The sequence below is a fragment of the Prionailurus viverrinus genome, chromosome B3 (assembly GCF_022837055.1).
Source record: "Prionailurus viverrinus isolate Anna chromosome B3, UM_Priviv_1.0, whole genome shotgun sequence".
In the NCBI taxonomy this organism is placed as follows: domain Eukaryota; kingdom Metazoa; phylum Chordata; class Mammalia; order Carnivora; family Felidae; genus Prionailurus; species Prionailurus viverrinus.
The window spans coordinates 18,377,996-18,450,084 of NC_062566.1; the positions used below are offsets into that span (position 1 = coordinate 18,377,996).

The 72,089-nt window shown below is 37.7% G+C and overlaps 2 protein-coding genes across 3 annotated transcripts; one reads left to right on the forward strand and one right to left on the reverse strand.

Annotated features, from left to right (window-relative positions):
* The first annotated feature begins 19,659 nt into the window (after window positions 1–19,659).
* MKRN3 (makorin ring finger protein 3) lies at window positions 19,660–46,796 on the forward strand. 2 transcript variants are annotated; one of them, XM_047864052.1, is made up of 3 exons: window positions 19,660–21,042; window positions 40,006–40,061; window positions 44,589–46,796. In XM_047864052.1, exons 1-3 carry the CDS (start codon window positions 19,747–19,749, stop codon window positions 44,620–44,622), a joined length of 1,386 nt encoding a protein of 461 aa, XP_047720008.1. In that variant the 5' UTR covers window positions 19,660–19,746; the 3' UTR covers window positions 44,623–46,796. The 2 variants fall into 2 exon arrangements, with proteins under 2 accessions (XP_047720008.1, XP_047720009.1); XM_047864053.1 differs by lacking the exons at window positions 40,006–40,061; window positions 44,589–46,796 and adding an exon at window positions 21,493–22,436.
* A 16,845-nt stretch (window positions 46,797–63,641) lies between these two features.
* On the reverse strand, window positions 63,642–67,407 carry MAGEL2 (MAGE family member L2). The gene has a single exon (XM_047861081.1). The coding sequence runs from the start codon at window positions 67,255–67,257 to the stop codon at window positions 63,697–63,699; it is 3,561 nt and encodes a 1,186-aa protein (XP_047717037.1). The 5' UTR covers window positions 67,258–67,407; the 3' UTR covers window positions 63,642–63,696.
* Window positions 67,408–72,089: the final 4,682 nt, after the last annotated feature.

The window sequence follows — 72,089 nt, forward strand, 5'->3', positions numbered from 1 at the left end:
TCCATCAAATGAATAACATTGTATCATAAGAGCTCCAGAAGAAAAAGAGAGAGAAAAGGGATCAGAAGGTTTATTTGAGAAAATAATAACTGAAAACTTCCCTAATCTATGGAAGGAAACAGAAATCCAAATCCAGGAGGCACAGATAATTCCCATCAAAATTAACAAAAGCAGGCCAACACCAATACATATTATTGTTACATTTGCCAAATATAGTGGTAATGAAAAATCCTAAAAGCAACAAGACATAGTAAGTCCCTAAATTACAAGGGAAGGCCCATAAGACTAACTGAAGATTTCTCAGCAAATTTGGAAAGCCAGAAGAGAGTGGCATGACATATTTCATGTGCTGGAGGGAAAAATATGCAGCCAAGAATACTCTATTCAGCAAAGCTATCATTCAGAATAGAAGGAGAGGTAGTTTCCCAGACAGACAAATGCTAAAGGAATTCATAACAACTAAACCAGTCCTGTAATAAATGTCAAAGGGAACTCTTTCAAAGGGAAGGAAAGACCAAAGTGGCAAAGACTAAAAAGGAACAGAAAATCTCCAGTAACAACAACAAAACAAGTTATAAATGGTACAAAATACATACCTGTTAATAATTACTCTGAATGTAAACAGACTAAATGCTCCAACCAAAAGACATAGGATGTCAGAATGGATTAAAAAAAATCTATAAGCTGCCTACAAGGGACTTATTTAAGACATAAAGACACCTGCAGATTGAAGGTGAGGGAATGGAGAAACACTTATCATGAAAATGGACATTAAAAAAAAAGGCTGGATTAGCAATACTTACCTCAGACAAACTAGATTTTTTTTTTATCACTTATTTATTTATTTTGAGACAGAGAGAGACAGGAAGTAACAGACAGAGAGAGGATGACAGACATTCCCAAGCAGCCTCCATGCTGTTAGTGCAGAACCTGATGTGGGGCTTGAACTCACAAACTGTGAGATCATGACCTGAGCCAAAATCAAGAGTCAACCCTTTAACTGACTGAGCCACCAGGTGCCCCCAGACAAACTAGATTTTAAACCAAAGAGAGTAACAAGAGATGAAGAAGGGCACTATATAATAATTAAGGCGTCTATCCATCATGATATATCCATCAGATATAATAATTGTAAAAATTTATACCCCCAACATATGAGAACACAAATAGATAAATAACAAACATAAAGAAATTCGATGATAATAATACAATAATAGTAGGGGACTATAACACCCACTTAAATCAAGGAACATATCATCTAAGCAGAAAATCAACAAAGAAACAATGGCTTTGAATGACACACTGGATCAGATGGACTTAACAGACATTCAGAACATTTCATCCTAAAGCAGCAGAATACACACACTTTTCAAGTGCACATGAGACATTCTCCAGAATATATCACATATTAGATCATAAATAAGGCCTCGAGAAACACAAAAAGATCAAGATCATACCATGAATATTTTCTGACCACAACACTATAAAATATGAAGTTAACCACAAGAAAAAAAATGGAAAGACCACAAATACATGGAGGTAAAACAACGTGCTACTAAAGAAGAATGGGTCAACCAGGAAATTAAGGAATACATTTTTAAAAAGTGCATGGGAACAAATGAAAATGAAAACATGATGGGGGCATCTGGGTGGCTCAGTCAATTAAGTGTGGACTCTTGGTTTTGGCTCATGTCATAATCTCACAGTTGGTGTGTTTGAGCTCTGCATCAGGGTCTGTGTTGACACTGTGGAGCCTGCTTGGGATTCTCTTCCTCTTTCTCTCTGCCCCTCCCCTGCTCATGCTCTCTCTCTCTCACTCTTTCTCAAAATAAATAAATAAACATTAAAAAAAGAAAAGAAAACATGAATAACCAAAAACCTTTGTGATACACAAAAACAGTCATAAGAGAGCAATACAAGCCTTCCTCAAGAAGCAAGAAAATCTCCAATAAACAACCTAACCTTACACCTAAAGTAGTTAGAAAAAGAACAACAAATGGAGGCTACAGGCCACAGAAAAAGGGAAATAATAAAGATTGGAGAATAAATAAATGATATAGAAACCAAGAAAAAAAACAGAATAGATCAATGAAATCAGGAGCTGGCTCTTTGAAAAAAATAATAATAAAATTGATAAACCTCTAGGAAGACATATCAAAACAACAAAAAAAGGACTCTGAATAAAATCACAAATAAGAGAATAGAAATAACAACTAACACCACAGAAATACAAACAATTATGATAATAGTATGAAAAACAATACACCAACAAATTGGACAATCTGTAAGAAATGGATAAATTCCTAGAAATATATAAACTACCAAAACTGAAACATGGGGAAATTGAAATCTTGAACAGACCAATAACCAGCAATGAAATTGTACTAGTAATAAAAAAAAATCTCCCAACAACAAAACTTCCAGGGCTAGATGGCTTCATAGGTGAATACTACCAAATATGCAAAGAATAGTTAATGTCCATTCTTCTCAATTCCAAAAAGAAAAATTGAAGGAAAACTTCCAAACTCATTCTATGACGCCATAATTACCCTGGTTCCCAAACCAGACAAAGACTCCCACAAAAAAAGGGAACCAGAGGCTAATATCCTGGAGGAACATGAATGCAAAAATTCTTAACAAAATACTAGCAAACCAATTCTAACAGTACATTAAAAGATCATTCACAAAAGGGAGGGGGGATGCCTGGGTGACTCAGTCAATTGAGCATCAGACTTTGGCTCAGGTCGTGATCCCATGGCTTGTCAGTTTGAGTGCCATTCTGGTCTCTGTGCTAACAGCTCAGAGCCTGGAGCCTGCTTCAGATTCTGTGTCTCTTTCTCTACTCCTCCCCTGCTCACACTTTGTCTTTCTCTCAAAAATAAGTAACCCTATAAAAAAAGATTATATACCACAATCAAGTTGAATTTATTCCTGGGTTTCAAGGGTGGTTCAGTATTTGAAAATGAATCAACATGATACACTACATTAATAAAAGAAAGCAGAAGAAACATATGACCCTCTCAACAGAAGCAGAAACAGCGTTGGACAAAGAACAACATTCATTCATAATAAAAATCCTCAACAATTTAACTTTTTTTTTTTTAATTTTTTTTTCAACGTTTATTTATTTTTGGGACAGAGAGAGACAGAGCATGAATGGGGGAGGGGCAGAGAGAGAGGGAGACACAGAATCGGAAACAGGCTCCAGGCTCTGAGCCATCAGCCCAGAGCCCGACGCGGGGCTCGAACTCCCGGACTGCGAGATCGTGACCTGGCTGAAGTCGGACGCTTAACCGACTGCGCCACCCAGGCGCCCCAACAATTTAACTTTTTAAAAAATTTTAATGTTTATTTATTTTGAAAGAGAGAGAGCAGGGGAGGGACAGAGAGAGAGAGAGAGAGAGAGAGAGAGAGAGAGAGTAAGAATCCCAAGCAGGCTCTGCTCTGCCAGTGCAGAGCCCAACGTGGGGCTTGAACTCTCAAACTGTAAGACCATGACCTGAGCTGAAATCAAGAGTCAGATGCTTAACTGACTGACCCACCCAGACATCTTAACAATGTAAGATTAGAGTGAACATACCTCAACATAATAAAGGCCATACATGAAAAACCCACAGCTAATATTATCCTCAATTTTGAAAAACTGAGAGCTTTTTCTCTAAGGAATAAGACAGGCATGTCCTCTCTCACCACTGTTACTTAACATAGAACTGGAAATCCTAGATTCAGCAATCTAACAACAAAAATAAATAAAATATAACCAAATCACCCAGGAAGAAGTCAAACTTTCACTATTCACAGATGACATGATACTCTGAATAGAAAAATCCAAAAGACTCCACCAGGAAACTTCTGTAACTGATATACAAATTTAGTAAAGTTACAGAACACAAAATCACTGTACAGAAATATATTGAATTTCTATACACCAATAATGAAACAGCAGCAAGAGAAACCAAGGAAGTGATCCAATTTACAGTTACATCAAAAACCATAAGATACTTAGGGTAACCTAACCAAAGAGGTAAAAGATTTGTGCTCTGAAAACTACAGAGCACTTATGAAGGAAATTGAAGCGGACAAAAATAAATGGAAAAAACATTATATGCTCATGTAATGGAATAATAATTGTTAAAAACATCTATAGTACCCAAAACAAAAACTGTACAGTAAATGTGTAGACATTTAATGCAATCTCTATCAAAATACCACCATCATTTTTTCAGAGAGATAGAAAAATAAACCTAAAATTTATATGGAACCACAAAAGACCCCAAGAGGCTAAATAATGTTGAAAAAGAAAACAAAAGCACAAGATAACCTAATTCTTGACTTCAAGTTATCTAACAAAACTATACTGATCAAGATGGAATGGTACTTCCACAAAAACATACAAACAGATCAATGGAACAGAATAGAAAACCCTGAAATGGACCCACAACTATATGATCAATTAATCTTTGACAAAGCAGAAAAGAATATCCAGTGGCAAAAAGACTGTCTCTCCAACAAATGGTGTTGGGAAAACTGGACAGCAACATGCAAAAGAATGAAACTGAATCACTTTCTATAGCATACATAAAAATAAATTCAAAATGGATGAAATACCTGAATAAGTGACAGGAACCATCAAAATCCTATAGAAGAACACATGCAGCATCCTCTTTGACCTCGGCAGTAGCAACATCTTACTAGATCTGTCTCCAAAAAAGCAAAACTGAACTTTTGGATTTAATTAAAATAAAAGTCTTTTGCATAGCAAAGGAAATTATCAACAAAACTAAAAGGCAACCTACAGAATGGGAGAAGATATTTGCAAATGACATATATGATAAAGGGCTAATATCCAAAATATATAAAGAACTTATAAAACTCAACACCCCCCCCAAATATAATCCAGTTAAAAAATGGGCAGAAGACATGAATAGACCTTTTACCAAAGAAGACATACATACCGCTGACACACAAAAAGATGCTCAATATCACTGATAATCAGGGAAATGAAAATAAAGCTACAGTGAGATACCACCTCACGCTTGTCAGAATGGCTAAAATCAACAACACAAGAAACAATGTGTTGGAAGGGATGTGCAGAAAGGGGAACCCTCTTGTACTATTGATGAAAATATAACCTGGTGCAGCCACTCTGGAAAACAGTATGCCAGTCCCTCATAAAGTTAAAAATAGAACTCCCCTATGATCTAGCAATTGCACTGCCAGGTATTTACCCAAAGGATGCAAAAATATATATTTGAATGGGACACATTAACCCTGATTGTTATAGCAGCATTATCAACAATAGTCGAATTATGGAAAGAGCCTAAATGTCCATCAGTTGATGAGTGGATAAAGAACTGTGCCTAATCTTTGGAACACAGCTAAATCAACATCAAATCAGTTTGAAAAACTAGGATATCAATCTGAGGATTAAGAAAACAACCTGATGATTGGAGGGACAGAATGTGGCAGATGGAAGCTTCAGAGCTGTGAATTAGGGAGAGAAAAGCTGCGGTGTTGCAGCGAGAAGGGAAACCTTTTTGAGGAGAGTGGTCAGGGAGAGAGTGAGAGTGGTAGGGAGTGAGTGACCTGTAGGATATGTGCAAGACTCCGTGGTGTGGGGATCTCCTGGGTCACACTGGGAGAGATCATTCCCCTTCCGGGTATACATTTGGAAGAGTGATTTTTGCCTCCCCAAGGACAAAAGTCCTTGAGAGACATTGAGCAGCTTATTCAACAGCAGGGAACAGAGACATGTGTAGATGGAAGATATCCTAGTCACAGCTTTTCACTGTGTGCCACAATAGACTCCAACCACTGGGTGTGCACTATGCAACTACTTTTCTGGGACAGAATGGTGAAAGGTGTTCCATGAGTCTCCCTCTGGAGGAGAGAGGTGGGTCTGCATTTTCCTGGGCCCTTTAAGATTTGGAATTTTGAATCTGAGATGCCTGCTGGAGATAAAACACAGGAGCACTGTGGAACTCGGCGTGCTCTCAGGCACAGACAGGTTAAGGACAGGAATCTGATGAAAGCCTGGAATACTTTTCTGTGAGGGTCTCCTGAATAGAGACAGACTTGAGTTTCCCTCACAGAGGATTAAGAGGGCAGGATGACGCCATTGTCCACCCACCCCATGCCCACCAGCATGGTCAGACTTCAGAGAGAAACATAGCACTGCCTAGTGGAGGCCTGAGTCACTTACACCAAGCACCACCCACTTCTGCATTCCAGGCACATCTCAGCAGGGCAAATTAGCCTCAGAACCAGAGGAGCAGGCCCCTTACTCAGAAAACCAAGACAAATCCCTTCCACCCACTTAGTCCATGGACCATAGTGTGCTGCAAAGTCTCACCTCTACTGGAAACTGGATCTAGCTTAATTTAGGTTTCTTTTTTTTTTGTTCATTTTCTTTGCTTCTATTTTTGTTTATGTTTTTTTCTGTATTGACTTTTTTCCTACCTTTCTTTTTCTTTCTTGGATACAGCAAAAACAAAGATGTTTTATTATATTTTATTTTCTTTATCATTTTTAAAATTAATTTTTAATTTTGTTTTACTTTTTGTCTTTTTTTTCTATCAAGTTTCTTTAATTTTTTTTATTTTTTTAAAATTTATTTTTGAGAGAGAGAGACAGAGACAGAGCATGAGCAGGGGAGGGGCAGAGAGAGAGGGAGACACAGAATCCAAAGCAGGCTCGAGGCTCTGATCTGCCAGCATAGAACCTGATGTGGGGCTCGAACTCATGGACTGTGAGATCATGACCTGAGTCGAAGTCATATGCTTAACTGAATGAGCCATCCAGGTGCCCCTCTGTCAAGCTTCTCTTAACAAGAAGACCAAAAAACACCTAGGATCTAGTTTCATTTATTTCATTTTGTTTTGTTTTGTTTTTCTATTTTAAATTTAATTATTTTATTTTATTTTATTAATTTTTCTTCCTCCAAAATGACAAGATGGAGGAATTCATCCCAAAAAAGAGAACAGGAAGAAATGATGGCTAGGGATTTAATCAACAGTTATAAGTAAGATGTCTAAACTAGAATTTAAAATGACAATTATAAGAATATTAGGTGGGGTTGAAAAAAGCATAGAAGACACCATAGAATCCCTTCCTCCAGAGATAAAAGAGCTAAAAATCTAATGAAGCTGAAATTAAAAATGCTATAACTGAGATGTAATCTCGAATGGATGTCGTGACAGTGAGGATGGGCAGAGCAGCAAATCAGTGATACAAAATATAAAATTATGGAAAATAATAAAGCTGAAAAGAAGAGGGAGACAAAGGAAAAAGATAATGAAACAAGACTTAGAGAATTTAGCTACTTATTAAAGAGGAATAATATTCATATCATATGAATCCCAGAAGATGAAGAGAGATAAAATTGGAGATAAGGTTTATGTGAGAAAATTATAGCTGAAAACTTCCCTAATCTGGGGAAATACACAGGCATCAAAATCTAAGAAGCACAGAGAAATTCAATTAAAATTAAATTAAAATCCCATTAAATTCAACAAAAGCTGACTATCATCAAGGCATACCATAGACAAATTCACAAAATACACAGACAAAGAATAAATCATGAAAGCCACAAGGGTAAAAGAAAAGTACATAACTTACATGTGAATACAAATCAGATTGCGTCAGATCTGTCCACAAACTAGGCAGGCCAGAAAGCAGTGGCAGGATATATTCAATGTGCTGATTGGGGAAATTATGCAGCCAGAAATTCTTTATCCAGCAAGACTGTCATTCAGAATAGAAGGAGAGATAAAGAGTTTCCCAAAGAAAACCTAAAGGAATTCATGACCACTAGACCAGCCATGCAAGAAATTTTAAGGGAGACCCTATGAGTGGAAAGCAGCAAAGACTACAAAAGACCAGAGAACAAAGAAACATGAAATCTACAGATAACACAGTGGCACTAAATTCGTATCTTTCAATAATCACTCTGAATGTAAATGGACTAAATGCCCCAATCAAGACGTAGGGTATCAGAACGGATCAAAAAACAAGGTCCATCTCTTTGATGCCTATAAGAGACTCATTTTAGACCCAGATATGTGCAGATTGAAAGTGAGGGAATGAAACACCATCTATCATGCTAGTGGACAATAAAAGAAAGTTGGAGTAACCATACTTATATCAGGCATACTAGATTTTAGGCCAAAGTCTGTAACAAGAGATGAAGAAAGGCATTATATCATAATTAAGAGGTCTATTCACTAAGAAGATATAACTATGGTAAATACGTATGCCCTTAACTTGGAGCACTCAAATAAATAAATCAGTTAACAAGAAAAATAAAGAAAGTCATTGATTATAATACAATAATATCAGGGGACTTTAACATCCTGCTTACAGCAATGGACAGATTACCTAAGCAGAAAATCAATAAGGAAACAATGGCTTTGAATGATACACTGGACCAAATGGATGTAACAGATATATTTAGAACATTTCATCCTAAAGCAGCAGAATACACATTCTTCTCAAGTTCACATGGAACATTCTCCAGAATAGATCACATATTGAGTCACAAATCAGTGCTCAACAAATACAAAAAGACCAAGATTGTTTCACGCATATTTTCAGACCACAATGCTATGAAACATGAAATCAACCATAAGAAAAAAATATGGAAAGACCACAAATACTTGGAGATAGGTACATCCAATAAAGAATGAATAGGTTAATCAAGAAATTAAAAAGGAAATAATAAAGGGGTGCCTGGGTGGCTCAGCTGAAGTGTCCAACTTTAGCTCAGGTTATGATCTTGTGGTTCACAAGTTCAAGCTCCACGTCAGGCTCTGGGCTGACAGCTCAGAGTATGGAGCCTGTTTCGGATCTGTGTCTCCTACTCTCTCTGCTCCTCCTCCGCTCATCTCTGTCTCTGTCTCTCTCTCTCTTTCTCTCTCAAAAATAAATAAAACATTATTTTAAAAAAAGGAAATAAAAAAGTACATGGAAGCCACTGAAAATGACAATATGACATTCTAAAACCTTTGGGATGCAGCAAAGGCGGTCATAAGAAGGAAGTACATATCAATCTAGGTTTTCCAAATGAAGGAAGAGATGTCTCAAAGAACCTAATCTTCCACCTAAGGGAGCTAGAAAAGGAACAGCAAATAAAGCCCAAAACCAGTAGAATAAGGGAAATAATAAATATTACAATAGAAATCAATGATACTGACATTAAAAAAGAACATGCCAATGAAACTAGGAGCTGGTTCTTTGAAATAATTTTAAAAAATGATAACCCCCTAGCCTGACTTATCAAAAAGAAAAAGGAAAGGACCCAAATAAATAAAACCATGAATGAAAGAGGAGAGGTCACAACCAACACTGCAGAAATACAATCATTTTTAAGAGAATATTATGAGCAATTATATGCCAGCAAATGGAGCAATATGGAAGAAACTGATATATTCACAGAAACATATAAACTACCAAAACTCAAACAAGAATAAATAGAAAATTTGAACAGACCCATAACCAGTAAAGAAATTGAATCATTAATAAAAAATCTCCCAACAAGATTTTAGGGCCAGATAGCTTCCCAGGGGAATTCTACCAAATATTTAAAGAAGAATTAATACTTATTCTTTTGAAACTGTTCCCAAAAAAAATAGAAATGGAAGAAAAACTTCCAAACTCATTCTATGAGGGCAGCATTACCTTCATTCCAAAATCAAAGACCCCACTAAAAAGGAAATTACAGACCAATTTCCCTGATGAACATGGATGTAAAAATTCTCAACAAGGTAACAGAGAATCAAATCTAGAAATATATTAAAATAATTATTCACCACAATCGAGTGGGATTTATTCCTGGGCTGCAGGGGTGGATCAATATCTGCAAATCAATCACCAATAAATTTCTAGAACTGACACATGAATTTAGCAAAGTCACAGGTTATAAAATCAATGTACAGTAATCTGTTGCATTTATATATGCCAATAATGAAGCAGCAGAAAGAGAAATTAAAGAATCAATCCAATTTTTAATTGCACCAAAACTCGTAAGATACCTAGGAATAAACCTAACCAAAGAAGTAAAAGATCTGTATGCTGAATACTATAGAACACTTATGAAAGAAATTGAAAGACACAAAGAAATGGAAGAACATTCCATGCCCATGGATTGGAAGAATAAACATTGGTAAATATCTATATTAACTAAATATGTTAAACTATATGTTAATAAATATATGTTGAAATGTTTATGCTACCCAAAGCAATCTACACATTCAATTAATAACTATCAAAATAACACCAGCACTTTTCACAGAGCTAGAACAAAAACTTATTTGTTATTATTACTGTCTTAAGAATTTTATTGTAAATGTATGTTAACAGAGAAAATATAGATTTGTGGAGGAGTTTATTATTTTATTTTTCCCCTTTAAGTACTAGTGCAGTTAATTGCACTAACATATTTTTAAATCACTTTTAGAAACACCTTTATTATAAGCATTCTTAAATACTTATTTATGTGCATTATAGAATGGATATAGCCTTCATTCACTGATATAACACTGTTCTCGATGCAGTTTGCAAGTAGCTTTCTTAGAAACATACTTACTACAAGTGTTCTCAAACAATTCTTTATGTGCATTTCAGAACAGACATCACTTACATTTACTCATATAACAGTGTCCTAAATGCATCATGTGAATTCTGTTGTTAGAAATGTCTTAATTTACATGATTACAGAATGGGCATAAGTTCCATGCACTAATATAACACTGTTCTCAGTGCAGCTTGTATGCAGTATTTTAGGAAGATCTTTACTGCAGGTGTTCTTTAAAAGTTCTCTAAGTGCCTTACAGAAGGGCTATATACTTCTTTCACTGATGTAACACTATTTTAAGTGCAGTTTGCAGTTGGTGTTCTGAGAAATATCTGTGTATGCAAATAAGCTCTTTAATTCTTTTTATTAAGATTCACTTAACACACACCATTATATTAGTTTCCGCCAAACAAACATACTGCTTCAATATTTGTATACATTGCAAAATGATTACCACAATAAGCCTAGTTAACATTCATCAACACACAGTTATAATTTTTTATGAGAACTGTCTTATCAACTTTCAAATATACAATACAATATTGTAGTATTATTAACTATAGTCACCACATTGCACATTACATCCCCAGGACTTATTTATTTTATGACTGGAAGTTTGTACCTTTGACCACCTTCACCTACTTTGCTCCTTCCCCACCCGCTGCCTCTGGCAACCACCAACCTGTTCTCTGTATCTGTGGAGTTTTTAAAGTTTGCTTTCAAATATAGACATTATCTTAAATCAAAAGAGTTAACCCTTCTTTGCTGTTATGTATTATCCTTTTATAGACCATTGGACTTTACTGTTAATTTTCTATTAATTCACATCAAAGTTTATGAGCAACAGGGGTCTCTAATGTTTCTTCTTACATATTTAATGGGATTTATTGTGAATCCATCTGGGCCTAAAGTTTTGTAAGAAGGCATTTAATTACAATTACTTTTCTTTAACAGCTAGCAGGCTATTCCTATTTCACACTTACTCTGATTTTACTTTTATAATCTGTGTTTTCTAGGAAGTTGCCCATTTCACCTACATTTTCATATTTAATGGCCTTTATCATCTCCTTAAAGTATATATGAACAGTGGAAATATCACTGTTATCAATTCTTCATATTGGATACTTGAGTAATCCCTGTGTGTTTTTGTTGTTGTTGTTGTTGTTGTTGTTGTTGTTGTTTGTTTGTTTTCAGTGAAGCACTCCAGAGGTTTAGTCACATTACTAATCCTATTAAATAATCAACCTCTGGCTATTCTCTTTGTTATATGTTTGTTTTCTTTTATTAATTTATGTTCTTATTTTTGTTGTTTCCTTCCATCTATTTTCTTTTGGTTAAAATTACTTTTTTGTTATTGTTGTTGTTACTACCCAGAGAGTGAATATATCAGAAATAACCAGACTTTCTCATTTTCTTTTTTTTTTAATTTTTTAAGGTTTTTATTTATTTTTAAGACAGAGAGAGAAGAGCATGAGTGGGGATGGGGCAGAGAGAGGGAGACACAGAATCCGAAGCAGGCTCCAGGCTCTGAGCTGTCAGCACAGAGCCCGACGCGGGGCTCGAACTCACGAACCGTAAGATCATGACCCGAGCAGAAGTCGGACGCTCAACTGGCTGAGCCACCCGGGCGCCCCTCTCATTTTCTAATGTATTCCTTTTAAGGTATAGAATTTCCTCTAAGGAGTACTGATTTCCATAAATCATAGACAAATTTTTATATAGGCAACTTCATTGTTAATCAAATCATAGTGTTTTCTGATTTACTTTGTGATTTTTTTCTTTGAATTTGGGGTTATTTGGAAATATAGGTATCAATATTTCAATATAGAAATCATTTTCTAGTTACATTTTGTTATTGATTTCTGGCTCAAATTTATATTGGAGTAGGGAAATATATTCTGAATTATTTCAATCCTTTGAAATTATTGAGGTATACTTTAGGCCCAATAAGTTGTTAATTGTCAGAGGTGCCTGGTGTGTAATTTTCACAGACTAAATTTGATAGATATAATGCTTTCATAAACATTCATTAGGTCAGTATATTAATTGTGTATCAAAATCTCTAAAGCCTTGCTGGGTTTTCTCCCTTTTGCTTATTTAATCAATTACATCTCTGCTCTCTAGTGGCCAGAAATATTAATGTGCTTTCTTAAAATTGTATGTGGGAGACCAATGACATCAACTGGTCAGTTAGATATGATTGTTCACAATTCTCTTTAAAACTACCTACATGTTTTGGAGGAGGAAAGGAACAGGGTAAGAAACTTTGAAAATTATATGAATATTTTTATATTTAAAAAAATAAAAAGCATTCCTCTAAGAAGCCAAAAGTTAGATGAATTCTGTCCTATTATCCTAGTGGCCACGTTTTGTAGGTCTGAGTATACCTATGGCACAGTGTTTATTCCCTTTTCCTAAAGTGGAAGGTGGCGAGAAGACTCCAATATTACTGTGGGATATTTTCTCCCCTTCTCTGTCTTCTTGTTGACTTTTTTTTTTTAACTTCTGGAAATGAAGCTTTTCTTTCCTTATTGAGGCTAAAAATTTCCTTTATGAGGCTATACATTTAGCCTCTAAGCATGGCTTTAGTTGCATATTAAATATTTTAATATGCCATATTTTCATTGTTGTTCAGTTGAAAATATTTACCAATTTTCTTTGTGATTTTTTCCTGAAAGAGATAAAGAAAGCAGGAGAGAGGCAGAGGGAAAGGGAGTGAGAGAATCTTAAGCAGGCTCCATGCTCAACTTGGAGCCAGATGTGGGGTTCGATTTCATAAACCTGAGATCATGATCTGAGCTGAAATCAACTGACTCGGTCACTCAAGCACCTTTGTGATTTCTTTTTGTAATTCATGGGTTATTTAGGTTACTAAATAATAATGTGTTAAGACATATTAGCTGTTTCCTCAATCAGCAAAACTAAAAGGTAACTGACAGAATGGGAGAAGATATTTGCAAATGACATATCATATAAAGGGTTAGTATCCAAAATCTATAAAGAACTTATCAAATTCAACACCCAAAAGACAAATAATCCAATGAATAAATGGGCAAAATACATGAATAGACACTTCTGCAAAGAAGACATCCAGTGGCCAACCAACACATGACAAAATGGTCAACATCACTCATCATCACAGAAATACAAATCAAAACCACAATGACATACCACCTGACACCTGTCAGAATGGCTAACATTAACAACTCAGGCAACAACAAGTGTTGGCAAGGATGCAGAGAAAGAGGATCTCTTTTGCATTGTTGGTGGCAATGCAAGCTGGTGCAGTCACTCTGGAAAACAGTATGGAGGTTCCTGAAAAAACTAAAAATAGAACTACCCTACGACCCAGCAATTGCACTACTAGGCATTTGTCCACGGCACATAGGTGTGCTGTTTTGAAGGGACACATGCACCCAATGTTTATAGCAGCACTATCAACAATAGCCAAAGTATGGAAAGAGCCTAAATGTCCATTGATGGATGAATTGATAAAGATGTGGTATATATATACAATGGAATATTATTCAGCAATCAAAAAGAATGAAATCTTGCCATTTGTAACTGCGTGGATTGAACTGGAGGGTATTATGCTAAGTGAAATTAGTCAGAGAAAGACAAATATCATATGACTTCACTCATATGAAGACTTTAAGAGACAAAACAGATGAACATAAGGGAAGGGAAACAAAAACAATATAAAAACAGGGAGGGGGATAAATGGAGAACTAATTGAGAGTTACTGGAGGGGTTGTGGGAGGGGGAATAGGCTAAATGGGTAAGGAGCACTAAGGAATCTACTCCTGAAATCATTGTTTCACTATATGCTAACTAATTTGGATGTAAATTTTAAAAACTAAAAAATTAAATTAAAAAAAAAAAGGACACATTAGCTGTTTCCTAAGTCCCTCAAGTACTTACTTCATATGTTTGTCCAGTTTCTATCATTGTTGTGGATGGAAATATTGGCCTATGTAAACTATTTAATCTGGTTAGAAATTGAAATTTAAGTGTGTTTTTGTGGATCCTGAGAAACTTAACAGAGGACCATGGGTGAGGGGAAGGGGAAAAAAAGTTACAGAGAGGGAGGGATGCAAACCATCAGAGACTCTTAAATACTGAGTCCAAACTGAGGGTTGACAGGGGTGGGGGAAAGGGGAAAGGGTGATGCACATTGAGGAGGGCACCTATTGGGATGAGCACTGGGTGTTGTATGGAAACCAATTTGGAAATAAATTATATTTAATATAAAAAAGAAAAAAGTATGTTTCAGATCTGTAAAATATATCAATATGAAAATTAAAAAAAATTTGTTACCCATGCTAAAGTATACACATACATGAATTCTTAGCACTTATAGAAATGCATCCAGAAAATTTCTTAAATTTTCAGTGCTTAATTATGATACAGATAATTTGGTGCAATTTTATAATGAGAGTGATTTTATGATACTATAATTGAGTTGCTTGAGGAGCATGTACACCTTTTTAAATATAGTATTGAAATATGGTATCAGAAAGGCATTTTTGAGTAACTTTCTTATTATCTATTCATTCATGATGAATAGGTATGAATTCCTCAAAATAGCCCACCCATTCATAGAATGAGATAACAGAGTCCTGCTCCACATAGAATTTCATCACAATCACAAGTGGTGAGGGGAAAAAAATACTGCACAAAGGCACCTAAAACTGATTATATATACAATATATATATATATATATATATATATATTTTACCTAGCTTTAAAGCTTGACTCTTTTTTTCAGCTTATTGAAGTATAACTGATATACAAAACTGCACATAATTGACATATAAAATTTGGTGAGTTTGAATTCTGAACTAGAGTTGTCAAAAACTGCCTCTGAAAATTTCAAAATAAAACTCCATTTGCTTATTGGTGTGAGAAAATAAGTATTAATTCACTGACCTGTGCCAAAATCAAGAGTTGGATGCTTAAGAAACTGAGCCACCCAGGAGCCCCATGATTCTTTGGTTTTTAGTCAAAAGACATTTATGGAGATCTGAGACTATCCTTTTTAACAGGTAATACTCTAATTATTTCCTAAGAATTCACTCTTTTTGCAGCACCTGGGTGGCTCAGTTAGTTGAGCACCCAACTTCAGTTCAGGTCATGATCTCACGGTTCATGGATTCGAGCTCCACGTCGGACTCTGTGCCAACAGCTGGGAGCCTAGAGCCTGTTTTTCTATTCTGTGTCTCCCTTGCTCCCACCTCCTACCCCACTTGTGTTCTGTGTTCCTCTCTCTCAACAAAATAAATACACATTAAAAAGATTAAAAAAATATTTATCTCCTTTAATACAGCAAATCTGTGAGATAATCACTCATATTGTTATTGCTATTATTACTATTCCTGCCATTTGCCAAATGAAGTAAAAGAGGGTGATTAATTTGCCCAAGATGAATCCTTCAGTTTGAAAGTTGTGGATTCCAGATTTGAACCCCTGATGCCTGAATCTAGACCTTTCCTTTTAATTACTATCTCCACACCCCACATTAGTACCTAAACATTGGACCTGAAGCAGATGTGTTTGCTGAAGGAAATTACTTTGAGATAATTGTGCATCTTTTATATATGGGTATCAGGTATGTGGGGCTGATCCCAGCAGGCCTGAGCTATTTGGAATAAAAGACTGTGAAGCCTCCTAGTTTTTTTTTCTATCCATCCCTACAGTCCATTTCTGAACTAGTCTCCTGCTTCCTGAGCTTTTATTAAGCTGCTGGACTGTGTTTCAGCCCTGCAGTGTTTATACCACCCCTGCAACTGCCCCCCTCCCCTCCCCTCCCCTTTTCATTCTGTGGACTAAGTTTTTAGTGCAGCCTTCTCAAGTGGAACATTGTTTTCATTCATTCCAATTGGATATATAAATTCTGACCAGTGAGGAGCTCTTGTGCTGCCCTGAAGACTGATGTGTGCACAAGTTGGCCTTAGGTCACATTTCCTGAGGCCCTTGGTGTGTTTTTTGGGAAAAGAGCACTCAACTGAGCCAAATAACTGGAGACATGATCAGATGTGTATTCTCAGAGACTGTGTGAAAACATCAGTGCTTAAAAAAATAAAACATAAAACATAAGAAAAACAGGGCAGGAATATGGACTATGACAGTCAGAGACAATTCTCTGAGAATAGATATGTGACCCAGATGGGAAGAGTCTGCTTATTCTTTCAACATGCCCTGCCCCATTTCCAGTTGTTTCATCTCATATATTAAAATCATGGGGTACAATTTTAGTTTCTAATAGTGTATATGAAATATTTGCATTATAAAACTAGAACACATAGTTCACTATGAGATGTTAGGACATGAACACAATTGGGAGCCATTGAGGTGGGGTCTGAAAACAAATGCTGCCCCATGCCAGCTGCATAGCCTCAAGCAGGTAAGAAAATCTCCGTACCCTCATGCCTGAGGAGATGGTATGGTCAAATACTCTATAGAACTTCACTGTCCAATATAGTAGCTCCTAGCTCTATGTAGCTATTTAAATTAAATTTGAAATTAAATATTAGCCACATGGGGCTAATATCTACCATACTGGATAGGACATACATAAAAATCAACACAGAACATTCTATGGACAGTGCTGGTCTGTAAAAAGTGGATCAAATATAAATTAAACACCATGCTGGGAACATATTATCATTTAGGAAATAACAGTTTTATATTCAAGATTCTTGTTTGTGAATCTGTGAAAAGCCTGCTATATAAACCCACTCTATGCTCCAAGTCTTTTCCCTGTGAAAATCTGAGGGGCTGTCAGAGGAACACCATTAACCAATGCATTTATGAGAGGAAAGAGAATGCAAGTTAGACTTTGGAAGAACTGGCATCACCAGTACAAAAATCAGTAACTATACAAAGAGGAAAATTCAAAATCACCAAGAGTTCCTACATTCATGGTGGAAAGCAGCAATATTCTCATAATTACCAAATTAGGAAAAGCTTACCTTTTGAAAATATTCTACTGCATGATCACAGTATCCCCTGATTTCTTTAAATCTTCCCAAATAAAAAAATAATTTTAGTTTTTACAATGTTAAGTAGTTTAATTTCTAGGGTAGTTAGCTTTTTATGTTGCTATCAATGTTAAGAATTTTAAGTGTTTAAATGTCATTAACTGAAATGGAAATATAACTGTTTGGTATATTGTACTTCTATCCAATGTCCTTGTTAAATATGCTTATTAAATCTAATGGCTTATCAATTTTTTTAAATTTTCTGCTGTCTCCTATTAATAATTCTTTTACAATTATAACATCTTTTATTTCTTTGCTTGCTTTATGGTACTGGCTAGGACTGACAATAATAAATAAAGAAAATTTTGCCTATTTATTTCAGATAGAAATCTTTAAAATCTTTCATTTAAGAATTATTTTTAATTACAGATTCAATTTATGTAATAGGCCAGTATTTCTTTTTTCTGCTCCTGTCATTTTTATTAATAGATGTGGCTCTAGAAATATGACCATTTTGTACAAATTTTCACACTTAATGGCTTAAACCTATTTCTGATATCCTATCACAATTTTTCATGTCTATTATTAATGTAGTGACACCACTTTAAAAATTCTCAATATTATTTGAGGCTTCTTCATTTTTTTCTTAACAAATTTCATACATCTCAATAATCCACTTAAAGGATTACACTGGATTCATTACACTACTTCAGGTTTATTTTTTCTTTATTATTTACTTCAATCTGACTTCTGTGCTTTCTCCCATTTTAAAATTTACACCATAAATCCTAAGAAATTCATTTTGGCAAACAAAATCCAATAATATATAAAATTATAAATCATCATAACACAGAAATGCTTATTTCTGAGGAAAAAATAGTAAATTTTTAAATATATGAAAATCTATCAGTGTAAATAATCACGTTAAGAGCATAAGGGAGGAAAATAATGTAAAATAATTTCTGAATGCAGAAAACTACAAGATAAAATTCAGCATAAATCCAGGATACATACTCTTAGCACAGGAGGCCTATATATATATATATATATATATATATATATATATATATACACACACACATATATATATTATACATATATATATTTATTAATCTACTAAAATATATTTGCAAGGGGACAAAGAGCTCACAGAGGAAATTAAAAAGCACCACTTGTGAGCAGAATGATAGAGAATGAATACATTATGAAAGGCTGGCCTGCCACAATACCATACAAACCTCAGTGAAAGAAAGAAAGGGAGACAAAGGACCACCATGAGTTAAACCAGCAAGAGAAAATAAAAGCCAGGGTCACACAGAGGACAGTGGCTTATTATGCCTGCATCAGGATCGTACGGATTCAGCAGCTTCTGCACAGTGGGAAGGGAGAATTGGAAATCACAATAAACTAAGACATCTGAAAGGCACTAAAGTGGTCTCGCCTCCAAAGCACTCTCTGCTAATGGCTTGCTGACAAAGAGCATTTCCACCGTAAGCTTGTAAGAATTTCCAGAAAATAAAGACCAGAAGAAATCTTGTCGCATCTACAAAAAGCATCTCACAGTGACAGTCGTAAAGACTTAACGCGCGCCCGCGCGCGCGCGCGCGCACACACACACACACAGTCCCACGTAAACGTAAAATGGAATGAACAAAAAAGAATTTATAATTTATATGGGAGATATTCCAGAATAAAAACTGAGTGGAGGGCGGAGGATTATGATTTTTAAAACAGACATATGTGAAAAAACAATCGAATACAAGGTGTCTGAATGAACACTGGAAGAGATTAAATAAAAACCTCAAAGAGTTGTGATTACGTCCTCCAGAGCAGCCTGCCAGCAAGAAGCGTTGGGATCCGCCAGCTGGCATGCAGACTAGCGGGGGCAGAGGCCGGGGAAGGGGCGGGGCAGCCCCAGCTGCGAGAACAAAGGAAGATCCGCAATCACCGTGCACGCTGCACAGACCGTACGGAATGAATAGAGGATTGACGTTGCCACCACAGGAAGTGTCCGCCGCGCCTGCCCAGAGAAGGCAGTAGGAACCACAGTCACAGGAAGAGAGCAGGGGGAAAGGAAAAGAGATGCACACTTCCCCGAAACAAGGTCCCCGTGCCGGCTGCTACCCTCCGGGCCTCTAGCCCAAAGGAAGGCACACAGGGGAAGTTCCGGTACCTTTTGGGGGGAAGAGGCTGCCATGGAAGAGCCTGCAGCTCCCACTGAAGCCTCTGAGGCACCTGGGGCATCTACGGGTGCCGAGGCAGCAGGGGAGGGTGCACCTGGGCCTAGTCTCCGCACTCGCCCGGTCTTCCGGCAATTTGCGGCTACAGGTCCGGCCCCCCTTCGCGCGTCACGTCTGAGGCCTGCCCAGGCTGCAGGGGGAGGGGCTGGGCCCAGTCGCTTGCAGGGCCGGAGTGGTGGCAGCTGGACGAAGCAAGTCATCTGCAGGTATTATCTGCATGGGCTTTGCAAGGAGGGGGAGAACTGTCGCTACTCACATGACCTCTCAGGCCAGCAGTTGGCCAGGGAGGGCCATGGTTCACTGCCTCGGGCCTCTGCAGACCAAGGCCCTAGCACGGCTGCGCATACTGAGACCCTGCCTCAGGAAGTGGCGAAAGCCCCCTCTGCTGCGCCTTCATGCTCCTTGCCTGTGATTGGCTTGGCTGCTGAAAGGGGTTTCTTTGAAGCTGAGAGAGACAATGCAGGCCTTGAAGCTGCAGGAGGAGCCAGTGTAGAAGGCTGGGAGAATGCTATTGAATTTGTTCCCGGGCAACCCTATAGGGGCCGCATGGTCCCTTTTCTTCCCAGGGCTCCTCTACAGAGCCCAGTGACTGAGAGGGAACAGATTGCAGTGGGCAGGGGTCAGCAGCTTTGCCGTGATGCTGCCATGGGGCAGTGCTTTCGTGGGGAGAGTTGTATGTATATCCATGGAGAGATATGCGATATGTGTGGGCTTCAGGTCTTGCACCCTGTGGATGCTGTGCAGAGGGCAGACCATACAAAGGCTTGCATTGAAGCACACGAGAAGGATATGGAACTCTCATTTGCAGTGCAGCGAAGTATGGACAAGGTGTGTGGCATCTGCATGGAGGTTGTCTATGAGAAAGTCAACCCTAGTGACTGCCGCTTTGGCATCCTCTCCAACTGCAACCACACCTACTGTCTTAAGTGTATCCGCAGGTGGAGAACTGACAAACAGTTTGGCAACAGGATCGTCAAGTCCTGTCCACAGTGCAGGGTTACCTCCAACTTTGTCATTCCCAGTGAGTTCTGGGTGGAGGAGGAGGAAGAGAAACAGAAACTTATTCAGCAGTACAAGGAGGCAATGAGCAACAAGACTTGCAGGTATTTTGCTGAAGGCAGGGGTTACTGCCCATTTGGAGAGAACTGTTTTTACAAGCATGCAACCCCTGAGGGCCCAGGAGAGGATCCTCAGAGGCAGGGTGCTGAGGCATCCGGTGCTCACTGCAGTCAACTTTTGGAGCCTACTCAGGTGGGAGAGGGCGAGATGCCCTTTAAAAGCAGTAAAAAAAAGCTTGTCATGCTTCGGCTGGCCAATCTGTTGTTTAAGTGTTTTCTTTCACTGGGAAAGAGTGCGCTTTTTTTTTTTTCCTCAGAGGACCAGTGGGACTTACTTCCTTATGAGCTGGAAAAATATTCCAGTTTGAATCTGTAGCATTATGCTGTGGCATGTGGTCTAGTGTGCTAAGGCTCTGTCTGTCATCTGCTATTGCTTGTTTGTTGTTTATAGACACATCTATCATTTACAGGGGCTATGGAAGCCATTTTTACAAAGCATTCATCTCTGTTTTCTTGTCCATCCTCATTTCAGGGTTATGCTGTTTTACTGTGGTAAACTGTAACAAAGTCCTTAAAGTTATTGTTCGATGAAATGAATATTACTGTAGTTTATGGTTTATTTTGTCATCTCTGTTTTCAACAGGATTGATTCAGTTCTAGTCTAGTGTTTACAGAATTTCCACACTCATTTTGAAGTCCCTCAAGAATAAATGTGACAGGGTGAAGGGAGAAGTCTTAACTGAACAAGGAGCTTTTTGCTACTACAGCCTTAAGAAATGGACCCTCGCGGGGCCTTTGTGGTACAACTGCTCATCTTTGTTGTTTACATGTCCGTTCTTTCCCTCATTCCTCTTCAAGTGCACTCTTTAACATGTGGTTACCTTGTGGTTTTGTGTTTTACTTGACCAGAACCAAGTGCGTATGTTTACATGTTTTTATCCTGTAAAGCTTGATGTGAAATTACTTACATTTCAAAGTATATATTTAAGAATTATATATTTGCATATAAATGTGTGTAAAAGTTATATCTTTCAAGATATATATAAAACATATACACTATCATATATCTGGAAGAGCTAGAAGCTGAAAACGAAAGGCTAATAGTATTTGCTGTTGTGAGTGTGAAGTGTGTAAATGATCTTTCCTTTTCACAGGCTTCAGTGATTAGTATCTAATGAAAACATATTCAAGTGGCTGTAGTCAAATGTAGCAGACACAGATAAAGGACTTACAAAGTAGGACATTGGTAGTTCCTTTGGTGGCATCGATAGCTCACTCCTATTATAAATACACAAATGTGTGTTCCCATGCGATTTAGCACAATCACATTCCTTATAACAGCACAATCAGCCTTGAACTCAGATATACCGTTCTTTGTATTAATATTTTGTATTGTCTCTTGACATTAAAAAAGGGGCTTTTGACAAGTTTTCAACATACAAATGACAAAATTATGAAAGAGAAAATAGAATAATAAAAATATTGGAACCAGTCAGAATATAAGAGTGAAAAGATTAAAAAAAAAGTGAAATGTATAAAGGAACAAAAACTAAACACAATAGTAATAAGGAGATAGTATAGCACAATTACACTATCAGATTAAATGAAAATGGTTTAAAAACTAAAACTCAAAGATTATCAGACATGATTAAAATAAAAATGAAGCTAAATGCTGTTTAAAATACACATCTACAGTGTAAGAATACAGAAACATTAAAAGTAATAGAATGAAAAGCTAAATAACAATGCTGTGGCTTTTGTAATAGATACAGTTGATATTAAGGATAAACACATTGCTGGAGATAAATATGGTTGGTATATAAACATAATTTACATGGAAGATAAAACTATTCCAATTTTGTATTCATTTAATAATATGCCATCTGGTAATCAAATAAATAATTGATAAGGAGAAAAATAGAAAATTTAAATGGGCAATTTTCATACATCTTTTCAGTAACTGAACAAGCAAATAAAGAATATCAATTGAATAGCACAATTTTAATAATCTATCCAGTGTAAAATGTGTAAAATGCTGTATGCATCAACTGCAGAATTGTTATCTTGGCTAACATGTGGAAATATACCAGATGCGTGAGTTCCAGGAGATTCAGACTGCCCTGACTATTCAGCAAAGACAGGGTCCATTTGCAGTTTGTGACATGTGCTAAGCACTCTCCAAAGCACTAATTTAACTCCTAGACCAACTTTATGAGGTACTCGTGCTCTAATTTTTCTCATAATCCTAATGAGGTATAAATGAGGTTATATTACTTGCCCATATAACTATGACATATTGGAACTGCAAATGGAACTCTGTATTTCTACAACACAGTCACCATGCTGCCTCTTTCCTCACCTACATGCTCAGGACCAGCTGAATATTGCTAATGGAAACACACATGCAATCTTTTAGTATGAATGGTTCAGCCAGGTGGCAAAGAGATGGACATAAATAAATTCCTAGAGAATGTGGGGGCTGTGGAGCTTAATCTGTTGCCTTGTGGACTTGGTATTTCTTAGTCCCTTACTCATAACATGCTTTAGCCTCCTATATTTTTACACTGCCTGTTCCTTCTTACATGATTCCTAGTTTTATTGGTAAGTATATTTTTGTCATATTTCTTCCATATTGATTCCTTTTATCCAAAGAATTCACCAATCAAGAGGCTGTAGAAGCCTCACTCTTACTGTCATGCAGGGTGAGTGATTCAAAACAAAATTCAAATATGCTGGTTCCCCTGAGGCCACCCCAGTACTGCAGAGGAAAGAGGGCTCAGATGACCAAACAACCAAAGAAAAGGACCAGATGGGTCACTCACAAAAACTGTACTGAGACCAAAGTCTCAAAAAAAATGAGCTTTGAATAGTGGCTAAGCTGCTCTCAAGGAGAGATTTTTAAGTTGAGCCTGGAAAGCTTTGAAAACTTTGTCCTAGTATACACTACCTAATGTTGTGAAATAGCATGTTTTTATTCAAATAGCATCTTGAACGATCATAATAAAGTTAAGGAGATACAGTGGAATAAGAATTATCAGAAGATAAAATGGTTTTGGTGACAAAGAATACTTACAATCTTGACTGCTTCTTATCAGCCGTGCAATCTGGAGAAAGTCACTTAAATTTTCTATACCTCAACTTTTTTATATGAGAAATGGGTACAGCACCATCTATTTTACAGGGTTGTTATGATGACCAAATGTAATCTGGACAAAGAACTTGAAACATAGCTGGGATTTTTAAAGTGACATGTGTAAAAAATAGGACGTATGTGTGTTTGTGTACTTGAGAAGAGCTTGCACAAGAATTAATACTCCATGAAGTTTTTCTTTTTGAAATCTTTGGAACTTGTGTTAAAGTAACATTATTAGTTTAAGTTTTGTGTAGCATGGAGGCACATTACCTTTATAGTCATAATTTCAAAAAGATGGAATAATTTTTTCAACCAAAGTCATTCAGTTAAAACTAAAAATGTGCTATTTAATTTCTGATATATAGTAAACAACAACAAAAACGTGTATTATTTGTGATGGATGTCTAAATAAAATAAAAAATAAAATGATGTTTAAAAAAGGATTTCCTGTTCCCTCCTCAGCTCATTTAGAGGTCAAATAAAGGGATGTCACTGCCACCATAGCTATACAAAGTATTCCAAGGGCTTGTTCATGAAGACAGCTGGGCCACCCCTGTTTCAGTCAGAAACAAAGGAGCCCTTGCCACACAAAAGTTTGTTCTGTGAGTGATTCAGAGTTGTGCTGGCCCCTCCTCCACTTGGATTCATGGACTCAACCCAGGAGTCCAGACAGATGGTATCACTTTACACAAAAAATGCCTGTGTGAAACGAGTCTGATTTGCTTATGTTTCACATGACTAAATTTGGTAGATGTGCAGACTTAAAATATGCTAAAAGTTTACTTAGTACCCCTTCCCCTCTAACATATGGAAACCACTTTGTCTCACATGGCATTAAATCCATTTACTGAATTTCAAGATCTTAAAGGGAAACATTTCCAGTCCATAGTTGATACCCGTATTGTCTTCTATTTTGCACTTTTGTAAACATTTTGGGATCGTGGTTTTTGTTTCCACAGCAGATGCTAAACTGCAACCTCAGTGTGAGATGGAGTTGGGGTAGGGATGAGAAAAGGGAGTCTTGGAAAATAACCCAGCACTAGTGCAAAAAAGTAAATTAATATGTGTCAGAATTTTTGCCATAAAAAATATATATCACATTTTCCAGTGTTGAATGCACACTAACAAAAATAACTATCAGATCATAATGAAACACATTTGTATGAAAAATTATTAGTACAGGCAATATTTTCCAAGTTCAATACAAGAAAATTTGCCACTACCATTCAAAACTTCTTTTAAATATCTCTTACAATAATTGATGAAAGAGTGCATTCAAAGTAATTCAGCAATATACATTGTTTAGAAAGACAAATTACATAATTAGGTATTCAAATCTGTAAATTTTAAAGAAATTGCAAAATATACAGAGGTAAGCAGAAAGAATTAAGAATCATTAAAGCAAAAATTAGTGGATCAGAAAATAGAAATATAAAACCTATTTCTTTGAAAAAATAACATAAAACATTAACTTAAAAAATAAAGGACAAGGTGCAATTGAACAAAATAGGAAACAATAAATAGGAAGAAATCAATAATAAAAACACAGTAAAGAAATAGATAAATTCTTGTTACACTGAAGTTAGTACACTCAAATGGGAAAGAAATTTAAAATCTATATTCATATAATTTTTCAAACATTAGAAGACAAAGATCAAACCAACTGCTAATGAAAATTTAAAGTTGTCAGGAATGTACTTAGCCCTGCCCCCCAAAGAAAGGAAAGGAGAAGACATTTGGCCCAGAAATGTACTAAATCCTTTAAATATATTGTAATGCTATATAAGCCAGTCCAGAAGAAAAGGGATAGTTAATATAACTTATGCATGACATATATCATCAGTGTCAGAATGTTACCAACACAGTACAATGCAAAGATAACTAGAGTTCAAAATCATTTGTGAATATTGATGCTAAAACATCTCGAATGAAATATTTAAATAAATATAAAAATCAGAAAGGAATAGGTTATATTCCAGGAGAAAAAGAATGGAAGAATATGAGACAATACTTATCTTAATATATCAAAATAATCATTTGGACATCTTCATATATCCAAATAAAAGAAAACTAAATTTGTGATCAATATGCTTATTTAAAACATAATACAGATGGGGCGCCTGGGTGGCTGAGTCGGTTTAGCATCAGACTCTTGATTTTGGCTCAGGTCATGATTTCATGTGAAATCAAGTTCCATCTCAGCTCCCTGCTGGGCAGGAAGCCTGCTTAAGATTCTCTCTCTCCCCTCTGCTGCTCACTCATGCATGTGCTTGCTCGCTCTCTTAAAAAACAACAAAAAAACCATAATACAGATGTATGAAGTATAAATATTTACATATGTATATAGATACATATATTGCATACATATGCAGTATAATGTCTATTTTTTAACGTTTTTATTAAAATTCCATTTAACATCTAGTGTTATAGTAGTTTCGGGTGTACAATATAGTGATTAAGCACTTCCATACATCACCTAATGCTCATCACAAGTGCCCTCCTTACCTACTTCACCCTCCTGTCACCCACCCTTCTCTGGTAACCATTAGTTTGTTCTCTAGAGTTAAGTCTGTTTCTTGATTTGCCTCTCTCTCTTTTATTTTTCCCTTTATCATTTGTTTTGTTTCTTAAATTGCATATATGAGTGAAATCTTATGGTATTGGTCTTTCTCTGACTTATTTCACTTATCATAAAACTCTAGTTCCATCCATGTCATTGCAAATGGAAAGATTTCATTCTTTTTTTAATGACTGAATAATATTCCATTATATGTGTGTATAGTGTGTGTGTGTGTGTGTGTGTGTGTGTGTGTGTATCACATCTTCCATAACCTTCATCAATCCATGGACACTTAGGTCATTTGTGTAGTTTGGCTATTGTAGATAATGTTGATATAAGCATAGGTGTGCACACATCCTTTTGAATTAGTATTTTGTATATTTTTTGGGTAAATACCTAGTAGTGCAATTGCTGTATGATAGGGTAGTTCTATTTTTAAGTATTTGTGGAACTGTTTTACAGTTTGTACCAGTTTGAATTCCCCCCAGCAGTGCAAGAGGGTTCCCCTTTCTTCACATCGTTGCCAGCACCTGTTGTTTCTTGTGCTGTTGATTTTAGCCATTGTGACCGGTGTGAGGTGATATCTCATTGTAGTTTTGATTTGCATTTCCCTGGTGGTTAGCTATATTAAACATCTTTTCATATATCTGTTGGCTATCTAGATGTCTTCTTTGGAGAAGACATGTCTTCTGCCCACTTAAAAAAATTTTTTTAATGTTTATTTATTTTTGAGAGAGACAGAGACAGAATGCGAGTGGGTTGGGGCAGAGAGAGGAGGCACAGAATCTGAAGCAGGCTCCAGGCTCCGAGCTGTCAGCACAGAGCCTGACGTGGGACTCGAACTCACAAGCTGTAAGATCATGACCTGAGCTGAAGTCGGAGGCTCAAATGACTCAGCCACCCACGCGCCCCACCTTCGACCATTTTTGATTGGATTGTTTATTTAGGGGGTGTTGAGTTTTATAAATTCCTTATATATTTTATATACTAGCCCTGTATCAGATATGTCATTTGCAAATATCATCTTACATTCTGTAAGTTGCCTTTTATTTTTAATTGTTTCTTTCATAATGCAGAAACTTTTTATTTTGATGAAGTCCCACTAGTTTATTTTTGCTTTTGTTTCCCTTGCCTCAGGAAACATATGTAGTAAGAAATTGCTATGGCCGATGTCAAAGAGTTGCTGCCTATATTCTCCTCTAGAATTTTTATGATTTCAGGTCTCACATTTAATCCATTTTGAATTTATTTTTGTGTATTGTGTAAGAAAGTGATCTAGTTTCATTCGTTTGCATGTTGCTGTCCAGTTTTCTCATCACCATTTGTTGAAAAGACTGCCTTTTTCCCATTGGCTATTCTTTCCTGCTGTGTTGAAGATTAATTGACCATTTAGTTGTAGGTTCATTTCTGAGTTTTCTATTCTGTTCTATTGATCTGTCTATTTTTGGGCTAGTACAATATTGCTTGATCAATACAGCTTTGTAATAGGATTTGATGTCCAGAATTGTGATGCCTTCAGCTTTGTTTGTTTGTTTTCAAGGTTGCTTTGGCTATTTGGGGACTTTTGTGTTTCCATACAAATTTTTGGATTTTATGCTCTACCTCTGCAAAAAAATGCTGTTAGTATTTTGATAGGGATTGCATTAAATCTGTAGATTGCTTTGTGTAGTATATGTCTTTTTTTTAATGCAGACAGTCACAAAAATACATAACTAAGAAAGTAAATAAAGGAGATGAAAGAAAGTAAATAATATAAAATATTAAATATTAAGGCTGATTTGATTTTTTCACAATTTATAAAATAAACCATTATCAATTAAGAAAATGAAAAAATAGGAATGAAAAGCACATTATGCAATCACACACACATTAGTGATCAAGTTTATGAAAAATGCAAAATGCAAAAAAATAAATATTAGTAAAATTCAGAATAAAATATTTCAGCATGTTTATCCTTTTAATAAGTCAAAGGAGTGTAGTCATATAATTATCTCCTTTAATCAGGCAAAAACAAGGAGATCCCTCCTCTTCACTGCCAGTTAACATTATAGTTGATCCCTCAACAACATGGAGTTAGGGGTGCCACACTCCCATCCTGTGTAGTCATAAATTCACATACTTCTTTTGACTTCAAAAAACTTAACTACTAAAGGCCTGCTGTTAACCAGAAGCCTTACTGATAACATAAAAAGTCAATTAAAAATATTTTTAATGTTATATGTATTATATACTATATTCTCAGAATAAGCTAGAGAAAAGAAAATGCTATTAAGGAAATCATAAGAAAGAGAAGATACATTTATAATGCATACTATATATTTTTTAAAAATCTGCATATAAATGGACCTGCACAGTTCAAACCTGTGGTGTTCACGGGTCAACTGCATTTTGATAATGCAATTGCATACAATACCAAAAGAAATAGATATATAAACTTCAAAGGAAAATATAAATTTATTTCTTTCAGCAGATGATACACTATTATATGTTGAAACTCCAAAACTGTCCAGAAAACTTCAAAAGAAATAAGTAAGGTGCTTAGAAAAAATAATATAATAATAATACATTTCACTTATAAAACATCAGCCATGTAGAAAATGTAGGAGGGGCACCTGGGTGGGTCAGTTGGTTAAGTGTCTGACTCTCGTTTTCGGCTTAGGTCATGATCCAATGTTTCGAGCCCCACATCAGGCACTGTGCTTGCAGCTCAGAGCTCGCTTGGGATTCTCTCTCTCTCTGCCCCTTCCCTGCTCTCTCTCTCTTTCTGTCTCTCTCTCTCTCTCAAAATAAATAAATAATAAGACATTAAAAATGAATGTAAGAAAGACATTTTTTAATGGAAACTAATTTTAAGTACATAAGAATAAACTTAAATCTGAAAAAGTTGAAAAGGAAGGAAGAAAAAGAAAGAAAAAAAGATAAAGAAAAAAGAGAAAGTAAATTTACTTAAACACATGAAGTATTCTGAGAGTACTTGAAGAAATGAAAACATATACCATGGGATTTGATAGAGAACAAATATCACCATTATGTCAATTATTTGATTTAATTTATGGACTTCACATAATCCTAATCATATACTGCTTTGGACTCAATTTTTGTGCCCCCCCCATTCATATATTGAAGCCCTAATCCCCAGGAATTGGGGCCTTTCTGAGGTAATCAGATCATGAGTTTGGAGCCCTCATATGTGGCATGAGTGTCTTCACAAGGAAAGATGAGAGAGAGAATCTTTCTCTATCCACAATATGATGGTATAGCTAGAAGGTGGCTGTCTGCAAAACAAAAAGAGGGCTGTCACCAAGAACCCAACATGCTGGCACCCTGATCTTGGAGTTTCAGCCTCCAGAACTGAGAAATAAAAGTTAATTGTTTAAGCTGCCCAGTCTATGATATTTTGCTATAGTAGCCTGAAGTAAGACAGAAGTTGGTACCAAGTAGGGTGATATATATATATATATATATATATATATGTGTGTGTGTGTGTATGTACATATATATATATATATATATATGTGTGTGTGTGTGTGTACATATAGATATAGATATATAGATATATAGATATAGATATATATATGTGTGTACATATAGATATATACGTATATATATGTGTGTGTGTGTACATATAGATATGGATATAGATATATAGATATATAGATATACATGGTTATGGAACTGGTAATAGGTAGAGACTGGAAGAGTTTTGAGATACATGCTAGAAAAAATGATATTGGTGTGAAGAGACTTTTGAAGGTCTTTCACTCTAGTGAAAGTTCAGGAAGGAAAGAGGAGAGCTGTAGGGAAAGCTTGTATCTTCTTAGATAATACACAAAAAACACACAGAAATTGGTAGAAATAAAGACAATGATGGCCAATCTGAGAGGTTTCAGATGGAAATAAAGAATATGTCATTGGACAGTGGAGAAAGTGTGATTTTTGTTATAAAGTGGCAAACAAGTTAGCTGAATTGTGTTTACATAATAGCATTTTGTGGAGAGTAGAACTTGTGAGTGACAAAGTGAATATTTAACTGAGATTTGTAAGCAACGTGTTGAAGGAGCACCTTGGCTTCTCTTGATTTCATATAGTAAAATGTGAGAAGAAAGAAATGAATTGAAGACAGAATTATTAAGCAAAAAGGAACCAGAAAATAAAGATTTCAAAAATTACAAGTCTTCCTATATTACAAAAATAAGTGTGTTCAGAAGAGAAAACTAAGGTGTGGCAGACCAACTATTTGATAACAATATTTGTGTGAGTGTGAACCATAGGCCTAATCAGCTGCCCCAACAAGAACACAACCAATTTGAGTTTAAGGGAACAGAGAGAGAAGATAGAATGAAGGAAGGCCATGAGTGAAATTTGTTGGATTTTACAAGACAGGACTATAAGAACTATTTGGCTCTCAACATGCTCTATTCTTCAAGACAAGACAACATGCTCTATTCTTCAAAGGTGACTCAGAGATCATCAGGGTGCCTCCTCAGTTTCAAAAGTGAGTGTCATCACCTTGGCTTCAACAGGCCAGACAGCCTCTGCCCTAAGCTGTGGGGATAGGGCTGCACAGAACCTTGGGGACATGACATCTACTTGGCAGAGCCCTGGGGGTGTGACTCCCACCTAACAGTGCTGCAGGGAGAGGACCACTGCCCATTGGGTCCAGAAAGCAGACCATAGAGCCAAAGAAGATTGTTCTCAAGCTCTAAGATATGGAGTTTGCCTTGTTAGGTTTTGGACTTGCTGAAGACCTGTCATCCTTTTCTTGTTTCCTATTTCTTCCTTTTGTAATAGGAATGTCTATCCTGTGCCTGCCCCACCATCATATTTTGGAAGCACATAATTTATTTGGTTTTACAAGTTTATAGTTGGAGAGTAATTTTGCCTCAGAATGATTAGTACCTCAAGTTTCCTCCATATTGGATTTAGTTGATATTTAGATGAAACTTTGGAGTTTAGAGTTGATGATGAAATCAGGTAATATTTTGGGGGCTGTTGGATGGAATGAATTTATTTTGCATGTGAAAATTTTGGCTGGAGATGGAATGCTCTACACTGAATATTTGTATTCACCCAAATTCATATATTGAAGACATAATTCCCCATGTGATGGTGTTTGGAGGTGAGAACATAAGAAGGTAATTTGGTCATGAGGATATGGGGACACAACTAAAAGGTGACCATCTGCAAACAGAAAGAGGGCCCTCACAAAGAATCCTACCATGCTGACATTACCAATCTCAGGAATCCAGCCTCCAAAAGTGTGAGAAATAGATGTTTGCTGTTTAAGCCAACAACTTGTGATATTCTGTTATAGTATCCCAAACAGACAAAGACAAGTAAAAATAGATCATGTATAGCTAAAATAAATAAATAAACAAATGAATAGAAAAATAAATAAAGCTATTGTGAAAACTTATATGAAGAAATGCCAGAACTTTAACATTTTAGAATTGAAAAGTAGCCAGTCTTGAACCTTACCAGATCCTAAAACTATCATATGCCAGCACCATGAAGAGTGAGGTATTGGCACTTGAATTGAGAGATCAAAAAGTTATATAAAAAGGGTCCAGAAATAGAGACAGACACGTATGAGAATTGAGTTTATGGTAAAAATTCTAACAAAAATAACTTAGATTATTTGATGAAAATTGATAGGTAAGCTCAGGAAACTAAAACATGGGATTCATATGTTATACTTTACACCAGTATAAATTTCACTTATATAAAAATATAAAATATAATTGTGAAACCAAAAATCAACAGAATCAACATAAGATAATGTTTTTTATTTAAATCTTAATAGTCAAAATTCTATGACCTGATTTACAGAAGCCTTAAAGAAATTTTGACAGTAACTGTAGCAACTCCATAGAGCTTTACTATGTTCCAGTTTCTATTGTAGGATACATTATCTCATTTAATCCTTTCAACAATCCTAAGAGGTAAGTAAGATTGTTATCCTCTTGTAACAGCTGAGAGAAGTGAAGCTCAGGGAGGTTAAGAGATGTGCCCATGGTGACAAGGTTGGTGACAGATCTGACTCTAGGGCCCATTCTCACAGCCACTGCACTGCCTTATATATGTGACCAACTTAAAATGACCCTAACAAGTTTGACATGAGCAAGACCAGAACAAAATATCAAACTACAAAATAATGGAATTCATAAAACAAGGAAAGAACTTATTTCCATAACTTATAAGGTGATCCAATAAAACAACAATGAAAGACCAATAACAATAAAAATTGACAAAAAGTATCAGTAGACCTTGTACAGAGAACAAAATACAAATAGATTTAAAGGCAAGAAGAGTTGTTAAACATCACTAATCATAATGCTTATTTATTGTTTTAATTTTAAAAATATTTATTTTTTGAGAGACAGAAGGAGACAGAGTGCGAGTGGGAGAGGGACAGAGAGAGGAGACACAGAATCTGAAGCAGGCTACAGGCTCTGAGTTGTCAACACAGAGCATGATGTGGGGCTCAAACTCATGAACTGCCAGATCATGAGCTGAGCTGAAGTTGGCTGCTTAACTGAGACACCCAGGCGCCCCTCTGATCCTAATGCTTATTAAAACTACATGGAGTTTCAATCTTCTTTCATTTTGTCAAAGACCCAAACATTTGAAAGTACATTGTACTGAGAGCTGGGGAAATAGTCACTCTCATTTATTGCTAGTAGGAGTGTAATTGGTACAATTTCCATAAAGTAAAACTTGATCATGTCAATCAAATCATAAATTCACATATACATACTCTTTGACCAGCCATTTTTTAATTTAAATGTGATTTACAGGTATATTCTACCCGTATGAAATCATTCAAGTACAATGAGTTAACTGCAGCTTTTGTTATATAGTAAAAGATTAGAAATGACTAAAAAATTCCAACAGTTGGTAACTGGTTAAAAAACAGTATAGACATACAGAGGCATATTATGCAGTTACATTTAAAAAATAAGCAAGCAAACAAAAAAAGCATGAGGAAATCTGCATGGGCTAACCTGGAAATATATAGTGGTAAGTAAGAATTAAATGTGCAAAAGTTTACAGAATTATCTATAAAGTCAGTAATAATTATATTAAATGTATATAATATATAAAATTATACTTGCTTTGTTTTGCTTATATATGAATAAAAATCTGATAAATCATTTGTATGTCAAAGAATATGTGTATTTTAAAAATATATACATATATGAATGCATGTATTTATATAGATAGATAGATAGATAGATAGTTGACACTTAAACAATGCATGGGTTACGAGTACCAACCCCACACAGTTTAAAATCCATGAATAACTTTTACTCTCTAAAAACTACTTATAGCCTGTTGTTTTCTGAAAGCCTTACTGTAACATAAACAACACATATTTTATATGTTATGTGCATTACATACTGTATTCTTACAGTAATATCTAACATTTCTCTTACTTTTTCAGTATTTCTAGGTTACATGATTAATCCGTGAGCTTTTTTAAATTGTCACAAATATCCCCAAATTTTCCAATTTGGAAAATTGGACCTGTGCCTTTCAAACCTATCTTGTTCAAGGGTCTCTATACACATGCACACATATACATATTTGTGTGTAAATATATACATATAATTAAGTAAATATACATACAGGAAAATATATGTGGGTATCTCCACTTTTTGAGAGTTTGCGTTACAGCACTTGATTTTATAAAAGATCTACATTAGTACCTGTTTTCACTAACTGAAAGAAATCCAAACCCTTTACCAAAAAAGGTGAAAATAAAAAATAGTGTTCAGCATTTGTTTTGCAGGGAGCTGTTATAGAGACAATGCACACCCAGAACAGGAAGAGTGGCCCCACCAAGCTCCTTTCCAGGGAACTGCACTCAGCATGTCAGCATTAAGGCTCCATAGCTTTGAGTTGTGTCTGTGAGTGTCTGCACTTGATCTTTATTTATTCTGTGCATCCATTAGCAAGATGTGTCTTATGATATTATAAAAGCCCAAGAGAGGTTACTTTTTTGAGTCTGAGAATATTAAAAAACATTTCCATGTAAAGGAATGGTAATGACTTCTTTATGCCATTTTGGTTTAAGAAATTTTCATAGGAACACTCTACTTTTAGATAGTGGGGGAAACCTGTGTGTGTGTGTGTGTGTGTGTAAAATAAAATAAATGCAGGCCTGAAAATTAAGTGTTATGGGTTAGTACATTTAGTTCCTTTATGAGTATGGGTTGTGTGAATAAAAGATGCAAAGATATGATTAATTAGAGTCCAGTGAGAAAAAATTGTTTAAGTGGTTTCATCCAAGCACAGCACATTCTCACTGTAGGGATCCAATAATGACTCATTGCTGGTAATCACTATGGCAACAGAGCTGACTCTCAGGTCTCCCACAGATGTAGACATAGGTTTACTGATAAAGCTTGGTACTGTCTGCTATTGACATATAATAATTCAACCTGTAACTCATATGCACAGGTCTTTATATTCAATATTCTGCATTCTCATGGTCCTCTCTAAACAGGATGGTTTTTTTTGAAAAATTATTAGAATAGTTAACTATAAAGTGGAAAAAGGAGGATAAAAAATAATAAGTTTGTAAGAGTGTAAGAAAGAAGAAAAATGGGCATAGCACAAGCAAGAAAAATAGAAAGTAAGCAGTAATACTGGAAATTAAATGCAAGTAGACCAAAAGGAATATTTTCTAAATTTATTTATATCAAAGTTAATTTTTAAATAATTTATTTATTTTTAAATTTACATCCAAGTTAGCAAATAGTACAATGATTTCAAGAGTAGATTTGATGCCCCTACCCATTTAGCCCATCCCCCCTCCCACAACCCCCTCCAGCAAACCTCTGTTTGTTCTCCATATTTAAGAGTCTCTTATATTTTGTCACCTTCCCTGTTTTTATATTATTTTTCCTTCCCTTCCCTTTTGTCATCTGTTTTGTATCTTAAAGTCCTCATATAAGTGAAGTCATACATTTCTCTTTCACAGAGAAAGTTAATTTTAAGGCACGGTAAGGCATAGAAAATGTCAATTTACCAGGAAGTTAAAAACATTTTAAATTTGTGGTCATGTAATTACATAGCCTCAGAAAATACGAAGACAAAATGGCAGAACATATAGGGGAAATTCAGGAATTCACAAGGTGGTAGATATTTTTAACACCGTGTGCAGTAACTTATTTAAAATGTACAAATAGATTATTTGAATAAAACTATTTGACTATTTGAATAACACAGTGACCACTATGGAGTTAATTGTCATGTTTAGAATCTTATGGAATCTTTAGGATCTTTAGAATCAAATGGAAAAAAAAATATCACTTCTCCGGGTGCCTGTGTGGCTCAGTCAGCTGAGCATCTGACTTCGGCTCAAATCATGATCTCGAAGTTCATGAGTTGGAGCCCCACATTGGGCTCATTGCTGTAGGCACAGAGCCTGCTTCAGATCCTCTGTCCTCCTGTCTCTGCCCCTCCCGTGCTTGTGCTCTCAAAAATAAATACGTGTTAAATTTTTTTTTTTTTTTTTTACATTCACTTTTCATGGTACAGAGAACAGATAAAAAAGGAATTTCACTGGGCTAGAAGCCCTGACCCAGAAGCCTTTTCTTTTCTTTTCTTTTTTTCCGGAAAAAAGTAGATCCTTTCAAGTAAGTTTTTACCTTGTAGTAGACAATGTGTAAATAAGTCTATAAGGATGGCCTCGTTCTCACAACACTCAGGAGAGAAGTTAAGTGCTTTGCCCATGGACAGGCTCACATCCAGAAAGTTGCAGAGCCAGGATTTGAACCTGGATTGTCTGATTCCAGAACTCTTGAGTTGACTCCCCCCTCCCATTCTTCCCACCCTTTTGATTTGGAGTAAGCGTATGTGGGGGATGGGAATGGGTGTCCTAAAAAGAGAAAGATACAAGGAGAAAAGCACATATATCTTCATCATAAAAGGGGCCAGTCACAAAGTTAAGGACTGAACATCTCTGAGCTGCTGGGCATACAAGACTGCAGGATACTCTGGATCTTATCTTTCCTTATCTGTCTCTGGATAAGGGGCCAGTTGTACCATTGCCTGGAGTCTGCCTGGTTCATTAGATTTGTAAAACAGCACTCTTCTTGCTATGCTTCTTTGTTTCCTAGGGCAATGGTTCAGCCTCAACTTTGGCTTTTCTTATTTCTTCCAACATTGTCTCTTCCAAAAGAATGTTACCCAAATGGTTAACAAAGGGTGATAGCGTGGGTCATCTGAGAAGCATGCATCAAGAGAGAGTTAAATATGCAAGGATTTTACTTAGGTAAACTTCTATAAGAAAAAAAAAATGTGAAGAGGTCCAGGAAGACTGGGAGATACTTTAGACCAACTTTGCAAATGAAAGACAGAGAGAAGGAAGGTAGGATGGAAGCATCCTAGACAGCTGTGAAGTCTAATGGGGGCTCAAAAGGACATCCATAAGTCCTTAAGCCACAGTCCATCATCACTAGAGTCCAATTTCTCTCAGAAATAGACCTAGCTATATTCAGCCATTAGTTGGGAGTAGCTCATGGGAAACATGGCTTTGATATAAATACAAGAATGGATTTCAAAGAACAGTAGTTAGGTCTCTTGGTCAATTCAAATTCTTATAGTTGGAAGTATTTCAGGTGCATTCTCATGATTGGTCAAATGAGCCAGAACGCTTGAATGTTTCACCTGTGCTGTGGTGCATGGTGATTGGCATTTAATGAGATCTTAATCATGACCAAGACTTTGATTCTTAATATAGTTTCCCTTTTAGGGCTTTGATTAGCCAAGCAACTAGAAAATGAGGCCAGATTTCATGTTCTCTGAGACTCTGTAATAATAAAAGCAAATGTTCCAAAACATAAGAGCGGCATAGTAGGCTAGGGCATTTGGGGCAGATCTAAAGAAGAGGCATTTAGGCTGAGTCTTGACAGTTTACAGATTTTTCTCCTTTGCTACGTTTCTCATAATTGCTGGTGTCATATTTTATTTTACATATATAATATATATGTATTGTACATATGTAATATATATATATATTTTTTAAAGTTTATTTATTTTTGAGAGAGAGAGAGACAGAGCACGAGCAGGGGAGGAGCAGAGAGAGAAGGAGACACAGAATCTGAAACAGGCTCCAGGCCCTGAGCTGTCAGCACAGAGCCTGACATGGGGCTCGAACTCACAAACCATGAGATCATGACCTGAGCCGAAGCCAGACGCTCAACTGACTGAGCCACCCAGGCGCCCCTGTAATATATATATTATAATATGTAATGTATATTATATGTAATGGCAGTGTATATATATATATATATATATATATATATATATATAATTTTTAAAGAGAGAGAGCAGTAGAGAGGGATAGAGGGACAGAGAGAGAATCTTAAGCAGGATACACACTCAGCATGGAGCCTGATAGTAGGGCTCAATCCCACGACTCTGGGATCATGACCTGAGCCAAAATGAAGAGTGGGACACTCAACTGTGTAGACACAGTAAACCCACTAAACTGTGTAGACAAAGTAAAGTCATTTTGGGTCTAGATATGTGAAGGATTAGAAGATAACACCATCTATTTGTTTTATTAGCTTTGACAAGTTACTTAAGTGTCCCTACAGCTCAGTTTACTCATCTGAGAGAAAATGGGAATAGCACATTTGCAGGGTTGTTTATATAAAATCTAGATGAAGAAAATCAAATGGAATCTAGACACAGTTTAAATGAAGAATTTTTGAGTGTTTGGGGGTTTATGATGAGCATGCTGCTCATACTCAAGGATATGTACTCCACTAATATTTTTGAGGTGAGATCTATAGAGCTTATTATTTCCCTATGAATAATGACTTAAGAAAAAGGCGTATTAACTCAATGTCCCCCAAAGTTTAATAGTAGGGTATTATTATACAATATATTTAGACTAAGATCATAAATTTTGGTGACCTCCACTCAGAATTCCTTTCCTGCTCCCCTTGAATTTTTGCTTTTGGTTGCTTAAGTGGGAATTCTTGACCAGGCAACTGCAAGTCTTCACCAGAATTATCCCCACCACTTTTATGACATTCTCTACCATATTTTCTCATATAACTTCCACAACACCAGCAAGTTTCTTTACAAACACCATTGACAGTTTTATACAATGGGCTGTGAAGGCTACCCACAAATTGGGAGTCAAAAATTGCTGGACTTGTCATTTGGCCCCAATTGCCTGCACCCTGCTTACTTGGCTATATTCAATTTCAGTCAACTCCAATTAACAACAATGTATTTGCCCCAAGTTTCCCTTCAGTTAGATGCCTCACCCATTTTCTGCCTCAATTTCTCTTCAAGGAGTCATGTTAGAGTAGCTTTCAAGGCTATTTCGGTGATTTGGTGCCCAGACACAAAGATCTCTTGGTCTGCAAATCCCTTTAACACACCACTGGGACTCTAACAGCAGAGTCAGTGAATGATTATGAATTCCCCGGTTTCTTACCAGAGGATTCAATGAGTCCTTTACACTGAGAATTTCTGCCTTTGGAACTTATTTCAGGGTCACATCGCAAGGCTCTCACCTAGTACATTTTTTCCACCAGCCCTCTAACTGGCTTCCTCAGAGCCACATACTGCACTACACCACATACTATATTGCCTACCACTGGAGGTTTATATTGAGGGTAGAGAACCCCTGCATTTCCTATTCTGGCTTGCTACCACCAACTCAAAAGATCTGTTTTCATCCTTCAGTCCTGGGTGTTTAGGTTCTACTAGGACTGAATGGACTGGGCACAGGTGCAGTGGACCTAGCCACCAAATATTGAATAATTAAGATCGACCAACAATTATCAGCCACCCTAACCCGGCACATATAATGACTCCATAAAACCCTGTTACTTGGCAACAGTCCCATAATTGTCTTGCTCAAATGGTTTTATGCAACCACCTGGCCCTAAATTATCTACTGGTCTAGGAAGGAGAAGTTTGTGTCTGCTCCAGAACCACTTGCTATATGTATGTCAACAACTCAGAAAAGTTTTATACCTACTTGTACCAGAATGCTTAAGATGTTAAAATAGTCCACAATATTTCCCAAATATTTAAACATACAACCAGAGCCTCTGAGGTCACTGACATATTTTTCATGGCTGGACCCCTCAAGTTGGGGAGAATGGCTACAGATGGGATTTCAAACTATTAACTATAAAATTCTTTTTTTTAATGTTTGTTTTTGAGAGAGAGAGAGAAACAGAGAGACAGAGGGAGACACAGAATCTGAAGCAGGCTCTAGGCTCTGAGCTGTCAGCACAGAGGGGCTGGAGCTCACAAATTATAAGATCATGATCTGAGCTGAAGTTGGATGCTTAACCGAGTGAGCCACCTAGGTGCCCCTTGCCTATATAATTCTTACAGGATTTGTTATTGCAACCCTAAGTAGATGTGTAATCTCTGGGTTACAGTGTGCCCTAACACTGACTTTTAACATATCTGCTTTCCAGGCTGTTTGTGTCCTCACCATTAACTCTGATGCCATGGCACACCAGAATGGATTAGTGTAAGTGCCTGACAATTAGGGGTCTTTTAATTATAATGTAAATTCCTGTCATTACACTTTTTATTATAAAAGTATCTATTTATTTATATTTATCTATTTATTTATTTATTTTCAATTCTAGCATAGTGAACATACAGTGTTATATTAGCTTCAGGTGTATAATATAGCACTTCAACACTTCTTACAACACCTAGTGCTCATCACAACAAGTGCACTCCTTAGTCCCCATCACCAATTTCACCCATCCCTTCCCCCACCTCCACTCTGGTAACCATCAGTCTGTTCTCTATAGTTAAGAGTCTGTTTCTTGGTCTCTCTCTCTCTCTCGCTTTCTCTCTCTCTCCCTCTGTCTCTGTCTCTTCTTTTGCTTATTTGTTTTGTTTCTTAAATTCCACACATGAGTGAAATAATATGGTATTTGTCTTTCTCTAACTGATTTTGCTTAGGATTGTACTCTCTAGATCCATCCATGTCATTGCAAATGGCAAGATTTCATTCTTTTTTATGGCTGGGTAATATTCCACTGCATATATGTACCACTTCTTCCTTCTCCATTCATTACTCAATGGACACATGAACTGTTTATATAATTATCTATTTTAGATAATGCTGCGATAAACATACAGTGCCTATATCCCTTTAAATTAGTGTTTTCATATTCTTTGGGTAAATATCCTGCAGTGTGATTACTGGATGGTAGGGTAGTTCTATTTTTAGCTTTTTGAGGTACCTCCATACTGTTTCCCAGAGTGGCTGCACCAGTTTACATTCCCAACAGTGCATGAGGGATTCCATTTATGCACATCCTTTCCAAAACTTGTTGTTTCTTGTGTTGTTGATTTTAGCCATTTTGACTGATGTGAGATGATATCTCATTGTAGTTTTGCTTTGTATTTCCCTGAGGATGAATGATGTTGAACATCTTTTAATGTGTCTGTTGGCCATCTGTATGTCTTCTTTGGAAAAATGTCTATTCATGTCTTCTACCCATTTTAATTAGATTATTTTTTTAAGTGTTGAATTGTATTTGTTCCCTATATATTTTGGATGCTAACCCTTTATTGGATATGCCATTTACAAATGTCTTCTCTCATTCAGTAGGTGGCCTTGTAGTTTTGTTGATCATTTCCTTCACTGTGCAGAATTTTTTTTATGTAGTCCAAATAACTTATTTTTACTTTTGTTTTTCTTACCTCAGGAGACATAGCTAGAAAGATGTTGCTATGGCTAATGTCAGAGAAATAACCGCCTGTGCTCTTTTCTAGTATTTTTATGGTTTCAGATCTTACAGTTAAGTTTTTCATCCATTTTGAATTTATTTTTGTGTATGTTGTAATAAAGTGATTCCATTTCATTCTTTTGCGTGTAGCTTTCCAGTTTTCCCAGCACCATTTGTTGAAGAGACCATCTTTTTCCCATTGTACACTCTTTCCTCATTTGTCAAAGATTAATTGGCCATATAATTGTGAGCTTATTTCTGAGTTCTCTATTCTGTTCCTTTGATCTCTGTGTCTATTTTGTACCAAGGCATCCATTTTAAAGACATCTCTTTCAAATAAAAGTATTGCCAGCCACTCCAACTAGTAAAGAGCCAGTCTGTCCCACCCATTAAGTTTTCCTTTTTAGAAAGCTGTCATTGACCTAGGTGACTGACCACTTGAGTGACCCTGCTTTTCCTTTACAACACTTTAATTCCCACTATTATGTCTTAAATTGGCCAATAAGCCCACAAAACTCTAGGCACCCCAACTTGGATGCCATTAAAGGCAGAACCATCACCTTTCTCCTTCGCTTACACATCCCACAACATCACTGTGTGATTCGGATGTGCTTTGTACCCTCCAGGAAATGTAACAAATAAACACTGTTTTTTTTTCAAAGTTCCCTAATGATTGTTGCTGAGGTGAGTTCTGCAATCATAACAGGAACCATAAGGGTGTGTCCAGACACAACATTCACTGCAGGAAAATGTCTATGAGGGCTGCCACAAGTAACATGGGCCCAAGTGAGTGCCTCAGGCATTCTTAGCTGACAACATCACTATCACTAGGCTGAGGCAGACACAACACAAAGTGAAAGGTAATAATGGTGTGAAGATGAGGCAATGATGAAAAATGAAGATAATCCTCACAACAGCCATTTCCTAATTAAATAAAGCCTTTGGAGGATACAGGCTAAGACTTAAATGTAAATACATGTATAAGTATTCAGATAGACAAGATAACTAAAAGGGATATCATATATCTAAATAAATAACTTTCAATAACTATAAAACATAATTTATGACTAATTAATCAATAAATTGACTAAATGAAAGGTTTTTGAGAATTCAGGGGTCCTGGACCACATACACATGCCATCTGTAAACTGTAAGAATTCTTATTTAATGCCAGGCGCTATGCTGATGCATTATATCCCATTCTTTCTTACATGTTCAATGAGATCCGTCTGCAATTCTTCCATCTTTCTATATGTCATTAATTTATAACTTATTCATGAGTAATACATATTGTAAGGAAAAAATCTTATTCAAACTTCTACTACCAGCTATTGCCTAATTTCTTTGATTCTCTTTGAAGCAAAACTCTTCGAAAAAGTTGTTTATACCCACTCACTGTCTCCAATTCTTTCTCTTCTCTTTTAAAAGCGTTCACCACCTCCATTCAACTGAAACTGCTCTTACAAAGTTCAAAGACGACCTCCATGTTGTTAAACTCAATGGTTAATTCTGTCATCATCTTGCTTTATTCCTCATAGCATGTGACACAACTCATTAGGTCCTCTTCAATGAGGCATTTTCTTCATTTGGCTTCCAGAACCCAAATCTCTTATTATATTGTTATTATTATATTATATCTTATTATTATATTATATATGACCTGAGCCAAAACCAAGAGTTGGAGGCTTAGCTGACTGAGCCACCCAGGTGCCCCTCACTTTAATCATTTTTTTAAGAGGTTTCCATGGGGCACATGGGTGACTTGGTCAGTTAAGCCTCCAACTCTTGGTTTTAGCTGAGGTCATGATCTCACCATTCATGGGTTCAAGCCCCACATTAGGCTCTGCACTGGCAGGAAGGAGTGTACTTGAGATTTTCTCTCTCCCTTATTCTCTACCCCTCCTGACTTGCTCTGTTTCTGTCTCTCTCAAAATAAATAAATAAATAAATAAATAAATAAACTTTTTAAAAAAAGGAGGTTTCCCTTTTTCCACCATTATCTTCTTGTACTCTATTAGTAGTGAACCAAGCATAGTGATTTTTTTAAAACCTAAGTCAAATTCTATTACTACTTTGGTCAATGTCCTCCAACAGCTCCCTATCTCACTAACAGGAAGAGCTGTGAAAATGGTTAACTATATCTTGACCTTATCTCCAACCACTTTCCCTTCTTTTGGATCACTTCAGTCACAAGGGCCTCATTGTTGTTGTTTGAACACTGAGCATATTTCAGCCTTGGGACATTTATGATGACTCTCCCTCTGACTGGAACATACTGCTAAGGCCCTCACTTTCTTACATTCTTTGCTCAAATGATTCAATATTATTAAAGCTTACCAGAATAACATAAAATTTCAGCCCTTACTCACTCATGGAACTTTTGATACACTTCACCTTAATCTAACTTTTGCTTTATCTATAGCACATTACTTTCTAACATATTGCATAATTTGAATTTTTATGTTTATTGTTAACTGTGTATTTGTTGTTAATTATGTATTGTTAATTGTGTGTTTGGTTGACTGTTAATACACTAGAATGTAAGCTCTTTGAACATTTGGCATATTCAAAGCTCCTAAAATAGTTCCTAGAGCATGCTGGAAAATTAATATATTTGTATTGAATAAATGAATAGTGGAATGAATGAGTTTCTCGGCACTTCACTTTGAAGGTAATCAAGGGTAAAAAGCACCTTTTCATGGCATCTAACTCTTGCTTTCCTAAAATCTTTGTCTCAGTGATTTAAAATAATTTAATAAAGTCTGACCCAGAAATGGCAACCCCTAATTTAAAAGGTCTGAAAGAACCCAGAAAGCTGGAAGATTTGAGAAAATCCAGGCTATGGATTTATGACTATTAAGATCATTATAATAATATAGCTATTATAGTATTTTATTTATCATCATACTGCAAGTAAGTCAGGTTCCTAATGATGAGTGACAGGATTCTGACATAAGGCAGGATTCTGACACATCCCTGTGTGAATCTCTCTCTCTCTCTCTCTCTCTCTCTCTCTCTCACACACACACACACACACATACACACACACACACACACACACACACACACACAGTTACTTCCCCTTGGCCTCCATCTACCTTCAGCTATTTTCCTCTACAATTCCCTCTATTTAAAACTCATTTCTGGAACCTTACTTTTTCTACTTATCATTTTTTTTCTTATGCTTAAATCATTGTTATTAGAATTCCCCTACTTATTTGCCTTATCACTGCTAAACCCAATGAATGATTTTTTATCACCATCTAAGTATGTGTGCAGTGCTTAATTCTCTTATTTATGCCTTCTAGATCACCTGAAACACTTTCCAGAATGAAGCAATAAGAAAACAAATAAATTCATCTGCCTATGTGACATTATTTCCAAGATATGTGATGCAAATATCAGAAACTGAAAAAATAACTTATATGCCCACATCAGTGTCTACTCTTCTGTTTCTCCTTTTCCCATTAATAAGGATGCCAATCCAACCAGTCATTCAAGCCAGAAAACTTGGCACCACACTTAACTCCATATCTCTCTGTATGTCTCCTGTCCTTGCGTGCAAAGTAGTTGACAAGTGCTCACAATCTCTGCATCAATTGTTTTTTCTCCATCTCACTGCCACATCATAGCAAGCTTTGATTCTTCACTGAATTATTGGAATGACTTCTGTCTGGATCTCTTGTCTTATTCCCACCCAATACAGGCTCTTCACTCTCGCCAGGATGATTTTTCTAATCTAAGAGGGAAGACCCTCTGTTCTTCCCCTCAGTGTATATCATAAATTTCATCTTGGGGGCAAAAGGATTGAGGGTAGCCTTAGAGCTTTCCAGATAGGGAACTAACCAGTTGGTACTTTTTATTGCCCAGTAGGGCATGAGTTGAGTGAAGTCTTGTACCATGCGATCCCTTGGTGTGGGATTTATTCTGCTCCTTGAAGACACAGATTTCTCATCTTCCTTCTTTATACCAAAGAGCTACCATACCATGAAGCCTGTTTAAATGTTCTTTTATGAAGACCCTTCTAATTACCTCAAGGTGATGTAGATTTCTGAATTTGGGGCAGAGACCATGGGTTGTGTTTTAACCATAAATCTCATAAGCAAATTCTTATGTCCCAGATCTGACAGGAGGGCTCACATAAAGAAGGTTCTATTAACTGTTAACTCCCACTTTCTCTATGCCCTTTGCCAAAGTCATCTCCCTTAAGATATTGCCTTATCAAGGATGCCAGTCCTCTCCTCCTCTATCACTTCTGGTATAATAACATTCTGGCCACCAAGACCCTTTTTGTGCCACTTAATAAGTCCAATGCCTCTTAATCACTTTTGCTTCAGCTCAGTTTATGCTGAGTCAGAAGCTGGTGGAAAGGAGAATGATTAAGAGTTTTCATTTTGCTTTGTTTTGTTTTTAGTTGTCTGTTGATTGTCTAGGGGAAGGGGAAGATGAACTCCCACTCCATGGGTGGTAGAGAAAAGGGTCCCTTTTCTGAACCAGAGCTGTTTTTTTTTCCTAAAAGAATCTTAACATATACAAAATTATCAAAGCCAACCCAGCTTAGTGCTAATGGTCTTATTATGTTAAGGGAGCATTCACCCCTTCTGAGCCCTTGATTATTTTCAAAGCCTCCCTACAATATTGAAAGTAATTTATTACTTGCCCAAATCAATTATATTTAACCCCCCAGGGTTTTCAGCCACATAAAGGCACTCTAGAGGGTAGGAAATGAGGAGGATGGCAAGACAGATGTTATTTCATATCCCTCAAAAAGTAAATATGATCAGTATGTCTCTGTTTTGTTTTTTGTTTTTGTTTTTTGTATAGACTTATAATAAATACAGAGAACAAATTGATGGTTTCCAGAAGGCAGAGAGTGGGAATGAACTGAATAGGTGAAGGAGATTAATAGGTACAAAATTCATGTATATCAATAATTACTCCGAATGTAAATTGACTAAATCCTCCAATCAAAAGACATAGGATGTCAGAATGGATAAAACAACAAGACCCAGTTATAAAAAAAAAGCCACATAGATGAATACTACAGCATAGGGATATACCCAATAATATTATAACAATATTTGGTGACAGGTGGTGACTGCACTTATCTTTGTGAGCACTGAATAATGTATAGGATTGTAAAATCATTTGTACAGCTGAATCTAATATTGTATGTCAATAATATTGTATACAATCTAACATTGTATATTAACTATACTTCAATAATAAAAATTAAAATAGGTATATCTGATTACACTGTTCACCTGATTTAAGTCCTTCAGAGGCCTCCTCTTGCTATTAGAATAAAGGCCACACCTATCTTTCATTGTATTCCTTCTACTTATGTTTCTAGATTCAATATCTTCCATTCCTAGCACCTTTTCATTCTCTCTCTCACTCTCTCTTTCTCTCTCTCTGTCTTTCTCACACACACACATGCACATTTGATGTTTTACCAGTAATGATATTCTCTCATTTCTTTAAAAAATTATGTTTTTATTTATTTTTGAGAGAGAGAGAGAGACATAGAGAGTACTAGTGGGGGGGGCAGAGAGAAAGGGAGTCACAGAATCTGAAGCAGACTCCAGGCTCTGAGCTGTCAGCACAGAGCCTGACACGGGGCTTGAACTCGTGTACTGTGAAATCATGACCTGAGCCAAAGTCAGACATGTAACCAATTGAGCCACGCAGTTGCCCCGATATTCTTTAATTTCTTTAAATGCAGAATACTTTCTCCTGGATACATTACCTTCCCCCTCCCTCTCTGTGTCGCTCGGTCTTTCTTTCTTTCAAATGTCCCATGATCCCTCCCTTCCCTGAGCATTCTTTCATGCATTCCCTCCATTTGGAATATTTGACCCTTCAGTGTTTTAAAATTTACTCAGCCTTCAAGTTCCAATTTTAGTGACACTTATACTGGAAACTTTCCCTGAGATATTTAAATTTGCTTAATACTTTCTTATTTTCTTTTTAAAGTTTTTATTTAAATTTCAGTTAACTAACATAGAGTGTAATATTAATTGCTGGTGTAGAATGTAGTGATTCATCACTTACATACAACACCCAGTGCTCATCACAAGGGCCCGTCTTAATACACATCACCTATTTAACCCACCCCCCCCCACCAATATCCCTCCAGCAACCCTCAGTTTTTTCTCTATAGTTAAGAGTCTGTTTCTTTGTTTGCCTCTCTATTTTCTCCCCTGTGTTCATCTGTTTTGTTTCTTAAATTCCACATATGAGTGAAATGATATGTTATTTGTCTTTCTCTGTCTCACATATTTTGCTTAGCGTAATACTCTCTGGCTCCATCCATGTTGCTGCAAATGGCAAGATTATTTTCCTTTTATGGCTGAGTAATATTCCATTGTATACATATATCACGTCTTCTTTATCCATTCATCAAATATTCTTGGTTTGCAATTCCATAATCTGCTGTACTTTCACTATTATTAAACTTACATCATGCTATTATGGCTCCTCTAATGTTTACTTTCCCCCATTCTTAGTCTGAGAGCTACAAAGGATGGATTGTTCCTGCTTTGTTCACCATATATCTTATACTATTTAGGTTGTAGGTGGCCTCTCCAATCAAAAACCATCCCCCATCTAAGAAGCACTGCCAGTACAAAGAGATGGATCACAGCACATAAATCTGTGCTGTGCAGTTTGCTCTCCTAGAGCTCAGTTGTGATATAGGTTTTAGGTTTTTTACTTCCAAGAATCAACAACTACGCTCCAACCTAATTATCTATTGTAGATGATGTAATCAAGTTGAATATTAGACACAGTGGCACCTACATGGCCAACCCTGAAGATTTTAGGCACAGAACATAGCCAATTCTTTTAAAGAAGGTTTTAGGGAACTCAAATATGTGTCACAGACATTTGCCTCTGAACTGGACAGTGTACACACATACAGAAAGTAGAGGCTTCACTGCCTAACTCTAATTCAGTTGAACAATGGATGGTTACTGGGAGATTATTAATTTATCCAATTAATATTTATTGACAACTTGCTATGTCAGACACTCTGATAAGAGCTCAGAAATCAATAGAGAAAAGGAAACACACCACTCTTGTCATCATAAAACTTGCAGCCAAGAAAGGAAGACAGGCAATTACCATGGAGCTTCAGCAACAACTATGGGCTATTCTACATGGTGAGCCCATGCATATACTTCTTTCTTGAATCAGAGGGTAATTTACATCAAAGTAAGTCTTTCTGAAATAACTACGGTTGAGTGGTGAGGTTTTCTTATTATGTTGCCTTCCTCCTAGGATATCCAAATAACTAACCCTTTATCCTAGAATTGCTTACAAATTTCTAGAATCTTTATCATTGTATGTAAACAAAGAAGTAGAGATAAGCATTATCTCAGACTAGATATTCAATGGCTAAAGGATTGATCTCTTCTTAGAGAGAGTTCCAGGAGGAATATGAAAGACTCAACATTGGGTCAGAGCCCTTGTTATAAAAAGGATCCATGTTGCTTTTTTGTATTGTCTCTTAAATTCCATATATGAATAAAAGCATATGGTGTTTGTCTTTCTCTGACTGAATTATTCACTTAGAATTATACTCTCTAGCTCCATTGATGGCATTGCAAATGGCAATATTTTATTCTTTTATGGATGAATAATATATATTCTTTATCTATGCATCAATCAATGGACACACGGGCTGCTTTCATATCTTGGTTGTTTTAAATCATGCTGCTATAAATATAGATGGGTTAGATAGGTATTAAGGAGGGCACTTGTGATGAGCACTGAGTGTTGTATGTAAGAGATGTATAATTGAATTCTACTTCTTAAATTAATATTGTACTGCATGTTAACTAATTAAAATTAAGATTTTAAAAAGTAAAATAAAATGAAAATTCATGCATATGGGTGGGTACATGTAACATTTTGAATTAGTGTTCTTGTATTTTTTGGGTAAATGCCCAGTAGTGCAATTACTGGATCACAGATATGCTGGACCATACTTTTACCTTTTTGAGGAAACTCCACACTGTTTTCCACAGTGGCAGCACCAGTTTGAATTCCCACAAACAGTTCATAAGTGTTTCTTTTTCTCCATATCCTCCCCAACACCTGTTGTTTCTTGTGTTGTTGATTTTAGCCATTCTGACAGGTGTAAGATGATATTTTATTGTACTTTTGATTTGCATTTCCCTGATGATAAGTGATGATGAGCATCTTTTCATGTCTCTGTTGGCCATCTGTACGTCTTCATTGGAGAAATGTCCATCCATGTCTTCTGCCCATTTTTAATTGGATTAATTTTTTTTGGGGGGGAGAGTTCAGTTGTATCAGTTTTTTATATATTTTGGATACTGACCTTTTATTGGATATTTCATTTGAAAATATCTTCTCCCATCTAGCAGGTTTCTTTTAGTTTTTGTTAATTGCTCCCTTCACTGTGCAGAAGCTTTTTATTTGGATGTAGCTAAAGCAATCTCGAAAAAGAAAAGCAAAGGCATCACAGTTCCAGATTTCAAGTTACATTACAAAGCTGTAGTAATCAGAGTAGTATGGTACTGTCACAAAAAAAGACACGTAGTTCAACTGAACAGAATAGAAACCTCAGAAATAAACCCACAACTTTATGGTCAACTAATTTTTAACAAAGCATGGAAGAATATGGAATGGGAAAAAAAACCCACAATCTTTTCAACAAATGGTGTTGGGAAACTGGAAAAGAACATTGCAACTGGATGACTTTCATACACCATACACAAAAATTAATTCAAAATGAATTAAAGACTGAAATATAAGGCCTGAAACCATAAAGATCATAGAAGAGAACATAAGCAGTCACTTCTTTAACATTGGCCATAGGAACTTTTCTTTCAGGGTATGTTTCCTGAAGCAAGGGAATCATTTTACTTTCAGATTTTGAGTTACATTCTTTGATGTCAGAGTTTTGGTTACTCTTTCAAAGTAGTTAACTCATTTCTTTGGTCTGACTTCAGAGTTCAAATGGCATAAAGGGAGGGGAACCAAATGTGAAACATCCATATAAATACTTCAACATATGATCAAGCCACATGTCTTTCTCTATTCAGTAAATAAATTTACTTCATATGTCAGGCCCTCCATTTTTATCCCTCTCACCCAAAAAGGTAGGAAGTAGAATTACATATCACATCTATGATATTCTGAAATACTACTTGCCACTTGTCTCATAGGCAAATCATCCCTTGTCAATGAGATTCCATAATTCCTATTAACCAATGACTGTTGTGTGTTTCCTTTGTCTTTCCAAATGATAATTTTCATTATGGTTCTCCCCTCGCTTTCTCCAAATGACTACTTGGTGTTGGGAGAAAAGAGCATCCTTTTTATTTTTCGAAGCCCTTAACATGAAAAGTCACATTAGGACTTCAATATTGTTCAGAAATCCTCACTTTGAGCTGGACTGAATATCTACATGAACTTCACATCGTCTCCCTTAGACAAGAAGTATGTTCAACATGTGAGAAGAAGGAATTAAATGAGTATTTGTTGAGCAAAAGAGCCACTTTGGCAGAGAAAGTGCTGCATGTTCATTGAATCCTATTTACTCTGAACTACATTTCACAGCTATCCTACATTTCACATTCATAGTTGTCATGAGTGGGGGCCATGTGACTGAATTACAACCAGTGGCATGTGGACAGAAATGAAGTGTTCTACCACCATAGTTGGTCTATAGAAACCTGTGACATAATCATCCACACTCTTTCACTTCCTCTGACAAGTGAATGGCATAGATTCTGAGATTCAGGTGGAAAGCAAAATCATAAATGTGTAGATACTTGGCTCCTTGAATAATTGCATGAAGCGGAACTTCTTAATCTCCACTCTCCTTAATCCATACTGACCTTTTCATCATCAAGAATATATGATATTGTATATGGTATATGACTTGATACATGACATAAACATAACTGAATATAAATAAGCCACTGAGATTTGGGGATTTCTTTGTCATTGAATCTAGTGTAAATTTCTCTGAGTATCCCAGAAAGAATACATGTAGGAGGACATGGTATTTTATCTGAATCCACCCATGGTGTTAGAGAAAAGCCATCCATATAAATATCTGGGAACAAAGATTTCTAGGCAGAGGAAACAGCACATACAAGGACCAAAGTATTAGATCATGTGTTTAAGACAAAGGAGGAAATGAGTACATCTGGTTTCTAGTGAATGAAGAGGAGAGAGACAAAAAAAAAAAAAATGAGATTGAAGAGGTCAGTGGATTCTAAATCACACAGAACTCTGTAGCAATGATGAAGAAGTTACATTTCACTCTAATAATGATGAAACATCATTGGAAGATTTTAATCAGTGAAAATATATGTTCTTATTATGAGATATATGTTTTTAAATGATAACTGGGGCTACTCTTGGGGGAACGAATTATAAGGCTCAAGAGGGAAAGCAGAGAGACTAATTAGGAGATAAGACAGTCTTCCAAACAGGAGATGTTAGCAACTTATACAAGACAATTGTAGTGGAAAAGGGGAAAATGATATATCCCACTGAGTCATTTAGTGAATTAAGTCTAGGGAAATCATATGGATCATATATTTATGTAAAAATTCTATGTAATATATGGTACAGTCAATACATTAACAAAACATATGCATACTGAAATCTGTAAAATATTCAGGACACTTTTAGTTACTCTGCAGCAAGCCTTAGTTTTAGACTTCTTAAGCTTAATATAGTTCTAGTGAAACTAAAGTTCTTTCCAGTAACAGAGAATACAAAAAGCTGTTGGTTTGCCTAATGGCCACCAGATGGCCCTAATAGAATCTATTCCACGGAGAATGGAATACAGACAGAATGAAGTCAGAGCATTTTAACAGGACCAAAATATCTCACAAAACTCTTGTTCTTGTGTGCTGAGATTGAAAAATCATCTTCAACAAAATAAACATATTCACAGCCTAAGAGGCTATGCTATAGGAGCCTACAAAACTGGAATTATGTAAAATCTTACTGGGATGGGTAAATACTAATTTTAGGATGAATAATAATGTGCATGTGTAAAAAATACGTAATCTTATTCATGGGCTTCAGCTAGAAAGTTATATAGACCTCATTGCCTTCTTTTTCATTAGAGAGCATAGCTCCTAGATACTCACATTTGACAACTGTATAGACAGTGAAGAATGTAATAAAGAAAAAAGTGTAAATCTGCTTGCTGAAGACTATATGTGTCTTAAAAATCCTTTGTAGATGTTCTTTTGCTAATTTATTAGTGGGCTATTTATTTTCTATTTATTGATTTTGTGTTCCTTGTATGTTCTGGATACAATCCCTGTATCAGACATATGATGTACAAATATATTCTCTGAAGCTGTGACTTCCCTTTTTATTCCTTCAATGGTGACTTTCATAGAGAAAATAATTATACTTTTAGTTTTTGATAAAGTTTAATTCATCAATTTTTATTTTCATGGATTATATTTTTTTATTGTATCTAAGGACCTGTCAACAAACCCAAAGGCATGTCAACTTTCTCCTTTGTTTTCTTCTAAAAATTTTTTTATTTATTTGCATTTTAATTTAGTTCCATGGTACATTTTTAGTTAGTTTTGTGTAAGTTGTGAGGTTAGTTTCAAAGTTTACTTTTGCATAGGGACATCCAATTTTTCCACCATCATGTGATGAAAAACACTATTTTTCTCCATTGAATTGCTTTTACTTCTTTGTCAAAAACCAGTTCACTGTACTTGTAATGGTCTATTTTGGGTTTTCTATTTTGTTCCATTGATCTCTGTGTTTATATTTTCCCAATGCCATACTTCCATAATCTTAGAGGGAAGGAATTCAGTCTCTAACTATAAAGTATGATATTAGAAGTACATTTTCCATATAAATCTTTTATTAGGTGAAAGAAGATCCCGTATATTTCTAGTTTTTTGATACTGTTTATTATGAATGGGTGTTGAATTTTTGGACCTTTTGTACTGCTTCTCAGAGAAATTCTACATCTTGTAACTCTTGCTCTAACCCCCTGTTATTATTGCTGGAGGCTTGCTAGCATGGTAGTAAAGTCAAGAGTAGTGGTGTTCTCTAAACTTTTGATTAAGTCTCAGTCATTGGACCATCCACTGTGCTTATGTCTTGAGGGTCTTCATTAGTCTCTCTGTGTTTCACCAGGGAACCAGGGATAGTTTTCCCCATCCTATACTATCTTGCTTGGCTACTATGATCCAAGACTATTTCTTTAGATTTCTTTCCCATGTTGGCTACAGCTTTTTTGTTTCTTAGATGACACAGGAAGGCTGGAGTGCGGCTGGGGCAAGTAAACTTTCCTTTCCCGTATTGCTCTCTGGTAAAGACTTTCCTTCAGTCTATGGAGTCTTGTAGTTTCTACCGCATTATTTCATACCTTATATCTCCCTCGTGTCATCTTCTTTCCAGATTTCAGAAAGTTTTACTTGGTTTACTCTGCAGCCTCAGTTCTCTGATAGGTTTAGTAAGACTCAGTGATTTCCTGTTTGTCTAAATTTTTCTTCATTTAAGGAAAAGAATGAGACTTCCAAGCTCTTTACATGTCAGAGCTGAAACAAATAGTTGACTTTTATGACATTTATAGGGGTTGCATAAAAGCAGAATTCAAATGTATGATATTATTAGGAAGTCTTTTTATGTGCTCTCACAAAACCTTGATTTCAGACAGTGTATTTTACCTCATGAAATGAGGTAAATGATCAGGAAATGATCAGGAATTCTTAACTTTATTATGTGATTCTCTGTCTGAATGCAAGCTGTTTTCCCTTCATTGCTGAAGACGTTGTGTTCCCTTTATAATTTATCTCTTTGCTCCTCTAGATATCAGGAATGCCTAACCAAAGATTATGGGTTTTAATATGGCAGCGGAGTAACAAATGTATTATCTCAGGGTTCAAAATGACCAGTGATGATGGACTTTACTTCTAACAAGCTTTATCTTTCTAGGCATTAGCACACAGCATTCTCTTAGAACATATAAATCTCTGGTGGGTCCTAGCTACCAAGAGCATAGGAATTCATTCCAGCCAGTACCACACTTCCTACATGCTTCCCCATCCTAGGAATGCAACTAGCATGATCTGTCTCTACATGAACACCATATTAACCTTTCAGGGATTTGATAGCTAAGGCCTGGATTCATTTTTGAACCTAAGCCATATAAATACTACTCATACAAACTCCATAAAGGGATATGGCTCATCTATTTTTTCTAGAATTATTTGAGTATGTCCAACAGTTTCTCTCAACACACTAAGGCAGCCATCTCTAAAACTACTATCCACTTGAACAAGGCCTTCTCTCACTCACTTCCAGAAAAATTTCCCTTCAGTGTATCCTTTTTATGATATCAGCTGGCCCTGGTAGCCCTGGCCAGCTGCAGGAATCTGGTTCATTTACCCTCACCCCATTCATTTCCATGGATGAACTTCCTGAGGGTTTCCATTTGCAATCCATAAACATGCATATTATTTATAAACCCATAATTAGCAAATGGGATAAAGAGGCAAACTAATGTTCCCAAATTACTTTGCACATTTATGAGTATTAGTATCCCCCCCCCCCAAAAAAAAAAGACAACCACTCACACTAACTCTTGATGAGGCTGGTTATCCAAATCAAAGAAGTCCAGAATAGTAAACACAGCACGGACAGAACCACAAAAGAATAATCTCCAGAGGTAATGCTATATATGTGAAGACCACTTACAGAGAAGCCACAGTCACACTCAAGCATGTGAGCAGCCATAACACATATTATGAGAGGGAGAGTGGCACTTGGGTTCATAACACTGGCTCTAAGATTATACAAACTGGCTATGGATTCATATCTCTAGCTGAATGACCTTCAGAAATTTACTACATCCTTAGAAGCTTAAGCTTCATTTATAAAATGGGAAGGAATAGTTGACCATTCTTCCAGGGTTTTTGAGAAAATTGAATGTGATAATCTATGAAAAATGTTTACCATATATTATCATGTAATATATATGCAATACTGCTATGTAATACATGTGCAATAAAAATTTCCTGATAAAATGAGTTTGAGAGTCACAGAATTTTGGAATACTTGTGAATTTTTTGACATGTGTAAGCTACCAATATTTTTCCTTGATTTTTTACCATCTTCAAATTTTCAAAGCCACATTTCTCTGGCAGTGGGAATCTCCCAAGCTATCTCTGCCTGTCATTGATAACAGGATGGCCCACAGCTACAGAAGCTCCCACTATCATATCCTGCAATAGCTAGAATGGGGAATGTGCCTTAAGGTTGGGGGTTGGACTCAGTAACTCAGTGCCAGAACTCTGAGTGTGCCCTTGAAGACCATGACAGAAAGCATGGGTACACAGCTCTACAGTAGGAAACTCAGTGGCTGTTGATATCCTCTTGTACGAAGTATTATCAGTACAAGATGAAGTTGTACAAAGTTGCAATGGAGCATGTATGGTTCACTCCCAGGTTAGATGCCTTACCAAGTGGAGGTACAAAAAAAAAGTTATATGTGAATGCTTACACCTGTTTTAACCACTAATCATTTGAGGCCCACAGACCATATAGAGAAACAAAAGCTGCAAGTTAATAGTGATTCAGAAGTTAATAGAGGTTTATCATAATTTAAGGTTACTGATCCTCCAAAGCATCCACCTGGCATTGAAACTCTACCAAAAATAGTATTGCCAAAGAAACATGACTGATGCATGAAATCTTGAGTCTATGGCTACTTGGGGAGAACATGTAACTTGTTGCCCAAATCTTACTGTGAAATACTTGGTATCAATTCAGATGCTTGGGACTGTAGGTAAAAGAAACCCCAACTAAAAGTGGTTTTATTTATTTTTTTAAAAAATGCCCTACATGTATCTGTTGATACAGTGGGTCAACCATATCACCAAAGTCATGGATGTTTTATATATTTGAAACCTATGCTCCTTAGCATGTTGTTGATGTTTCTTTAATGATTATATGATAATTATATGATAACTAGAATAGTTCCAGGAAGAAGTCCATGCAGATATTATAGGTTCCAGAGCCGAAGCGAGCTATTTTATAATCTTTAAAAAAATCTTCTTTTATTATGGGGGAAAATATTTCTGAATACCTCCAACCAGACTTTGTCTCATGTCCCTGAATGGAGAGTGATATTTGAATTAATATGATTGGTTTAAACTAATCCTGGATTGGGGAAAAGAATAACCTTACATAAGTTCATGGTAGAATGAACATCCTAACAAAACCAAGTGTCTGCCAGCAGGGAAAAGATTGTGTCAAGGGGAGAGGGTAGAAATGACAAACAGTAGAGCCCTCTACACATTTGCTTTATAAATTTCTTACTAATGTGATATAGGAAAGAATGGAGTTTGAGTCTGACTGGTTATACCTAATTTTTTTTTAATGGCGCCCCTATATAAAACTTACCAGAGTGTGTGCCTGGTACTTTATAAATAAAATGTGACTCTGGCTTTCCAATACCTGCATGGAATATTTTTAACCTTTGATGTACCCTATGTTAATAATCACACTCTGTTTTAATTATGAATTAGGAAATAGGAGGTAGGATAATGTGGCTACAAAAATGGAAGTACAAGTGGATATAGTACCTGTAATTGTCTATTTTAGATAGAAATATGTGGGCACAGATTAAACTCAATGAAAAAGGTATTAGGTATATTCAGTGGAACTCAACGGAAAAGATATCAAGGTATTGGAACTTTGTTGACATGCTTTGACTTTATATTTTTATATCTGCCACCTCATGTCAGCCTATTCAACCCTGACACTCACTCTGTTACCAATCTATGAACATCTCCTCCTTATTACCTTCACACTAGCGAATTCCTCTACTTAGAATGTTATTCTCCTAGACTTTCATGTGGCCTGGCTCCATTCTATCTTTAAATTTCTTTTATTTTCTTAAAGAAAATAAAAGAAAAGGAAAGAAAGAAAGAAAGAAGAAAGAAAGAAAGAAAGAAAGAAAGAAAGAGTGAATCCTAAATACTAACTGCATAACTCACATAACTCTTCTCTAACCAACATATCTATAGGGAGCCCCCGTTCCTCTTTATAATTAACCTTGGCTTAGTTTCAACACAGTACTATGACTACTGACACATCCAAAGATGTTTATTATACATCTCTCTTCCCTGTAATGTAAGCTCTATGATAATAGGAACATTATCTGTCTCTTCACTTTTAGTTGCAATTGCCTAGAACAGTGTACCACTAATCTCCCCTCCCTAATATTAAGGTGTCAACCCATGAAGCAGAACCATATCACTCTTGAATTACAGCTCATCTGAATATAAGCTTTACTTAATCACCACACCATTGTATTTTGTATATGTCTGTAGACTTACTGGTTAATATAGAAATAAATTAACTGAAATCTTGATATTCCTCTGACCAAATATGTCTGCAGAAACATGCTGGTGAATAATATGATTATGGTGAAGTTGCAAATGTATGCTATTAGCCTAATTATTGCAGAGAAACATCAAAAATATATGGTAGCTGCTCTTTTCGGCTTTTGGCTCAGAGGAGGTGAAGGTGTAACTGTTTCCAGTCATCCCCAAACCAGTTCATCTGAAACTATCTGCCTCCACCATGCTGCCTATGTTCAACCTCAATGAGATCAAAGTTTATAACTTAGGTGCAACAGTTGGGTAATGAGTGCCACATCTGCCCTGGCCCCAAAGATTGGTCCCACGGGTCTGTATCCAAAAAAGTTTGGTGATGACATCACCAAGGCAACCAGTGATTAGAAAGGTCTGGGTACTACAGTGAAACTGACCATTCATAACAGACAGGCCCAGATTGAAGTGGTACCTTCTGCTTCTTCCCTGATTATTAAACCCTCCAGGAACCACCAAGAGATAGATAGAAAGAGAAAAACATTAAACATGGTGTAAATATCACTTTTGATGAGATGTTCAATATTGCCTGATAGATATGGCACTGATATTTAGCCAGAGAACTCTCTGGAACTATTAAAGGGATTCAAGGGACTACCCAATCTATGGGTTGCAATGTTGATGGCCACCACCCTCATGACATTATAGATGACATCAATAGTGTTACAATGAAATGCCCAGCTAGTTGATAACTATAAAGGAAAATATTTCATTAAAGGATCATTTGACAACCAATATATATATGATAGTCATATATAGCCACTATCATTGTTGGTGAGAAGGCATAGAAACTGGATGTCTCATACATTGCTGGTGGAGATATAAAATGGTACAGTATTTCTGGAAAATAGTATGGTAGTTTATTTCAATGAGTAAACATGCACTAACCATGCAACTCAGCAACTTCATCCATGAGAATTTATCCCAGATAAATGAAAATTTATGTCCATAAAAAATCCTGTCCATGAATGTTCATAGTAACTTTGTAGTAGCTCCAAACTGGAAACAACCCAAATGTCCTTCATAAATAAACATTTTATCAATATTAAAAAGGAATGAACTATTGAAACATGCAACAGTCTTGGATGGATATAATAGCATTATAGTGAGTGAAAAAATGCCAGTTTCAAAGATATAATTCAATTTATATAACATTATCAAACTGACAAAATTATGGAGATAAAGAGCAGAGTAGGGATGACCAGGGTTTAGGGATGGTGGGAGATAAAGGGGTAGCATGAGAAATCTTGTGGTTAAGAAATAGATCTGTATGTTAATTGCAGTGATGTTTATAGAATCTGTATGTTAAAATATCATTGAACTATACATACACATTTTACCAATGTAAATGTCCTTGTATTGTACTACAACTACATAAGATGTGAGCATTGGTGAAAAACAGATAAAATGTGCATTAGCTCTGTACAATCTTTGCTACTTCCTGTAAATCTATTATTTCAAAGCAGAATGTGTTTAAGGATGTCTTGCAGAAGCCACAAAGCCATCACTCAAATTCCACAACTTTGAACCTTCAGCTAGCTAGCTCTACTTCAGGGGAAGATTATAAGCCATGACAGAGTACACTCCAGGAAATCTATTAGGTCTAGGAAATGCTTCTGTTGTTATTGCTGATTGATTGGACAACACCAATCTCTCTGTTAACCATGGTTCTCAAGATGAATGCACTTTGAACAGGTGACAGTATAGAAAACCAGTCTCACTAGGATATGGATTAGCAGCTTTCAGAGCAAAGGCATTTGGGCTGAGAAGGGCATCTCCTGGAGACAACCAGAATGATTTCTGCTATGCCACTAAGCAAAGAGGAGGAATCCTATTACCTATTTGGTAATGAAGGAAGCTCTCCAGGGGCTTCATCTCTTAAGCAGATAGTGCAGGTATAACTTTAAAATTCTAAAAGGATTAGGGGATTGGACCAATGGGCTCCTGGTGTTATAAGTCTCTTCGTGGAATTCACAACTAAGCCCTCTGGAAGACTTGGAAGAATTAAATTGCTTGCACTCAGGAAAATGTGACTTGGACTCTAAATATGGATCCACTCTAGGCTTCATTTCCTCGAGATTTTCTCCAGAGAAGTCAGATATATTATCCTAACAATTTATTTCCTGTGTCCACACGACTTTCTGAGTTGGGAACAAAAGTGAGCAGGAAGGGTCTGTGATCTAAATGTCAGGGGCTTCTCATCCTTGCTGACACATCTAGGTTTTCCATACAGAATTTAAGGAGTTTCTAGAACCATCCAGCAGAGGGACCCCTGACCTCATTTGTAAATCCTGATTTACCCTAGTCCACCTCTACCTGACTGCTCCTTGACCCTTAGGATGAGAAAAGTGAGCTAGGGAGGGCTGCATCTAAATCCTAGGAAAATTGGAAGCCATCAACTGCTTTACACCAAGTAAAACATTATGATCTTGGCAAACAATGTAGTAATTTGTGTGAGGGGAATTACTGAAGGTAGAGACCATGCCAGTGGCAGCTTCTAAGTTCAGGGAAGCAACAATGGCCACAGGAATGGAGAGAAGGGAAAACACTGACTATACAAGATGGTAAAACTGGCATGGCAGGATGACTGATCATATGAGGGAGATGCCCAGATTTTAGGCTTTGGCAACAGACGCAAGACTGTCAGGAATAATCCTATATTCTTTCAAATATTATGACAGTAAATAAGAAACTAGCATGAGTTGTGGCTGTGCCTGTAACTCTGAAGGTAAATTAACAAGTGGGCTAGATGTCCAGTAGAGGCCATAAGGGCCCTTGGAAGTGCTCCATCCATCATAGCCACAGTTATTAATTCTTGTTTGCTGACATTGTTGATTTATGAATGGCTTTGACAAGCAACTGACCTTTGTCTTTATGGCTATCAGGAGGCATGGCTTAGAGTAACGTCATTCCAAAATTCAGGTCATCATTTTTAAGTAAATATCTTAATATGTCACTTTGCCTATAATCCTATACAACTGTGCACTCAATTTGGTCATATAGTTTAATGTGAAATGACTTTTATTGAGATTGGTTTATGGCTTTGTTGAGAGTCTATTAGCACCTACTTTAAACTGTTTCAACTAGAGATTGTCATGCCACTGCTCCAGAGCACATAATTTTGTGTTGGAACAAACTTCAAGTTGTTTCCTGAGGAAACATTTGATCTTTTCGGCAGAAAACTCAATATACCACTTTAATGCTTGTATGGTTATATGGGGAGAAGGCATGTCCATATCCTAAGTCTTCCTTACATAAGCAGTTCTTTTTGTGAGGAACTCTTTGCCCCTCCTGCAGATTATTTCCATATGAGGAATTTGTAGGTAAGATAGTATATGTAGTTTTAAACCTCTTGAAGTTGCAGATAGCTGAATTTATTTCTGGGTAAATTATAGTAATTTATACTTTCATCAGTAGTGTATAATGAAGGTGTCAGTTTCATAACAACTTTGTGTACATTGGGTGTTCCATGGGCTTTTATTTTATTCCATGCCAATTTAATGAATGAAAACTGGAATGCTGAGCTAATATTTCTGTTTTTAGATATTGATGGAGGTGGAATACTTTTCAATGTTATTTGCCACGTGCATTTCATTTTCTTTTTTTTCTTTCTTTTTTTGTTATCTGATACCTCTTGCCCATTTATTTAAAAAGGTTTTATTTTTTTATCCATTTTACCATCAACAGCTTTGTACTACATTTATCTACATTTTAGAACTTTCAAATAAATGGGTTTTAAATTTGTTTTTACTGATTCTTACCCTGTATTTTCATGTATTCCCAGAGTTTTGTTTTCTGCCTTCTTATTTTATAATGTCAGCTGTTCTTTAACTTTTCCATTGAATATTTGGCTAATTATGTTATTTGTAGTTAAAAATTCATTATTCTTATAATTCATATCTCATTACCATTTAAAGCAACTCAGGTCTTAAGCCCTTGGCATTAGTTAAATAAGGTTATTTGTTTTACATCAGATATGAGATAAATGAGATGGAGGATTGTGGCTTTGCTTCATCAAGAGCAACTTACTCAAGCACCCATGAGTAAATGATTTGGAGAAAACTATAGAAAAAATAATACATGAACTAAAAACAAACAAGAAATAACTAAATCAATGGGACACTTTACTATATCATAAAATCTTCTTTTGGGCATAGTTCTCAGCTGGGGCAGTGCTGTTGCCTTCAATGGGCATTAGTTGCTGTCCTCAAAATAAGTAAAGATTGATTTGGGGCAGAAACACAGTACCACTGACCCAAGGAGTTTACAAGACACTTCCTCTGAATTTCTGGAAAATCTAGCCACTTGGACGACTTGCCAAAGATACCCTAGAGCCACGCAAGTCCTGTAATGGGGTCAGTCACCCTAGGAAGCTCAACTCTGTGTGTGCTGGGAAAGGACTCTCCATTTTATAAGTTCATCTCACACTATAGAGGCTCAGCTTCCTAAGTGCCAGTGGCTTGCACTTGAGGAAGAGATTTCACCTTATCCTATGATACAAGAGAAAAGAAAGCATGCTTGGGCACATATGCCAGTAAAATTATGGGCAAAGATTATGAAGCAAGTAGTAGCCAAACCCAGGTATTCAGCGTATGAGGTTAAGCACTGTAGCAGGCGCTGCACTGTACCGCTGCAGGAGCAACGGACAGAACCAGTGGCACACCACTAGGTGGCAGAAGAATTCCACTATCACCATTTACCTTACATCTGGAACTTCATCTTTACCCAGAGAAGGGGCCTTTAGGATAAAATTCTTGATCCTTTTGGACAGTAAATGTAGCAGCAGTGCAGATGATTCTGGTCCACATGAAGAGTAGTAACTTCAGGAAACTCCTTTTGCATACAACACTCTGGTGTGTCCATGTGCACCTTTCCACCTTTCAGGTGGATTCACTCCCCACTTGCCTTCCCTCCCACATCAGGTTCTGTACCCAAGGATCGACTACAATGATTTAGAAACCTCAGACATTATCAGTTGACTTCCCTTGTATGTTAGGATTTATGCCCCCATCCCAACCAGGAACTTCCCCTTAGATCTCCATGTCACTAGTTATGTATCTCCTTTCCTCTCCACTGCCACCTACAATCTGCAGGAAGATGATCTTCTTTTCCCACATAACCTTAAGGAAAAAAGTCTGCTTCAAATTACAATTTAACTAAACTGTGCCATTTAATTTATCTAATGGAGTCTTAGATACTTACCTATAAAATGGGAATGACGCCTACTTTAAAAGACTATTGTAAGGATTAAATCAGATGAGGTATACAACCTATTTCTGATTCAACCTCACTGACTTGTGAAGTTTTACTCCTGAATTAAGAAAATCTTACATTTCATCTCACAACATAAATCACTGCATTATTGTGATAAATGCAGCAGTGTCCTTGAGAAAGTTTCATCACTGTGGTTACTACTATCACCGGTAGTGCTCTTGATGTTCAGGTCTATTCAGAGAGTATGGTAAAACTGGGCTCCCACCATCTAGAGTAGAAATTAGAATAAAGACAAACACTTGCATGTTATGCTGAAAGTATATTTATATATATAGATATAGATATTTATTTTTCTGCAGACAGCTTTTACTGATGAGTCATTTTAATGTTCAAAGAACAGCCTATTTCAATACTACATAATCTGTACCAGAATGAGATGGATAGCTTCTCAATTCATTTCACAAGCCAGCACAACTCTGATACCAAAACATAACAATTATAACACAAAACAGAGAATCACAGATCTCACTTAAAAATACAGATGCCAAAATACCAAATAGAACAGTAGCCAATTGAAATCAACACCACATGAAAATGTACAAAGCTTTGGCAGATATCAAGTTGAACCAAATTGAAATCCAAACTTACACACATAGAACTGGAACATAAACACCAGAAACAAAACACCCCCCCACCCCCCACCCCACCCTGCCCCCCTGTCAGCGGCCTCTGGCCAGGGACCCAAAGGAATGAGATATCTGCGGATGGAACCACATTAGCGGGGAGGGGAACTGCTGGTGGGGTCACCAGCATTATCACCAGATCCGGGCTCATCCTCATCCAAATCTTCAGATTCACACTCTGCCAGTGCTTCAAAGTACTGGAAAGGCCAGCACCGTGGATCTCTCTTATGGAGCTTGGCCAAAAACCTCAAAACAAGCATCTTGCTGGTTTCTAGGAATGCTCGGGGGCCCCAGAGGAACTCATATTCTGCTGGCTCTGTATAGGGTATTCGCCTGTACTCTAGGTACTTCTGCCTTACAAACACTTCAGTGATGAGCTTCTTTGTATTTCCGAAGAGAGCATGTGTCTCTCGGACATCCAAGCCTAACCTGTACAGAAAATTAAAGATCATGTTCTCCCTGACACAATTGCCTTTCATAAAGATGAGACTCAGGACCACCATAAGAAGGCCTAACTTGGGCCTGTCTAAGTAGGATGCCACTGGTTCACCCTTATGGTGCCCCAGCTTGTTGATGATAATGTAAGAGTGGTTTTCAGGATCAATTTCTTTCAATTGATAACCAAAGACACACTCTAGCTTATTGTTGGCACGGTTAATGATATCCAAGCACTCATCTTTATATTCACGAATGATGAATTTCACCATCTCTGAGCGCTTGATGGGCACCTTGGCTTGGTCCTTGACCAAGAGGAACTGCACCAATGCATTTGCTCTCTCATCCAAGGGAGACAATGGCTGAGTCTCCAACCTGGGGTCATTCTGGGTGGCACCAAATCCCTGAGAGAGACTGGTGAACTCAGAGATAATCAAGGGCTGAGGGCTACCTGGGCTTTCCCAGAGACCCAGGGCCCTCGAAGTGCTTGGGCCCTCCCAGGCACTCAGAGCCCAAGTTGTGCTGGGCCCTTCCCATCCACTCAGGATCCTGGAGGTACTAGGGCCCTCCCAGCCACTCAGGCCGCGGGAGGTACTTGGGCCCTCCCAGTCACCCAGGACCTGGATAGGGTTTTCAATCTCCCAGTCATTCAAGTTCAGGTTTTCCCAGGGTCTCGGTGCCTGCCAGTCACGCAGGGCCAGCATTTGGCCACTGCTGTCCTCTTCGGTATTCAGATGTTTCTTCTTCCGGGTAGCTTTGCCAGAGCGACGTGGAGGCTCAGCAGAGGTTTTCGAGGCCTCTTGAATGGTGGCCATTGCCTTGGGGGCAGCTGCCGTAGCCATCAGGATGGTAGGCACTGCCTGGGATGCTTTTGAAGCATTCACATTGGGCTGTGGAACCCATGGAACTGCAGGCAGGGCCTCCACACAGGCAAATGGATCCTGCAGAGCAAGTGGCAGTGACTTCGGGGTCTCTGAGGGGGCAGATGGGCCCTGAAAGGCATTAGAAGAGGCAGGCTGGAACCGGGAGGTAGTTGGAAAGACTCTTGAAGTGGCAGTGAAGTTCTCGGATGTGGCAGGCAAGTTTTTCCAGGCAGTCGGCAGGTGTGCTCGGGCAGCTGACACTGCCTTTGGAGCACAAAAAGTGGCAGCGAAGATCATGCGATCCTTCGAAGGGGCCCTGCGTTCCTTTGAAGAGGTCCTGCGTTCCTTCGAAGAGGTCCTGCGTTCTATTGAAGAGGCCCTGGATTCTCCCGATGGAGTCATCAGAGATTTAGCGGAGCCCATGGGAAAATTTGCTGCCGCTATGGGAGCTCCGGGCTGGCCCTGCAAGGCTGTAGGGGGGCCTTGCCAGGAGGGCTGGAGTTGCAAGGTGGGCAGCTCTGCTTGCGGGCCCGAGGGCTGGGCCTGCTGGGTGGGTAGCTGGATTTGGAGGGCCTTTTGGGAGGCCGGGACCCCCTGAAAGGGCTGCTCCATCTGAACCAGTGGTGGGCCCTGCCTCTGGGCCTCCTGGGTGGGCACAGGCTGCCAGAACTGCCCAGGAGCCTTAGGAGCCTGCCAGGCCAAAGCCTGGGCTTGCTGCACTTCCTGGAACTCCATCGACGTTGGCAGCTCGTGTGGCACTGGGGCTTGGCCTTTGGGGGCCTGCCAGATGATGGGCGGGCAGTGTGTAGCCTGTGGGGCCGACAAAGGGGCCGACAGCACAGCCTGGGGCGCCTGCGGGCCAGCGGGAGGCGCCGTGGGCACCTGCGTTGCTGGTGGGGCAGTGGGCACCTGTGGCGCTGCCCGCACCTGTGGCGCCGCCCGCACCTGCGTGGAGGGCAGCCTAGCCTGCGGGGCCTGCCGCAGCGGCGGCGGGGGCGGCAGGGCCTGCCAGAGCGGTGGTGGGCTGGCCAGGACCTGTGGGGCAGGCCGGATGGGTGGTGGCGCCTGGCGTATCAGCGGTGGTGCCTGGCGGATCGGGGGTGGAGCCTGGCGCACTGGCGGGGGACCCGGCCGGATGGGCGGTGGGCCTGGCCGGATGGGCGGTGGGCCCTGGCGCACAGGTGGTGCCTGCCAGGTAATTGTCGGAGCCTGCCAGGTGACCTGCGTGGCCTGCCAAGCCAGAGGTGTGGCTTGCCAGCCTTGTGGCGGGGCTTGCCAGCCCGGCGAGGTGGCCTGCCAGCCCGGGGGTGTGGCCAGCTGCGCCGGCGGGGCCTGTGGGCCCTGGGGAACCTGCGGAGGAGCCCTTATAACCTGAGACTGGATTTGCAGAATCAGAGGCTGAGCCTGTGGGGCCCAGGACGCCAGAGGCTGCTGTGCAGGTGGGGCTGTCGGCTGTGCCATCGGGGTTCCTGAAGCTGCAGGCTGCGTGATCGGAGCTCTCGAACCTGGAGGATGAATCATCAGGACTCCGGGACCAGGAGGCTTGGCCATCGGGGCTCCTGGAGGCGGAGGCTGGGCAATCAAGGCTGCCGGGGGCGGAGGCTGAGCCATCGGGGCTCCTGGAGCAGGAGGCTGGACCATCAGGACTCCCGGAGTCAGAGGCTGGGCCATCAGGACTCCTGGAGTCGGAGGCTGGGCCATCGGGGTCCCCGGAGGGGGAGGATGGGCCATCGGTGTCCCCGGAGGGGGAGGGTGAGCCATCGGTGTCCCCGGAGGGGGAGGATGCGCCATCGGTGTCCCCGGAGGGGGAGGATGAACCATCGGGGTCCCCGGAGGGGGAGGATGGGCCATCGGGGTCCCCGGAGGGGGAGGATGGGCCATTGGGGTTCCCGGAGGGGGAGGATGGGCCATTGGGGTCCCCGGAGGGGGAGGATGGGCCATCGGGGCTCCGGGAGCTGAAGGATGCATCATCAGGACTCCCGGAGTCGGAGGCTGGGCCATCGGGGTTCCCGGAGGGGGAGGATGGATCATCAGGACTCCGGGAGTCGGAGGCTTGCCCATCGGGCCTCCCAGAGGGGGAGCCTGGACCATCGGGCCCCCCAGGGCCGGAGGTTGGGCCATCGGAGCCACTGGGGTAGGCGGCTGGCCCTGTGGGGCCTCCCAAGCAGGCTGAGGTGCCTGCCAAGCGGCCAGTGAAGCCTGCAAATCAATCGGAGGTGGATCCCAAGGGACTGGCGGAGCCCGAGAGGAGGCGGGCGGGGCCCGCATCAGAACCGTAGGGCGGCTATAGACCGGAGGCTTGGGGGCCTCGGCCGGGGGACTCGAATCACCCAAATTCTTACTTAGCTGCGACATGTCCCTTTGCTCTGACAGCTGGTGGGCCTTTTCCTCCGACAGCTGCTGGGCCTTTTCCTCCAGAGAGAAGAGAATGCCTACGTGGCTGATCAGAGGATCCCTCCCTGCTGACTGGTGAATAGGAAGTAAGTGCCCTTAGCTCTGCAGCTTTCCGCAGTAAGGAGGAGGGGGGAAGGGGGCTCAATCCCGCCCCTTCCCCGCCCCCGACCACCACAAGTGGATAGTGCATAGGGGCGTCTACCAGAAATCCTGGCTGACACAAGATCCCTTCTCACTCTGTCCAGTCCCCAAATGCAGTCTGGTCAGACTTACCATGGATGAGTTTTCACAGAGGAGTGACAGGAACAGATCTATGTTTTAGAAATCACTGTACTGCAGTATAGAGTAGGAAGAGACCACTGGTAACATGGAAGGCATCCATGAGGGGGGAGATGGTGTGGTCTGAGCTCAGATACAGCAAAATCAGAGCCGGAGGATTAAAAAAAAAGTGCATATATGTACACGAGAGATTCAGGAGTCATAGTAGGCAGCTACTATAATTTAATAAAAAGAGATATAGAAGGCATATAAGTTTGTCCTGGGAAAAAGGGAAATTGCTGGTATAGTTAATTCTCTTAGGGACACAGTGGGAGGCACATAGGAAGAGAGATTTATGAGTATTGATTGGGACATGGGCATTTGCAGTGCTGTGAGACTGCCAAGGAGAGATGCTCTGTAGACAATATTGTATGATGGCTTGGGATTCTAAAGAAAACTTGACTGGGCATTAAGGTACTCCTTAACTGTGGGAGTGAATGTGTTTGTAGGAAAATCATTTAGAATGAAACTCCTGAGATGTGTCTTGAAGAATACAGGCATTTTTAGACACAACAGAAAAAAGTGACGGCAAAGACTAGAAAGAAAGAAAGAAATTATGGAAATTCAGATGCTTGAGACATCAATGGAAGATAACATTTTCAGTACCAGGAAAATTTCCTGTGGAATGGCTGGCACAAGAGAATGAGGTGGGTTTCTTGGTGCTGTTCATCAGTTACAGAGCAGGAAAGAAACTGAAAAAAATGAAGGCCAAAAATGCACTAGAAAATATAGCAAAATGAGTGAATAAATAGATCTAAGACTAATATATAGGGAAAACAGATGATGAATAAAATATGAAATTTTGGGGGTATCTACTCATGAACAAAATCACTTTAAAATTAGACAGATATATACACAGATAAAGTAGAAGTCCTCAAAATTATTGGGTAACACTACACTACTTCATGTTGAAAGAAAGTGATAGTCTCACTTCTAGTTGGATAGTTTTATGGGAATACACAAAATGATAAATAGTAAGGATGTTTAGTTTAGAAGAGACTGCTTTCACCTAGGGCAAGAGTCCAGAGTGACAAAAAACATGAATGATACCACAAGGGGGCAGAAGAGAATGATGAAGGCTATACCCTACTCCTCCTGAAGTACCCTTAGCCAATGTTCCTCAAATTTGGTAATTTATGAATCCCAATCAAGACATAAACACACTCCCAAGGTTATAATTGCCTTAAATAGTGAAGGAATAATTTAAGAGGGAGGTTTCAGGGTTTTATTTTCTGGTAACTGAAAGGATGAGGGATCATTTATTATCCCCAGGAACATCTTCCTTTTCAAAGACAAGCAACTCTTTCATGGTGCCTAATATGTAATTCCCATATATACCCACAAAGCTGCTTCTACAGAATGGATGCCACCATACTTCATGGCTTCCAGGTCCTTCTTGTGCACTAATAGTCCATATAAGACTTCTCATTTTGGTAGGGTTTAGAATCACTTCAGGGGGACCAGCTAGGCATATAACTTTGGTGTTCCCCTATCACCAATTCTGCCACATGACAGCTACTGTTTATGAAAAACTTTGGGATATTGAGTTCATGTTTCAGTCTATGACATTTATACCCTCAAAAAAGCATACTTGCTCCTCCTCTAATTAAAATGTATAAATTTCTGAGAGATTAAGTTCTTTTACTAACCAATTTTTTTTTTCAGGATTATGGCATATTTAACCTTCAGTCCACCATGCTTTGGGACATTCTACACAATAAATGGCTGCTAACAGGGTTCAGTTGTTCTCACTGATTGGTGCTCAATGAATAGCATCACCGCTCAATATCAACTCCCACTAAATTCATTATGTAAAAGGGGGCCCAGTTTATGCCTAAAGGTGATACATAAATGAAAAAAAGAGGTAACGGAACTAAACAAGCAAACAAACAAAAATTATGTCATTATAAATGGAAAGTAGTCAAGTTGTACATTAGCACCAGTATGACTCCTTGTAACATTTTTTAACTGGTAGAGAAAAGTGTGACTATAAGTATATCGTGATTCTCAAGGGGCCAGTAATGGCAGATGAAATGGGTTTATTTTTCTCTGGAAAATCTGCCTATTTTGGACCATCAGTGCTCTCAGATCCAGGCCACTTGACAGCCTAGCTACTCACAAATGATCTACTCCCAACATCAAATACACCTGAGAAATCAAGTAACATACAACTCTTTTGTGAAGACAAACTGCTTTAATAACAGCAAAGCCCAATACTGTCCTGAGTACAGTGGGTAATTTGGACTACAAGGTTTAAATAGGTCTCCTAAAACATGCCTTCTCATTATGGGATCTTTGAGCATCCTGAAGCCCTACAACCATTCTGTGTGTATATTCTTCCACTTCTATGCCTCTGAGCCAAGTATTAGCAAAATTTCTTTTCCTAGCTTCCCCATGAGACAGTTTAAAAACCCAGGGGCGCCTGGGTGGCGCAGTCGGTTAAGCGCCGACTTCAGCCAGGTCACGATCTCGCGGTCCGTGAGTTCGAGCCCCGCATCAGGCTCTGGGCTGATGGCTCAGAGCCTGGAGCCTGTTTCCGATTCTGTGTCTCCCTCTCTCTCTGCCCCTCGCCCGTTCATGCTCTGTCTCTCTCTCTGTCCCAAAAAAAATAAATAAACGTTGAAAAAAAATTAAAAAAAAAAATAAAAACCCAAGGTGAGGGGCACCTGGGTGGCACAGTCGGTCAAGCATCTGACTTTGGCTCAGGTCATGATGTCGTGGTTCATGTGTTCGAGCCCCACATCAGGCTCTCTGCTCTCAGCACAGAGCCTGCTTCAGATCCTCTGCATTCCCCTGCCTCTCTCTCTCTCTCTTTCTTTCCCTCAAAAATAAATAAAAACATTAAAAAAAATCCAAGGTGCTTAGAAAGCAAAAGACAAATATATACAAAGCATTCATGGGATGTAGATGTCTGTCTTGTAATTATACAGGACTTTCCATATTTTCATAAGTATGTAATGAAAGGATAACAGAAGTAATTGAAAACAAACTGGTGGAAGGAGAACTGAGAATAGACAAATAGAAGTAGGAAAATCATGAGTCATACAAAAATTAAATTTTTTTATATTTATTTATTATCTGGCTCACCGCAAGAATAGAGCCTCCATGTAGACAAGAGCTTTGTTTTATTCACTCTTGTATACCCTGTTCATCCTGAGTGATCAGTAAAAAGTTGTTTAATAAAAGTGTAAGATTAGCACAAGAAGTACCTATATTTCACTCCTATATAGCTTTCAGACTTAGTGTATATATTTATAAGTGGGTAAAATAATCTTTTATGATTTCCAAAAAGTCCAAAATAATTTATGAAATGCCTTTTATTAAGGATTCAGTAGGTGCCCAGCAGTGTGGTATGAGCAACGCTGCAGAGAAAAATCTGTCACCACATCTTATAGACACATACATAGCATCTATAGATATTAACATAGTATTTTAGTGAATAAAGTGTTACTGTTTGCATTGTTTAAAACTCATATTGGTCATAGATGCAAAGAAATGAGTAGTCATTTATACTTGAAGCATGGGGGGGTGTAATTATGGAAGTAGCAATGAAAAGAAAAACAAACAAATAAACAAACAAACCCAAAGCTGTTGGAACTTAATGAGTGTTCTCCAAATAGACAGACTGAGTGCTGAAAGGGGCAGAGGAAACAGGATGTATCAGAAGTACAAGGCATGAGAGAAGAATTGCACAGAGTTCATTAAAATTGCATAACTGCTATTTATTGAATGCTTATTATGTGGTCAAATACCATTGTAATATATTCATCACAAAATCCTCAAGTGTTTGGGCCCATTGTACATGTCAAGAAATTGAGGCTTATGATGGTAAGTAATTTGTCACAGGTATGGCAACATATTGCAGAATCTGAAATTAAAGCCTGACTATTTGTTGCCAAAAGCCAACATTCTTAGCCATTACACTGGTAATTGAAAAAATAATAATAACCTGTGTAATGGCTAAGAATGTTGGCTTTTAGCAACAAATATATATTTATATACATTTAAATTTTAGATATAATTAGAATAAAAAGTTGTGCATATATCTAAAGTATTCTGTTTAGTAACCTTTGTCATGGAGTAATCATCTCTCAAAACAAAATAAAGAACATTTTCTTTACCAAATAAATGTCCAACGTGTCCTTTTCTAGTCAATTCCTCTATGTCCAAAGGCAACCACTTTCTGATTTCTCTCACCATATATCAGTTTTGCCTGTTCTCAAATTTCATGTAAATGGAATCAGTACAGTATATACTATTTTTGTATGGAGATTCAATTTTTTAAAAAAAGTTTTAAACAAGTTGTTGGCTGCATCAGAAGTTTGCTATTTGTTTAATGATAAATAGAATTCCATTTTACTTATGCTGTACCTGTTAATCTATTTATTTATCAATCATCTGTCGACATTTCAGATATTTACAATTTGGGACTAGTATGAAAAAAAGGATGCATTGAAAATTATTTTAACTATTTT

Excerpts from the sequence above, each read along its gene's own strand:
- MAGEL2 (XM_047861081.1), bottom strand. The coding sequence starts at position 67,257 with ATGTCGCAGCTAAGTAAGAATTTGGGTGATTCGAGTCCCCCGGCCGAG.
- MKRN3 (XM_047864052.1), top strand. The coding sequence starts at position 19,747 with ATGGAAGAGCCTGCAGCTCCCACTGAAGCCTCTGAGGCACCTGGGGCA. Across the intron at positions 21,043-40,005 it reads AACTTTTGGAGCCTACTCAG|GCTGTTTGTGTCCTCACCAT; the intron begins GTGGGAGAGGGC and ends TCTGCTTTCCAG. Across the intron at positions 40,062-44,588 it reads GCACACCAGAATGGATTAGT|ATCACCTGAAACACTTTCCA; the intron begins GTAAGTGCCTGA and ends TATGCCTTCTAG.